Source organism: Aulonocara stuartgranti, assembly GCF_965226115.1.
Source record: "Aulonocara stuartgranti genome assembly, chromosome: 6".
Lineage (NCBI taxonomy): Eukaryota > Metazoa > Chordata > Actinopteri > Cichliformes > Cichlidae > Aulonocara > Aulonocara stuartgranti.
The window spans coordinates 4195016-4264620 of NC_138944.1; the positions used below are offsets into that span (position 1 = coordinate 4195016).

At 41.6% G+C, this 69605-nt stretch overlaps 6 protein-coding genes across 7 annotated transcripts in view; 2 read left to right on the top strand and 4 right to left on the bottom strand.

The window, feature by feature from the left end:
• The first annotated feature begins 4032 nt into the window (after positions 1-4032).
• On the top strand, positions 4033-19011 carry ppp1r12c (protein phosphatase 1, regulatory subunit 12C). Of its 2 annotated transcripts, none has more exons than XM_082535139.1 (20): positions 4033-4401; positions 6137-6311; positions 6404-6534; positions 6867-6985; positions 8068-8227; positions 8368-8512; positions 8597-8671; positions 8757-8830; positions 8938-9050; positions 9144-9208; positions 9625-9755; positions 9834-9921; positions 10170-10287; positions 12573-12691; positions 13331-13374; positions 14802-14838; positions 15025-15138; positions 15471-15521; positions 16357-16407; positions 17826-19011. In XM_082535139.1, exons 1-20 carry the CDS (start codon positions 4211-4213, stop codon positions 17910-17912), a joined length of 2088 nt encoding a protein of 695 aa, XP_082391265.1. In that variant the 5' UTR covers positions 4033-4210; the 3' UTR covers positions 17913-19011. The 2 variants fall into 2 exon arrangements, with proteins under 2 accessions (XP_082391265.1, XP_082391266.1); XM_082535140.1 differs by having other exon boundaries at positions 4034-4401; positions 15025-15129.
• A 2029-nt stretch (positions 19012-21040) lies between these two features.
• On the bottom strand, positions 21041-41816 carry LOC309708095 (rho GDP-dissociation inhibitor 1-like). Its single transcript, XM_082535852.1, has 6 exons — positions 41688-41816; positions 31957-32145; positions 31136-31219; positions 25647-25723; positions 24558-24621; positions 21041-22929 (listed from the first exon to the last, which is right to left on the bottom strand). The coding sequence occupies exons 2-6, from the start codon at positions 32141-32143 to the stop codon at positions 22730-22732; spliced, it is 612 nt and encodes a 203-aa protein (XP_082391978.1). The 5' UTR covers positions 32144-32145; positions 41688-41816; the 3' UTR covers positions 21041-22729.
• Positions 41817-44008: 2192 nt separating this feature from the next.
• On the bottom strand, positions 44009-46692 carry LOC309709000 (aly/REF export factor 2-like). Its single transcript, XM_082537419.1, has 6 exons — positions 46380-46692; positions 45437-45610; positions 45209-45356; positions 45027-45093; positions 44561-44744; positions 44009-44455 (listed from the first exon to the last, which is right to left on the bottom strand). Exons 1-6 carry the CDS (start codon positions 46569-46571, stop codon positions 44435-44437), a joined length of 786 nt encoding a protein of 261 aa, XP_082393545.1. The 5' UTR covers positions 46572-46692; the 3' UTR covers positions 44009-44434.
• Positions 46693-51467: 4775 nt separating this feature from the next.
• On the top strand, positions 51468-54545 carry LOC309708786 (excitatory amino acid transporter 3-like; the record flags this gene model as incomplete). Its single annotated transcript, XM_082537074.1, has 6 exons — positions 51468-52012; positions 52415-52430; positions 53022-53138; positions 53481-53675; positions 53762-53896; positions 54434-54545. Exons 1-6 carry the CDS (start codon positions 51880-51882, stop codon positions 54543-54545), a joined length of 708 nt encoding a protein of 235 aa, XP_082393200.1. The 5' UTR covers positions 51468-51879.
• A 2283-nt stretch (positions 54546-56828) lies between these two features.
• ppp1r27b (protein phosphatase 1, regulatory subunit 27b) lies at positions 56829-58549 on the bottom strand. The gene is made up of 3 exons (XM_082536658.1): positions 58014-58549; positions 57761-57911; positions 56829-57545 (listed from the first exon to the last, which is right to left on the bottom strand). Exons 1-3 carry the CDS (start codon positions 58237-58239, stop codon positions 57422-57424), a joined length of 501 nt encoding a protein of 166 aa, XP_082392784.1. The 5' UTR covers positions 58240-58549; the 3' UTR covers positions 56829-57421.
• Positions 58550-60850: 2301 nt separating this feature from the next.
• Positions 60851-69605, bottom strand: part of p4hb (prolyl 4-hydroxylase, beta polypeptide) — a 15125-nt gene continuing 6370 nt past the window's right edge. Inside the window, exons 5-11 of the mRNA XM_082537205.1 lie at positions 67294-67398; positions 67065-67190; positions 66248-66448; positions 65858-65978; positions 64553-64734; positions 63301-63414; positions 60851-62370 (exon numbers count right to left, since the gene is read on the bottom strand). Of these exons, the coding sequence (XP_082393331.1) occupies positions 62299-62370; positions 63301-63414; positions 64553-64734; positions 65858-65978; positions 66248-66448; positions 67065-67190; positions 67294-67398 (921 nt within the window). The 3' untranslated portion in view covers positions 60851-62298. The remainder of the gene's footprint in view (positions 62371-63300; positions 63415-64552; positions 64735-65857; positions 65979-66247; positions 66449-67064; positions 67191-67293; positions 67399-69605) is intronic.

Below are 69605 nucleotides of genomic sequence, written 5' to 3' on the forward strand. Positions count from 1 at the left end.
ATGAGCAAGCTAGTACACAGCTAAGGAGCACATATAACATGACCAAGAAAGTAGACTCTGTGCATTATAATAAATCCTCAAGCGATAATCCCCCCTTGGACTGTCTTGGTGCAAAACCAAGACATAAATCATGTCTCCTGGTAGGGGGAGGACGTATCACAGGCAGGGCACAGCGAGCTGAAATCTCTGAAACCGGCTGGCCTTCACTTCCTACGAGACAGAGAAGCTCTTCTACCCTGTATACAGGAGGAAACAGGACTGGACAACCGTGAATAGGAAGGTTAACAACAAACCTCCAAAACAACTGAATGTCAAACTGCAGAACAAATTTGCTCCACTATCAAAGGACCCTGGATCTATATCGGACAACCATCCATCTAAATGAATCAGAATCAGAATCAGAAAGGGTTTTATTGCCAAATGTTGAGCAGGTTTACAACATTAGGAAATTGCTGCGGTGCTTCAGTGCAAACATACTGTCATATAACGCTTAAATACACATGAAAATAAAAATAAGAATAAGAATTAAAAGTGCTAAGTAGATAGATATATACATGAGTGCAGGTGGTGATCAGTGCCAAACATGGAATGATGGTGGGCTCCCACTTCAGGTCCTGGGTGATGGTGGTACCCAGGAAGCGGAATGAGTCCACAGAGGTGATGGGGGTGTCAGTCAGGATGATGGGGGGGAGTGGGGCTGTGTGCTTCCTGAAGTCCACAATAATCTCCACTGTCTTCTGGGCATTCAGCACCAGGTTGTTGTGGCTGCACCAGGACACCAGACGTTCAACCTCCCTCCTGTAGGCAGACTCGTCCCCGTCCGAGATGAGTCCAATAACGGTGGTGTCATCTGCAAACTTGATTAGCTTGACAGACTGGTGGGTGGAGGTGCAGCAGTTGGTATACAGGGAGAATAGAATAGAATTCAACTTTATTGTCATTGCACATGCACAGGTACAGGGCAACGAAATGCAGTTTGCATCCATCCAGAAGTGCTTTAGTGATATAGATATATTACAATAAATATTAGCAATAATATAGATATGTAAATATATTACAGAAGAGCAGAGGAGAAAGAACACAGCCCTGAGGGGAGCCGGTGCTGATGGTCCGGGAGTCCGAGACATTCTTTCCCAGCCTCACGTGCTGCTTCCTGTCCGTCAGGAAGTCAGTGATCCACCGGCAGATGGGATCAGGCACATTCATCTGGGAAAGCTTGCCTCGGAGATGGTCTGGAAGGATGGTGTTGAAGGCAGAGCTGAAGTCCACAAACAGGATCCTGGCGTAGGTTCCTGGGGAGTCCAGATGCTGCAGGATGAAGTGTAGGGCCATGTTGATGGCGTCATCTACAGACCTGTTGGCTCTGTATGCAAACTGCAGGGGGTCCAGGAGGGGGGCCGTGAGGGTCTTGAGATAGGAGAGAACCAGGCGCTCAAATGACTTCATGACCACAGATGTCAGAGCCACGGGTCTGTAGTCATTTAGTCCAGTGATCCTAGGTTTCTTGGGGACAGGGATTATGGTAGAGGACTTGAAGCAGGCAGGCACATGACATGCCTGCAGTGAGGAGTTGAAAATGCCAGAAAACACTGGGGCCAGCTCATTTGCACAGTGTCTGAGGGTGGCAGGAGACACACCGTCTGCTTCCTCACACCTGCTTCATGAATATGAAGAGTTGTGGTGGGAGGAGGTGGTGTGAAATCCTCTTTTGTGTGGGGTGAGGAGGGGGGTGTTGTAGGTGAAGTGTTTGACGGTGGTGATGGCTCTATGGAGGGGGGAGAGGTGGGGGAATGAGTGTCCAAAGTGTCTCTATTGTTGGGGCCGTTGGAGGTGTGAAGGCTGCCCGATGGCTCGTCAAAACGGCAGTAAAAGTCGTTAAGTAAGATCATTGAAAAAGCAGTTTCTCAACAGCTCAATTATTTCTTAAAACAGAATAACTGCTATGATGCCTTCCAGTCAGGTTTTAGACAGAATCACAGCACTGAAACTGCTCTGACCAAAGTGTTTAATGACATATGTCTGAATACAGACAGTGGAAAAATGTCAGTCTTAGTTTTACTGCATCTCAGTGCAACATTTGATACAGTTGACCACAACATATTACTCAAACGACTGGAGAACTGGACAGGTCTTTCAGGAACTGTACTAAACTGGTTCAAAACATACTTAAAAAACAGGAAATACTTTGTATCAATAGGTAACTTCACATCTGAGCAGACAAGTATCACATGTGGAGTTCCCCAAGGTTCCATCTTGGGACCCCCTCTGTTTAACATTTACATGCTCCCACTGGCACAGATTATAAAGAACAACAAAATAAACTATCACAGCTATGCAGATGACACACAAATATATATCACAATGTCACCAGGAGACCAAGGCCCTGTACAGGCTCTTGGTAAATGCATTGAGGAAATTAATGACTGGTTGTGCCACAATTTTCTCCAACTAAACAAAAACAAAACTGAGGTAATAGTCTTTGGCGCCAAAGAAAAACGATTACAGGTCACCAGAGAACTTCAATCTATACATCTAAAAACCACAAACCAGGCGAGAAATTTGGGTGTAGTGACGGATGCAGACCTAAACTTAGAAAAACACATTAAGACAATAACAAAGTCAGCTTACTATCACCTCAAGAATATATCAAGGATAAAAGATCTGATGTCTCAACAGGACCTGGAAAAACTAGTCCATGCATTCATCTTTAGTAGGCTTGATTACTGTAACAGCATCTTTACAGGTCTGCCTAAAAAATCAGTCAGACATCTGCTGCTCGAGTCCTCACTAAGACCAAAAAAGTCGACCACATCAGTCCAGCTCTGAGGTCTTTACACTGGCTGCCTGTCCGTCAGAGGATAGACTTTAAAGTTCTGATGCTGGCCTATAAAGCTCTGAATGGTTTAGGACCAAAATACATAATACAAAATACACAAAATACAATACTCCTGACCCAGTATGAACCTTCCAGATCCCTCAGGTCATCTGGATGCGGTTTTTTATCAGTTCCCAGAGTCAGAACCAGACACGGAGAAGCTGCATTCAGCTTTTATGCTCCATATATCTGGAACAAAATCCCAGAAAGCCTCAGATCAGCTGAAACACTCAGTTTATTTAAATCCAGGCGAAGACTCACCTGTTCTCAGCTGTATTTGAATAAAACACCAAATCCACACTTTTAAGTTTAAATTTCAAAACTTACATTTTAACTACTGATTTTATCTACTGTTCTGGTTTTATCTACTGTTTTTTTAATCAATTTTAAATCATGCTTTTTATTTGTTTTTGTTTTTTAATGTCTCTGTAAAGCACTTTGAATCACCTTGTTGTTGAATTGTGCTATATAAATAAACTTGCCTTGCCTTCGCTTTTCAAAGTGTAGGCTTACTTCTGGTTTCTAGAGTTTCTAAAAGTAGAGAGCGTAAAATGCAGAGCCTTCAGCTATCAGACCCCTCTACTGTGGTCCCGGTTTGAATTCAGGGCCTCTCTAATTTAAAATCAGGCTTAAATCTTTACATAAAGCTCATAGTTGGGGGGGCTAGCCAAGATTTCTATTTCTTCTCCACTCACCTCTTTTTACTTCCTCTGTGTTTGTATGTAATTTCTGTATTTTGTTCTTGTGTTTTTGTCTCTATGAACTCCTTTTTGAGCCTGGTTATACAAAAGGCCTCTTCCTGTTAAAAGAGACTTTTTCCTTCCGATCATCACAGAGTGCTTGCTCATAGGGGATGGCTGATTGGGTCCTAACAGTGCTGGAAAGAGTGTTTTGAGGTGGGTTTTTACAAACTGGTGCTTTTTAAATAGAACTGAGATGGTGTGAATTGTGACATGCATAGTGTTTCTAGCGCTTCTAGTATTTGTCCTCTCACTATTAAGTAAGCATTAGGCTAAAACGGACTATGAGAAACCACAATGTCAGGGAGTTCAGCAGCAGCTTTGCACAGTACCCAAGCATTAAACTATTTCTGTATTTCCTTTCCAGGGCCTGCTGCAAACGAAACCAGCGGTGGTGACGTCACGGGGGCAGGCCTGCACAGCTCTGCGCGCTCCTTGTGCCCGCGGGCACGAGCCAAGGCTCATTCTACTACGCAGAACGGAGCCCGGAGCTAGAGAACCAGGAAGTGAAAGCATACACATGGAGGGAGTGTCCGCCGCTGCTGCCTCTGTGTGTGTTTTATTTTTAAAAACACGGTCCTCCGCGGACGCATAAATGGGAGACGCGAGGACCAAGCGGCGGGAGCAGCTGAAGCGCTGGGCCGGCTCCTCCACCGACAGAGCCTCAGATGTGCCCAGGCTGAGGCGGCGGGGCGATGCCGGGAACGGAGGAGGGGAGCCCGAGGCCGAGCTCGACGACCCGCCGAAGGACCAGCCGCTATCTGGGGGAGGAGACGAGAGGCGACGGTCAGGAAACATCTCCTGTCAAACCGGCTAACAGCCTGCTAGCTTAGCTCCAACATCTGACGATAGGCTGAGGGAGGAATGCTGTGCGGGGGTTTGGGCTGTAGATGGGCTCGATAATAGAATCACACCACAGCAGAAAACACGCCCGCTCTACAGTCCTTTATTTAACATTTTAATGTTTATTTGTTGCCATGCATACTTTCAGAGGCCGGAATTTGCTGTGAGCGGTAGCTAGCTAGCCAAGTGTCTTAGGTGAAGGTTTTTATTTCCATCAGTCCCACCACTGCTGGTCTGAGATGGTCTAAAATCTCCTATTTTAAAGCGCATATATCATAATTCCTTTCGTTGTTTTCCAGCCTGCTATAACTTATACGATTTGCAGTGGTTGTTTTTATCCAGACGACCTTTAATGAGCCAGTTTCAAGTTAAAGAGCCTAATGCTAATCATAGTATTTGAGTAGTTATTGCCTAGTTGTCCGTCTGAGATGATGCAACATTATGAATATTGACGATGGAAACAAAGGTCAGTATTTATGATGACAGACACAAAAAGGCCTTTGCCAGTTTATTGAAGGCACATTTGTTTAACAAATTGAGGCTGATATAATACAAATGTGTTGCCATTGTCAAAAGATCCTGGAAAAAAAGGATCAAAAATTTGGCGGGGGGGATGTTTAGTTACAATGTTTCTGATAAAACATTATTAGATCTGTGATATACCGCAATACATAACCGAGACCGTAGATTAAATAAAGTAGTAAGACGAAACACATCCCAAGTTGCAGCGTTTCCCATTAATGATTTAGCGGTGATGCAAGATCAGAAAGGATTATTTCTCTCCATCAGGTGTCACAGTTTTGACCTACAGCTGTGTGTTGTAGTACTGAAGACACTTGTCGGATGAGAGATGAAACATTCTCAAGAAACTTTAAGAAGTCCAGTCGCTTTTCTTTCCAAGCTCCTTAGATGACCCTGATCTGGATGACTAAAAGCCTATACAGACAATAACTTTATTCATACGCACCTGAAAATAGTCCCCAAGAAATCTTGTGGAAGTTTTTCAGTGGGTATTTCTCTGTTAGTCTTACAAGGATGTGAGGGATAAGTTGTAGGGTCTGTCAGAGTTTGCGTGGGTCCTGAAAGTATACAACGGACTTGTATTCAGTTGGGTTTGGTTGTAAATTTTTATAGATGCGTCACTGTGAGAATTTCACTATATTCGCCCCTTCCGCACATTTATTATGACATACCTTGTCATTCAATCAACTCTTTTAGTTCTTGTAGATCGTAAAATTGTAAAAAATCAAAAACTCCCAGCTGCATCGGCCCAACAAGCCATCAGTTTTAAGTTGCTGCGTATGGCTTATATAGCCAGTCACAAATCCATAACAGTAGCAGCACAGTTTACAGTTTATTTTGGCCTGATGAGAAAGCTCGGTACAATCAACACCCACTACATTTTGTTTCACACAGGTGGTGTCCTTCTGTTGATCAGTGCACTGCGTTTACACCACCTAGCTCAGTTGTTGAGGTCTCTTTTGTTGCAGTGTTCAGTTACATTCATTCAGTTCTACATCAAAACTTTCATTTTTCGGTTTGCACCTACACATTTCGGTTTACTTGAAACGATCATAGTTTCCCTTACAGCGTGTATTTCATTGTGAGTTTGGTCTGTATGGTGTGTATAAGAGCTGAATAGTGAATTCATGCAGCTGCCTGTCTCCTCTGTTTTCAGGAAAAAGGTGAAATTTGATATTGCTGCTGAGTTTCTCGCAGCCTGTGCCAGCGGAGACACGGAGGAGGCCAAGGTGATTTTGGAGGAGGCCAAACAGACTAAAAGAAGGAATGGCGAGGATACAGCAGCAATTATTAACTGCTCCAATGCAGACGGGATCACTGCTCTACACCAGGTGAAGCAGTTTCTCCCCCTGAGGTTTTATTGGCTCGTGAATAAAAAATTGTGCAGTTTCGTAATTTTTTTTTTTCCTCTCCTCTGACACAGGCCTGCATAGACGGCAGCATAGAAATTGTGACCTTCCTTTTGGAGCTGGGTGCCAGTGTGAACCAGGTTGACAATGAGGGATGGACGGCGCTACATGTTGCTGCCTCCTGCGGCCACGCTGACATCACAGAGTGTGTACAATAGCAGAACACAGCAGCTTTGCTTCTGTGTGTGTGTAGCTTCAGTGCCAGTCTTTCTGCAGTCAACAATACAAACATTGTTATCATGTTTGGCGGATGAAGCATGAGTGGGTTGTGCCAGCACACACACAGCTCACATTTAGAGAAAGAAAACTTTTTTCCATTTTATCATTTCAGTGTCATTTCAGTGACTAAGTGTTTTGTTCCAATGTGCATGCGCCACAAACACCGATAACATGACCAGAAGTCGTCTGTTTAAAGGTCATTGTGTTTGCCTTCTGAGGTTAAATGAATCGTCTCTACCTCCATGTTTGTTTTGTCAGGTTCCTCCTGCAGGAAGGTGCTTCTCTCACTGCTGTGAACTGTGATGGTGATGTTCCTGCGGACATTGCTCTGGATGAAACCACTGAGTCCCTACTTCAGAGTTACACTCGGAGACACGGTAAGGCTTTTTCTGTGTGTAGTTGGAAGGCGTTTCTTTGTGCAATCAAAGTTCTGGAGCTGTTCCTTTTGCATCCAAACGGTGTGAGACACGGTCATGTGCATGCAGCAGGTGCCATTAGTGAGCTTTGTGATCAGGATTTTGCGTGGCATACATTTTGTGACAGTTTATGTACTGAGTAGCACCATGTTGACAACTAAGGTCATCTCCATCAACGGGCTGGAGGTGACCTCATCTTCATGTTAAGGAATGTTGCTGGTCACAGATGTTGTTTCTGCAGCTACAATCCAGTGACCAAACAGGGGTCTTCAGAAAAAATAAGTCAGTGTATCAGGTCAGGAGCGCAACCAGAAGCATTTTCATCAATTAAGCTCTCCTGACATTATTAATTCATCCACTACTATCACACTTACAGCATTAGTTCTTCTGAAACTCTCAGAGGGAGAACATTTCCCACAAAAGATCTGAAGTGCAGTGCTGAGCATGATTTTCATCACGCTCCATCTTCCCCAGTCACCAAATTCGGCTCCGCAAAGTGAAGCTAAAGTTAAAATGTTTTTATTCAGCAAAGCGGAGGAGATCCAGTGATGTTTCTTTCCTGGGAGAGCTCCGCATGTAGCAGGAAGCTGAGTTTCACAGTACAAAGTGGCAGCTTTTAAAGGACAAAGTTGAATGGTTATGATTTGTGCTTTTTATTGGAGGGTGACTTGTATGTTTGTGTGTCTGAAACTTTAATCAACTTATTTCTCATCAATGGAACTTTAACAGCTGCAACTGCATTCAAACTTGACTTGGCCCAGTTATGGCCCATACATGTTTCTGTTAGTGGTGCTGGCTAAAATGTGAAAAAACTGGAAACTTTGTTTCTCGGTGGTTGCCTTTTTTGTACATGTGTGTGATGCGTGTATGCGGATGGCGTTCATCCTAGATGGTAATGGGACTTAATTTCAAAGTTATAGGCTGGACACTTGAGGATTTAGCTTTAGAGCTAAGACGCTAGGATGACAAGTCCTCCAATCTTTAGACAGAAATTCATTAAAAAAACAGGAAACACGTTAATTTGACATTGTGTGTTTGTTCAGGTGTGGACGTGGAGTCAGCTAAACGTCGGGAGGAGGAGCAAATCATGGCAGACGCCCGCACGTGGCTGACTGAGGGCCTGCCTGCTGACGTGCGACACCCAAAGACTGGAGCCACCCCGCTGCACGTGGCTGCAGCCAAAGGCTACCTCGAGGCCCTGAAGTAAACATTTCTGACTTATTGTGTTGTAGATCTTTGACATTAAGCTTAAAATCAGATTTTAAGTGAGGGTAGGTGTTTGTCTGGACTGTGCTCTTCTTCTATTCAGTAGTTTGACTTTATATCTTCCTTTGCTGTTCCAGGATACTCTGTCAGTGCGGGCTGGATGTGTCAGCTGTGGACTTTGATGGCTGGACACCCCTCCATGCTGCAGCTCACTGGGGTCAGGGGGAGGCCTGTCGCATCCTGGCTGAACAGCTGTGCAATATGGAAGCTCGCAGCAAAGGGGTGAGTCCCGGATAAAGAAAACTTATCTTCCTGCATCAAATTCATCTAGTCAGCCTCTTTAACAGTTTGCTTGAATACTTTTAGGGTCAGACCCCATTTGATGTTGCTGATGAAAGCGTTTCAGAGCTCCTGGAGGAATTATCTCAAAAACAAGCCAATGTAAGTTTGTCTTTACCTCATATTGTGCATTTATGTAATCTGGTAGTTTGGGTTTCTTGATTGTGCCTCTCTTTTTCTTTCATAGTGGCTTAATGAGAGGTCAGTATTGGACAGGCAACCGGGGTCCAACGCTACGAATGCACAAAACAAGCGGCGGAGGTTAATAATCATCTGTTTCTTATCCAGAATTAAATAAAAATTCTTTCGTTTCAAAGCAAAAGTTACAAATTGCCACGTGACTTGTGTCTCCCTTATTGTACCTGCAGGAGCTCGGTGTGCAGGATGAGCAGCAGAGAAAAGATGACTTTACAAGACCAGTCTAAGGAGCGGGGCATTTCAGGAGGCTTGGACCTGAGCGAGGAGAAAGAGAGCAGCCCCGGTAAACCTCCCTGGTCATGAGTACTGCATGCTCTGTAAATCAGCATCAGTGTGCTGATTGTAGTGAATGATGCCGATTCCTGTTTTTGTGCAGAAAGCTCAACTGTCTCCAGTCCCGATACAGAGAGTGCGACGTCTGCTGTCACTCCGGCCGACAAGGTAAAAAATCAGAGTTTATCTTACAGGATGTTTCATTTTCAGCAGGTGTTAGGTAATGGTGTGTAGCGCATGTGATCAGATATGATAAAACATGTTGCAGTAAAGAGTTGTGCTACTGCTTTTAAATGAGCCCAAAACTAGTTTATTGAAACTACTTATTCAAAGCTGAAGCTTGTGCTGAGCAAGCAGCAGCATGCAAGGCTGGAGTGCAAAAGAATGCAGTTTCTCTGATTCATACCTGAGGCTGGGTCCCCCCCCCCAATGAAGGATAAGCATGCCAAGTAAAAAAACAAAGAATACATTTCAACACATGCTGATATTAGCGTTTTTTATTTTTTCACTCGGGTCATAAATCTGATTCTGAAATGGTGACATATAATCCGTTGTCCTTTTTTCTTCTCTCCTATGTGATCCAGACACCAACAAATAAACAAGAGGAGGAGAAGGAGCAGGACAAGGCGAGCCGCACTGCCAGAGTACAACCCACCCCTCAGACGAAGGACGCTGCCGCAGATAGTCCCAACGCTCCCAACGCTGACAGGCGCAAGTAAGAGAAACAAACACTTTACTAACAGTGAAAATGCTTTGAAAAGTGTCTGATGAGGGAAGTCGTTTGTGTGTTTAGATTCCAGGCCCCAGCGAGAGACGAAGAGTCCGAGTCTCAGAGGAAAGCTCGCTCTAAGCTGTTGCGGCAGACTCGCCGCCCCACACAGGTAATACTTCTTATCCAGATTCAGTACATGCTATTCAGTTTTTTGTTATTTTTTTGTTAACAGTCCCTGTAAAAAGCGTGCAGACGCCCGTGATAATTAAACATTTGAACACAGTTTGGGGAAGAGTGAATAATTTACTAGGATGATTTTAAGAGCATCACACTGCTGCACCAGTGCTGAGTTAGCAGCAGTGTACTGCAATGTTTTTAATTCCTCTTGGCGGTTTTGTTTGTGCTCTGTGCATGCAGGGTGTGACTCTAACGGACCTCAAAGAAGCTGAGAAGTGTGTGGCTAAATCTGGCGATTCTTCACCTCGAACCATCCAGCCGGTCAGCCCCCTCGTCACCATCACGACTGCAGAAAGAGGTGAGTGACACAGACAGCTAAGAACCCAAAAACTGGATAAATTCAGAAGAATTTCATAATTTTCACTATAAAAGTTATTGTTGTGTGTCTGTGTAGCACCAAAGTTTAAAAAGGAATTAAACCAAAGAAGTGCGGCACATCTGCGATCAGCAATGTCAGAATTATCTTCCAAGTTCTGTTAAAACCGAGGGAGCTGGTGTGTATACAGCCTGAAAGGGGACGTGACTTAATCCTGTGTTTTTACGAATCGCCAACAGGGGGCGCCTCATTTGGTTGTAAAAAGAAGCCACGTTGTATGAAAGCGTATGGGGAACATGAAACCATTTATCACTTGACTTCTGTAAACTTTAACATAGACGACTTTATTGGGTCAGTCACAAGTTTCTTAGTGAGTCCGACTTGTGTCTGCTCGTCCTGTCTGAATATTTCTGGCAGTGCTTTCGCTTCCTCTTTTTCAGCAGATACAGTCATTGCATCTAATCTGTCAGATCAGTTAACTTTTAAAACTTAAACGTAGAATCATCATATGAATATTTAATACCCAAAGTGTAAGAACAGCTGTTAACTTGTCACTTCAAATGTAAGAATCTTGCTGACTTTTCAGCATTAGTCTTTTTCCAACTGCTGCTTTCCTGCCGGCGTCCCTCCTCAGGATTGTTTAAACATTCAGGTATGCGTGTTATGCAGGTGAAGCAACCGATAGCTCGGATTCTGGAGTAGGATGTCTGTTCTCTGCACCTGCATGTACGGCACGGTCAGATATATGTCGCCATGATCACACCCAGATTCAAAATGCCAGGCTCGCGACTTCACAACTGTGACATCACGGTGGCTGTGTCCATCTTTAATATGCAGTCTGTAGTCAAAGATGAATATGAGTCTGAGAAAAACTGAAAATCAGGTCAGAAGTCCAGCTACGACTGTTCGGTTAGGGGTGTAAAACTAATTTTAGACCGCAGGCCACGTATGACCCTAGTTTGAGCTTAAGTAGGTCATACCAGTAAAGCCACTGTATACAAACATCTGCAACTTGTGTCGTCTTCTTTTAGTGTTAACAGGTTTAGTTACACATTTAATTGCTTAAGAAAAATAAATGCGATTTGCAAAAATGCATTTCAGTTTATACACATTATAAAGAAATGGTGTTGCAGGAAATAAAAGAAGCGCATCAGCGTGGGCACTGTGTGCTAAAGGTTGCAGGAAAAAGTCTCAACACTCAGACTATCCTGTTTACAATAAAACCAACACAAAAAAATAGTTTTAACTAACAGAAAACGTTTGTTTGTTTGTACCCACGGACCCATTCACTGGAAAGACAAACAACAACGAAACAGCAGGAGCTTCTCAGTTTAATTTAATAATAACACTAGTTAATAAAAGTAATGGCAAAAATACAGTCAGTCTAACATTTGTGTCATTATTTTCAATTTTCACATTTTTCAAAGGCCATCCAGTGGGTCAGGTTGGAGCCTGTGGGAGGGTGTAGCTTGTACCATATGTTACAGGGTTTCCAGGGAGCAGTTCATTTAGGACAACAAGCAGCACAGAGGTGCACCGAACGCAACGAGTTACAGGGAAAATCAGCCAGACTCAGCAGTCCCACCGCTGAGTCCTGATTTATTGGTTAAAATATCTTTAAAATATTTAAAGACTCCTTAAAAAACTCAAAGTGAAATACTTGGAAACTACCTGAGCATGGCGAAACCCACCATACGCGTTTGCTGTTTGTGTGGCTGGAAGTCTTACATCGCCTCTGTTTACAGTAAGACTCCCACAATATAAGTGACATATGAGGCAGCTTTTGGGTGGAGTGCTCTTAAGGGCAGCGTCTTAAAGGAAATGATGGTTTCTCACATACTGCGAAGGCTAGTGCTGCTTGTGCTGTGTTTCTATGGGTAGATAGGGCGGCTACTGCATACTCAAACTCATTGAGCTGCGGTAGAAACCATTTATCGTACTTTTATCACTCAGCACGCTCCACCCGTGTTTTGTGGGGGGTTTTTGGTGCAGTTCACCATCTGATATGATGAAGCAAAATCAGTTTTTAAAGTTAAGTTGCAAGAACATTCAGTTCAAAGCCCAAACCAGCAGTTTGTGTTGTCTGAACTCATTCCTCACAAGCCTCGACGTGCAGTGATCTGAGATGAAGCCAGGAGGCAAAGATAAGGCGGCTATGGCGCCAAGTTTCATTTGGAAACGAATCTACGTTTATGCATCGCTACGATGCCTCTGCCTGAACTCCACACGCCTCACGAGCGTTTTCTGTTGACCTCCTTGTGTTTCAGACACAGACCCACAGGTGAAGCAGGAGGAGCCGGAGGGAGACAAGCGTCTGCAAGCAAAGGACAGACGGAGAGTGAGGAGGGAAAGACGCTCCACCGGTGTCGTTAAGCCGGGGGAAGAGGTGAGAGCGGTGCAGATAAAGTAATTTCCCAGTCTTCCTTCCTGTTTTCCACAGCACTGAAGTTGGTGAGAGGGCAACCTTATGAGTCATTGTGTAACTCAAGACATAAACAAACAGTGAGCAAAGCCATTTTAGATCCTGTACTGTAGACATCATGTGAGTTTGACGTCACATCGTCAGGTGTGCGCCACGGTCTTTGTGGCGCTTCGGCCGGCCACCTGTTGACTTTTATAACCTGGCACTGTGCGCCCCATCCTGAGTGTCTTGAAGACAAGATATTCCAGCACAAAAGCTCAGAGACGCTTAAATAGAGGAGACTGTGTGATAGCGATAGATCGTGTATTAGCGCATCGAAAACCTGCAGCTCGGTAGCTCAAGATAAATGCGACGACCAGGCGAGCTGATAAGGGTTTAGAGCAGTGAGCGAATGAGGCAACTGCCTCGAGTCATGAGCACATCTGGGCTACTTCCTGTTGTGTCAGAAACAGCAGCTTCGGGGAAGCAGGCTGTTTTTAATAAAAGAAATAAACATCCTGCTGCTGTAATGTGTGAATGTTTGCATTCGAATCTCATTTATATGAAACAAGATGGATATTAGTCGGTTGTTGAAGTCTTAACTGTGAATATCTTGTTTTGCAGAACGAGGACAACGTTCATCCAGATGATAACAACAGTACAACCCTGTGAGTCTCATTCATTCTTGTGTGTCATGCATTTCTTTTATTTCACACACGTGCGAATGAAATAATTTGTTTTCTGTACATTTATTTCATGCATCTCTATATTTTTTTCCCGCTTTTGATCCTGATGTCTGAAATAAATGTCTGCATTTCAGATGTAATGAGCTGTATTCTCTGACTATGAACTGGCATTTCTGCTGGTTTGAATTGTTGATGATTTGGTGAGATCCTGAAATGTTTTGGTTCTCCAAACAACGCGTTCACACCCGTCCAGGAGCAGATTTGTTCAGTGTGAACAAGATTAAATGATGGATGTCATTTAGGAGGAGGATTAGGCAGAGAGAATACGATCTTTTCTAGACTCAGTAGTTTTACAGCGACGCCTGTTTGAGGCGGGAGGGAATAATTCGCCCGGTGTGACACATTCCTCGATGCTGCGCCTAAATAATTATAAATGAGATAAAAGAAATTACGCCACTGTGATGTGACACAGCCAGCAGGATTGTCAAGTGAGCCTTACCTGAAATAAAGTCCTCACCGCTGCCTCTTTAACGAACGCTAAAATTAGCAGATTAATATTTGAAGTGCATGTGCATCCTTTTCTTTACCCTTTTTTTTTGTTGTTCATACAATCTTGTTGATCTGCATCTTGCTCTGAATATGAGTAAATGATTAGAGCGTATAAATATTGAGGTCAGATCTTAGAAATTTTACACAAAGCTGTCATTTTCCTGCTTTTGTCATTTTATTCCCCTGACTTTTGCTGGTTCTGCTTCTTTTCCCTTTTTGATGATTGGTCGCCCGTCACCGTGTGCGCTGCTTTTTTCCTCCCGTTGTTTGGTAGGAGGAGCAAAAATGGCTCTTTTGATAGGGAAGGTTACCGACGCACGCCTTAGTAGAAAAGCAGATGGAAAATAATTTCTTTTTTTGCTTGTTTATTTGTGGGGGTTTGCTTTTCTTCATATTTTAGTGATTTCAGACATGCCATAGAACCTGTTGTTAGGGGAGCGGTCTTTAAACCTTGTCTGGCTTGTCCTGAGAAACGATCACGTCACGTACACCCAGCACTGTTTATTAAAAACAGACAAATTCACTGAAAGGCACAAATCATGAGTGCAGCAGTGTTGCAAAACTTCGTTCCTCCTTCGTTCGGCGGCTCCCTTTTGGAGTGATCATCTGGTCCGTTCACTTGGCTTCTCCTCTGTCCTCCTTCGCTTCCACGAATCTTCTCTTTGGTTTGCTTCTCTTGCTTCGCAGCGCCATCTTTGCCTCTACATCCACGAGTCCAGACCTTCTAAGACTTGCCTCTTTCTTTCTTTGGTTTCTCCTCTGATTTACTCGATTGTGTTCCTGCATTCAGAGAACAAGGTCCATACGATTTGTGATGTGTTTTGATATCATGGAGGGATCTCTCTTATGTGTCTCTGCAGTGGGAGTCAGCTGTCAGATGCATCTGATTATAGACCGGTACGTAGCCGACCTTCACCACACACACCAGAAAACCAGCCTCAAGGCTGAAACCGATATGTAGCTCACTAAATCCAGGACCACAGACTGAAACCTCAACCAACTGTTTCCACCTGGTCACCTGAAACAAACACACACTTGTATTTTCTTGCAAATCCTTCACTAATGTGTTGTGTTTCCCTTCAGCTGTACTTCAAGATGCTGCAGGAGAATGTGTCTCTGAAGGAGAAGCTGCAGGAGATGGAGCTGCAGCTCAGCCAAAACAAAGTGGAGCTGGAGAGACTCCGACAGGTTGGGCAGGTTTGCTGATGCCTCTGACATTTAAGCAGCGTGTGAGGTGTTATTTAAAAACAGGGACGTGCTCTCTGGGCTTTGCCATCGTGTCAGCCAAAGTAAGCAGAGGAAACCAGAACTAGGCTTCAAAGTCACAGCGAGACGCCGATGCTCTAAATGACAGGAACATCCAGAATATAAGATGAAGATTATTTGAGCTGTGAATCATGCAAAGCTATTCTAGAGCCCAAGAGTAAAACATCGAGCTAAAAGAGCAACATTTTATTTTGTTAGTTTGTCATCAGCTCTCACATTACATCCGTGCACCTGAATAAAATCATCATTTCTGTGTGTGGCAGAGTCAGGAGAGCAGCACAGACCGGCCGGCCCTGCTGGAGCTGGAGAGATATGTAAGTTGTTTTTTGCTTGTTTGCGGTTGGCTGGTGTTGGCTTTTTGTTTTGTTTTTTTAGCTGGGAAAATCCCCTGAGATCAAAATCTTTTTCAAGAATTCACACCATCAGAAGCTTAAAAAAATAAATTCATTAAATCGAGCGTAACAAAAGTGGACATGGTGCAGTAACAAAGGATAATAAAACACAAAAGGTATAAAATAGGAAGAGCGCCTCCAGTCTGTGCTTACAGAATGTTTTAGAAGAGCTTTGAGCTTTCAACAGGGAACAAAATCATCAAGCTGCATGTCTTGGCACATCACATCCGCCTCCTAGATGTTGTCAGTCTAGATATGCAGGCTCGCCACCTACGGTGCTGTGCAAAAGTCTCGAGCCACCCAAGACAACTGTAGATACATCTGCAAAATATCTTTAAGGAGTCTTCAGGAAAGGTTCTCCACTCACTCACTCACTTCTCTCCATGCTGGCGGCCTTTTCTGTTTATTTCTCTGTCAACATGAACATTTCCTGAGTTCTCAGATACCGAAGCATCTGAAGTGTGAGACCTTTCAGTTTCTGTCCCCTCCTAAAGTGTGTTGTTTGAGACTTATTTGTGACTGACGGGGACGCTAATGAAACTAAGCCTTTATTTCCTGTTAAAACTGTGGGGGCTGAGTATTTTCTGTGTTCATAGCTATCTTGGAAGTTGTGATCAAATATGAGGTCAGAGTGTGGGGGCACATTAACAGCTCTGCAGGCTCTGCAGTGCGTGAAACCCCGGTTGAAACCTCAGTTTCACACACATTTGCTCCGGCTGCTTCAGCCAGTTTGATGTGCCGCTGTTCTTGTTCACAGGAGAAGCTGAAGCTCCAGAGGAAAGCAGGGGAACTGGAAGACGAGCTGAAGGTACAGATGTTCACTTCAGAGCTGAAAGCCGACTGATAACAAACGAGAGCAGAATAGGAACCACTTTAGGGCTGCGACACACAAATCGAAACGAAAGCAGTGAGCTGTGTGGGCAGTGACACGCTCAGTTATTCTGTCATACGCCGTGACCTCAGAAGCTTCTAGAAAGCTAGAAGCTTTTAATCCTTCGATACATCAGTTTATTGAGACTGAGATGTGTTTGTGCGGCTGTATGAAGTTTGGCGTGAGCCTCTGAGAAATGGCGTTCACTGGATAGTAAATGAAAAGCTCAATGAAAACAAAATAAACTTCTTTTTTTTTTTTAACCCCACAAAAATAAAACCAGTAAACTAACGCTGGTATTTTTAGTCAGTTAAGTTTGTCCCAAAATGCGTCACGTCTGCCTACATTACTGAGTGGCACGCGTGCTTGTGTAGTCAGTAATGTAGGCAGGTGGGAGCTGAATTCTTGTGCTCTGTAAGATCTGGTGAGACCAGTTTGTAATGCAGATGTGATAACACACACGTTTCTGCAGGATGAAGGAGTCGCCACTAAAACGTTTCTTATAATGACCTACATCAGAAGATGGAAGTAGCCGCCCTGTTTTGGGTGGCAGGGCGGAGCTGGCGGGCTGCATTCACGTGTGTGAAACAGGCAGACGTGGATACCTGCTAATTAGTGCTGAGTAGCACACTGATAAAACTCTAGATATCAGTCAGCAAACATGTGATTTGTTAGATAATCCCATTAAAAATGCTCCAAAAGACGCAAACGAGTCTGAGAAGTTCAGTTCGGTGACCCCAGCTGGCGAGGGTGAGGGAACCTATCCGTAAAGACCGAAGCCTTTTTTTATTGCAGGCTGCAAACGTGATTATTCCTGATGTAACGCTGGCTATTGTGAGCGTTTTGTGACCTCGACACGTACGTTTTCAGCCCAGAGGTCGAAGCTTGTGTTTGTGCAGTCTCAGCAAATTCTGCAGAGCTCCACAGTTTCCCGTAATGATTGAACTCATGTGACCCGCGAGGACCCTCGTGTCCTGAACTGTGACACGGCTGTGGTGGTTCAGATTACAGATTCAGATTTTTCTATGGTCACGTAAACAATCCAGGAGCCCAGATGTCCAGCCGGATAAATCAATAGGGAAAGAAGGAGCTTAGAAGGATAGAAAAAGGTAACGTAACAACTTATTGCCGCTTAATGAAACTAATGATTCGCTGAGTCTTTATTAAAGAATGAAAGGAGGTTTAAGACGGGCTACAAAAATCTGTTTACAGTAGCTGTAAATCTCTACAGTAGACGTGTGAAATGCCCTGTAGATTGGAAGTGCATCAGGCCAGCTGTGTTTTGTCTCTTTAAGGCAGAGTTCGTCTTTCTAAGAGCGTTGAGGCTAAAGCGATGTCTCCTGATGTGTCTGCAGGTTCTCGGGGACCTCCGAGCTGACAACCAGAGGCTCAAGGATGAGAACGCCGCTCTGATTCGAGTCATTAGCAAACTCTCGAGATGAACCTGTGACAGAAAATATTCACCTCCATGGACGTAACAAGTATTACAGGATGTATTTTTTTGTCCAGCACGGACGACACAAACGAGGAAGAGACACACACTGCACAACTTTCAACAGTAACTGGAGTAACGTCATTTTCAGGGTTATTGTCTGTGTTTGGGCCTTTTATGTTTTGGCAGATCTACTGTAAACCAAGCTGAACTTCACCTCCTGTGGACGGACAGGATGTCCCTGCTTCCCACTCCCACATTTTTTTTTTTTTTAAATAAGTTTTTATTGTTGTATTTTTAAAAAAAAAAAGAAATTAAATATTTTAATGTGCTTCGCTCTGGTGAAACTTTGTATTAAGAGACTTAAAGCCATGCACAGTGAGAGCTCAGTGTGTTTTTAGACGGGGTGAAAGATTTGCATAAGAGCCAGTCAGGTGTGCGGGGTGGTCACAAATAACGTCAACGTGCCAAAAACCAGCCCCGGTTGTTTTTTAATGTCCTTTTGGGGGGAAAACCTCAAGCGGTCAGTGTTGTTTCTCAGGACGAGTCTTGGGCCGATGCTTTCTGTTTTTAGCTGGCTGCTGTAGAAGATGGACCAAATTCGCACATCTCCCGGCTCCTCTGGATGTATGTGAAACATTTATGTTCAGGGGCCGGCCGTCCTGAGGACATGATGTAAAGGTGTAGTCGCAGCTTCAGGAGAGTTTTGGGTGCTAATCATGGACGTCAGGCACAGCTCATGTTCAGAGGGACGTTTACAGAAAATATTTGTCACACAGGTATTTCAGGAGGCGGAGGACGCATGCTCCAACTTAACTGTTCTTTACTCGTAGTTCTATTTTGCCATTTTTGACTGGATGCTTGTGAAAGCCCCACCCCCAGCTAAGTATTCACCATGTGACAGACGGCCGTTGTCCAACAGGAAGGCCGGATGGGTCAGTTTTTGAATGTTTACTTCAATTTTAAAGATAAAACCAACCACAACAAATGCATGTTATATTGTATTTTGATGCCGTGCCTTTCGATATGCATTTGTAAGTAATATTTCTATTTTGCTTTGGCAGTGTACACTGTTGAGTATAAAATACAGTATGGGCTTAAATGTTGAAGTATCTGTTGTTTGTTTTTGTTGATAAAGAGCAATCCCACATTACATGTGAATAAAACATTGAGGCCCACATTTTATTTAAGTTTTCACTCTCAACTTCTTAATAATATTTCAAAACTCTTAAACGGCTCTCGGATCCAGTGGATCTGATTTTGCCCATAAATCATTAGAATTCTGCTAAAGCATCCTGATTGCTCAGTTAAGGATTTACAGGAGACACCCCCTCCATGGCGCCTGTTTTCAAGCGATAATTAGACCTTGTGAGTGTAATTATACCACAACAGAAGTTCAGGAGGCAGCTCACTTCATGCCTGAACTTAAAAGACGCAGTGAAATTCCTGAGACTCTCGGGAACGTGTTTTTCTACACGTTAACCTACAAAGTTAAAAATGGGACCGTTTCCCTTTCGATCTGTAAGTGCTTGAAGATGCTTCATCACTCATCTGAAAGGCTTCTTCAGTGTTTAAATGCTGATGAGGGTGGGGGCTCTACCTTGGAGGTGGGTTCAACATGGCAGAGCAGAGGTGGAGGCCTACACCACCAACTGTCAGCGGCCTATAAAAGCAGAGAGATACATTCCTAAGTGTTTTAACCATCACCTGCCTGCGTGACCAGAACTCACCTGATTGTAGGGCAGGGCAGAGACTCATGAACATGTCCTGACGTGTTCAGGCGTGTCAGCATCAGCTCAAAGGTTACAACCTCACTAGAGGTTAAATGGATGGGACACTCCATCAGATGAGAGGTGAAATGTCTTCAAGAACCTAAAAGAAGTCCAGTTGCCTTTGATTTGAGCACTTTAGACTAAAATTGGATGGAAAAAATAATAATAAAAATAAAATATCGACATTTTTGTTCCACAGCTGCAGAGTCCCCTCTCGACAAGAAGTCCCGAGAATACGAGGATCTGTTATTTGATATGGAAAGGTCCTTACACTGTTTGTCCACCAGAGGGCGATAGAGAGCCCGTTGTTTGCAGTTCATTTAGTGTCCAGCAGAGGGTGCTCAGGATGAGCAGGAGTAAATGAAACCGAACACCTGAACCTGCAGGAATTTCTTGCAGACATAAAGACCCGGATGACCTCAAATTTTCTGCTTCTAAAATCAGATAAAACTGAGGCTATTGTCCTCGGCCCTAGAAATAACCAGCATTACCTTGGCCTGCAGTATCACTTTGAGGGACCTTGGAGGCTTTTTTTGACCAGGATATGTTCTTCAGTGCACATATTTTAAAAACAAAATGTAAGACTGCTTTGTTCCATTTGTGCAAAAAGAAATCAGATTGTATAGATTAATCTGAGATGATTACATAATTTAGCAGTGCTGACTTGTAGACATGGTTAATCTGACACATTTATAGTCCCATAAGTGTTTGTGTAGCCACAGATACACCCGCCACCCCCCTCCCCGACCCTGGTGGACATTAAGAAGAATGGCGATTTAAACCACTTCTGTGTTGGCTGGACTTTCCAGATCCAAATTGTCCAATTTTTAAACAGTTTGGGAATTGCTGCTCTGACTCTTTTTACAGGAACAAATCTCCGACAGTACTGGGCTCTGCTGCAATTTTATTTATCCCATATTCATTACAGCTGTTTAAATAATAGTAGTAATAGAAATAAATGCAATAATTAGTCTGCTCTATCAGTGGGGGGCATGTATCGGCTGATATTAGCCATTTACTAATATATCTGTGGCAGCACTTATAATGACCAACAAATCAAAACTGAAGAGGCAGGAGAAACACCATTCACCAAACAGTTTGTCCACCAGAGGGCGCTCTGCAACTTTGAAACGCTTACAAACCCAGCTGATCCGAGCAGACAGTGCATACACAAGTAATCAGCATCACTTTGTAAGGACTACAGATAAATAATTTTAGTAAAATACATTTGTTTTGAAATGCTACTTTGCCTTACCTGCAGCTCCATTCAGGCTGTGAAAGTCATCACTTTCATAGCCTGAGTGGAATTTATTCACAGTGTAATACAGCAAAAAGCTTTATTTGCAAAACACCAGAACGTCAGAGGCCAGGTTGAGCAAAATCTTTATTGACCGAGAAGAGCAACCACAAATGATGATAGAATATACAACCCCACCAGCATGCCAGCGTTTTCATAGAAACTGTACAATGTGAAGGAATGTATGGAGCAGGAATTCATAATTATCATCAGAAGAAGAGGATGAGGAAGGAACAAACAGAAGCTTTACATCCATGTGTTTCGGTACAGTACGAGTTTGCTTCATATTTAGTGTCACTGGTCAGTCGTGTTTTTAAAACCTTCATTCTTCATTTAAATAGCGAGCATGTGTTTTCTCTGGTAGTGTCACCTGACTGTTCATGTCAGTTTTCCTCTGTCTGCGGGTGAGACCAGACGCCGCCGAGGTCTCCGGCAGTGGCGGCGGCAGCAGCAGACGGCGCCTGGCTCAGCCTCCTCCACACCTGGGATCTCCTGACTGCAACCTATGAAGCGATCTGAACGAACGAGAGCGGCGGGGAGGGGGCAAACATTAAGGCAAAGTGGGGGGGGGAAGAAAAATCTAAAAATGTTTTTACCGTTTTTCTCCACGTGATCGTAGTTGGTGCTAAGGCCTCTTGGCTAAAAGAAGCGAGAGTGCCAGATTAAAATTTCTCCAATAGTTAACATTCAGTTCCCTCCGATTACAGGAAGCGTTTAGCGTGGAGGGGGCAGTGGGCGTGTGCAGAGCTGCCATTCAGTAACCTGTATAAACAGTCTCCACTACAACAGGGCTACAGGTGGTTATTCGTTGGCAGCGAGAGCGAGCCCTTCGTATTCAGACTACTTGATCGCGAGCGCTGCTCGTGCACACAAGGCATGCTAAAGAAACATTAATCGATACGTAAGGCAGCTACTTTTTATACTTTCCACTCCCTTGTTCACTTTGGCCACGCCTCCCATCTGACAGGGAGCGTGCAAGTACATTTAGAAAAGAAAGAGGCGGCGTAGAGCAGCTCTGAATGAATGTGTTTCGTTTTGTTTTTCTTTCAAGGCAGGTACTGGTAATCATATCAAAAGACAGCGAGCGAGTAGGTGAGCAAAACGAGCGTGGAGCGGTTGGCAAGCGGGCAGACGGGGAGGTGGATGCTGGGGGGTGGTGCTAAGAACAGCTGATTAACTGTGGTGTGAATACAATCACATTACACAACCATTGATACCATTATATAAAAAAGGCAAACAAAAGTTGATTGTACAGTTGCTTTTCCACATGTACTTATACTGAGAGAGGAAGACACCTTTTCGGGGGAGGTGGAGGGCAGGACTTAATCTCTTGAAGCAGTGAAAAACTGGGGGAAAAAACAGGAAGCAGAGGAGGGCAGCGGGCGCAGGAGTAAGGTGCTACTTGGCACAGCTCGGTGGGGCGCATGAGTGCATGGACAGAGGTGCGCAACCAATGAAACGTTGAGCAGGAAGGTGTTGATGGACGGACAGACGGGGGGGGGGGGTTAGGTTGCTGCTACTGCTACTGCTGCTGCTACTGGTGCTGACAGAGCGGGGCGGGTGGGGCGTTAAGACAGCGAGGCGTGAGATAAGGCATGAGAGCATGAAATGCACGACAAAAACAAAGAAGGCAGAAATGGCGGTGGACGTGGCAGGGATGGGAGGAGGATGAGGAGGAAGATGGAGGAGGAGGGGAGGGGCTGAGGGAATCCCTTGCGGCCCCCCCTACACCCCCAGCTCCAAACACAAAGGCCTCTTTTAGTCTTTCCAGTCTTTCTTGATGTTCAGGTTCCACTCCCAGGACAGGTGGTCGTGCTTGTCGTCGTCGGTGAACTTGGATTTGATGACGTAGTTGCCACGGGCCAGCAGGCCCTTGGGCGCCTCCTCCACCGTAGTCAGGAAGTCGTATTCAGCACCACGTGGCCCATAGCTGCCCACCATGTAGTCTGACTTGTCAACTGTCAACAAACGAGAGGAAACGTTAGATCTTTACATCACGCTCAGCTCAGATTGTGAACAGGCTGGTAATTACCAACGTGTGGGCCATGAAGACACTGCAGGTGGCTGCGAGGAGTCAGTTACAGCAAAAAAAATTAAAATAACAGCTTCACAGGACTTAAATTTTTAAATATACATGGATATATAATTATAAAAGTTTTCTATAACTTCTATAATTTATACAACTTAATCCTGTAAAATAAGATCACTGTGATGGGCTGTCACGAGGTTGCACTGCACAGCAGGAGATGGAGATATTAAGAGAGGAGAGCTGGACGTCAACCCAGCAGCAGGAACGCTCGTCTGTATGAGGGAGTAAGAGCAGCACTGCTAGAGCTCTGCAAAACAACAACCAGCGAGATCCTCGTGTGTCAGAAACAGGAGCACTCCCGTTCCTCCTCCACACTCTTGATCTGGAAAACCTTCATGTGGATGTGCCATCCTGGAGGAGCTAGACTGAAACTGAATGGGCTGCAGGGAGCAGCTCACTCTTATTTTGGGGAGTGCTCTTGTTGCCTCTCCTGTGAACCTGTTGTCACTTCAATTTGCACCAAAAAAGGTGAAACAGATTCACAACAGTGTAACGGCACTGCCTTTGAGTCATTCTGTGATTCCCTGAAATTGTTATTAAAATAAAAATCCAATTAAATATTTTTTTAAAAGAAGCTAAACATGCAAAACACAAACATAGGCTTTAAAAAGAGCCTGAGTTAGCCGCTTCAGCTCAGTAGGTAAGCAGGCGAGTGCAGCAGTCCCAGCAGCTGTGACTCTCCTCTCCTCACTTTCCTGTCTGTCTTCACTGCTCCACCATCCAATAAAGGCAAAAATGTTCAAATAATACTTAAAAAAGTAGCATTTTGTGAGAGGCTGTTTTCAATAACTTATAAAGCTTCAGGCCCTGAAGAAGCTCTGGATCACAGGAGGTCTCAGGATTGTTGCTTCACTGTTTGTTCAGCTTGTAACAGTGTTGTTGTGACATGAGACGTCTTATCAACTTTCACTCGCCTTAATTCAGAGCTGCTGTTACATCTGTGGTTACTCAGTATTACCCATTACTCTGTGACTCAGTATCCCCTCTGTGTGCTTAAGCACTCTTTTATCTCTTTCATTGTAAGGAAAAAACTTTTAAATTTACTGATGAAGAGAAACATTTAAGTTGTGTGAGGGGTGACTGTGAGACTGAGGCCTGTACGTGTTTGAACGTAAACAAATGTGCTGTAACTGTAGCTAACGCGCCAAGGAGAGACAAGATTTTTTTAAACAAAGAGCCAAAGTAAAACTCCCAGCAATTATCTGTTACACAGGCTCATTTCAGCTCGCTCCAAAGGAGCCTTTTTGATCCAGGAAAAACACCGATTCAACATCAGCGGCTGGCTCAATAATCAGCCCCAAACTGACATTAATAGCTCATTTAGCAAAGTAACAGCTGTGCATGCTTGTATATAAAAAGACTGATTAGCAGCACAGCTAATGAGCCTCTGGTTGTTGTAGGCTGTAGCACATGATCAGCTTTACATGCAGGAGCTGCATCCAACCAGTAACGCTGATCTTCAGAGGAACTGTGTTTGTACAGACGTTTTTCACTCACTCTTCATTCCTTTCCTGAACGTCTGCTGCACATACTTCAGCCCCGATACGATCTCCCTGTTCACCTGAGGACACAAAGACATTGCATCAGACATGTGACAGTAAGACAGATCAACAAGTCTATGGCACTGTGCAAAAGTCTTGAGCTGGCCCTCATTTCTTTAAACTTTGCTTCCAAGGAGCCAGACTTTCTTCTGACTTGATCAAAAGTTCTTGAAGAAAGTGGTTTTTGGACATTGGCTGCTTTTTCACTCATTTTCAGTCTGTGGACCTTTTTCTATAAAAATGTTTTTTTTTCCTGTTAAACTAATTAACCCTGAACTGTGAATAATTCAAGCTTAAAAATGCACCTAACTTGAGGGTGAACCAACATTGTGTATAAATATAACATCAACTCGTTATTGGCTGCCTCTCACAGAAACAGAATTTGGTCCCATTTCTTGTATGAAACTATAAAAATGACAAGGATAACACAGTCTGACAGGCATAAAATACCATTTCTGCACCAAAAAGATGATTTCCAACATGCTTTTAGCTGAAAACTGTTTTTAAGCTGATAAAAAGACTCTTTTCATCCTGTGAGCATCTACTACAATTCTCCTGCTACCAATTAATGTTTTAATGAGAGCGCAGATGACCTGACACCAATTACTTTGAGATTTTGTATTTTTTGTTATTGAGTGGCTACAGATGGCTCTTTGTGGCTCTAAAACCTGCTTTGTAATTGTGATGTGGTTCCAGATAAATAACAATGTGTGTCTCTTGTTGTTTTGTTGCTATGTACATCGTCTGTGCCTACATTACACTCAGTGGATTCAGAGGAAGTGAGCAATATTTCCTATAGTTAATGGCAGGAAATAAATGTTTTTAATATCAAAGCCTCACTGAGCAGCAATCTGCCAACATTGAGCTCCTGTGCCAACAATATTTCTGTAAAATGTGCCTTAGAGGATGGCTGTCGAGTCCTGTCCAGTGACCCAAACTTCACAGATTTGAAAACATCACTATCAGTGGAACAGCTGTACTTTAACATGGTCTGCAGAAAACAAGGACAGATCACTCATTTCTTAAACGGACCAGCAGCTCTCACCTTAAAGCTGATCTTTATTCTGTATTCTACTCCCTCCTTCAGGACAAAGGCCTGCTTCTTAAAGGCTTCCAGGTCTCCTGTGAGCAACAACAAACACAGACAAATCAATATAAGGTCCAAACCTCAGTGACAGTTCACTTCAGCATTTTTTAATTTCATCTGTTATAAGGACTAGTGCCATTGATTCATTCATTCATGCAATCCTCTCACTCTCACGCTGATCAGTCTTCGCTAACTTCGCTAACCTGCTTAGCCGCGACCCTTCCTGTGTCGTGTCCTGGCTCTTTGGCCAGGCTGCTGTTACTATTATTATGGTCTTGGATTTCATTAAGCTGCTTCCCCAAGAGCGACCCACAGGTCATGCAGATGGGGGAACTTGAACATCTTGGACTGTAGCTGTCGACAGCAGCCCTCCCTCTGCTGTGGAGATCCGTCGTGAGCTTGACAGCCACTCAAACACAAACCTGCAGCAGGTGGCGCTATGCTGAGCTCACAAAGGCAGCAGAGGAGAACAATACCACCGTCATCAGCTGCAGTCCAAGATGAGACTTACTGGAGAGGCAGCTGAATATATGATTTCTCACAAATAAATTATTGAGTAAAACATTTGCACAGGAAAGCTGGTAAAAAGCGAGAGCTAGACAGTCTGCAGGGCACAGATCTGTTAGGACATCTGATTTCACTTCACAGTGACTTTGTTTGTTATTGTCTCTTTTGGCAAAAATGAATTTAAAACACAAATGCATGAAGGTGTAAACATCAATAAATCATATAAAATCAAAAAGGTAAAATTACACAATTATCTAAAGTACTGAGTTTTTATTAACTGACACAATGTTGATATTTCACAGCTGTACTGAGCGCACAGTTACCACCAAAGTACTTGTTACGCTGTGAGAGTCACACACGTCTTTACCCTCATGTTTCAATCTTAAAGATTCACTGAACACATGTTATCGTAGCTCCTGGAACCATCCACTAACATCGTTTCACTCTGTAGACCTCAAACATTACTGTGAGATAACGAGGTGTTAATTATAATGCAGATCGTCTCTTTTAGATCACGATCGTGAGGTGAAGCTCACGAGCACAAACTGAGCTGCTTCTATTCTGAGCACTCGCACACTGCTCCATACAGTGAGCTCACACTTTAGCCTCTAAGCTTTTATTTTACATCTACTTTACATTCTGGTAAGCTGGAACTAAAACAGTGTATGACCTTAGATTTTAGTACCGAGCTGCTGACTGTGACTGTATCGGTTTATATTAAAAAGAAATAAAAACGAGTGGATCAAACTTGGAGGTTAATCGACCATAAACAATTTAAAACTGCTTTTAATTAGAGACGTCAGGCTGTTTCACCAAAACAGGATGAAAACGTTACCAAAGCATCTTGTCTTTTGTTTTAAACGATGTGCACCTTCTACCTTTACAGCAGCACCTTCCTTTGTTATCTACCCCTTCCTGAAAGCACAAACCCAGCAGCTGACTGGTCAAATGTTGTTAACAATGTTCCCCACAGAGTGACATGACCCGAAAGCATTTACATGGAAACCACGATGGGAGCTCTTCAAATGATCCAAATACTGAGGAAAGCTGCTTCGGTGCTTCCTTTATTGCCTCCCTTAGCAGAGCAACACTGGCGAACGGTTCATGGCGAAAACACCATCTACTACTAACAGAGAGTCTTGTTAAAAGCACAAGTTCCACTGGATCACTTCTCTAGATGGAAGTGTCCTAATGTCTTAACAAACGTGCTTTTTTCCTGTATACACTCTGTTACTCTAGTACAGAAAACAAAGCTAAGATTAAAAATGTGCAGAACATAAGTGATTAAGAAAAGAGGCGACACAGGAGAGATTTTTGGACAAGGAAAGCTTTTGGTCTAGAGAAAGTAAAGTTATTAGTTGTCATACTTCTACGCTACAAGCCTGTCGAGCAAAAACGCATATGAGGCTCAGTATCGTGCTCAAGGACACTACGTCAACTGGCAACTTAATAACTGACCTTCTGATTGGTACCCCTTAAAATCACCCACTAATCTGTAAACCACTAATTTAATTATATCTGAATTTAAAGGAAAACCTCTGCAAAATGTTTTTTGGAAAGTTCAGTAATTTCTAGTTTGTTATTAATTACACTCTTAAATAATCCAGATTATAACAGTTTCAGTTTTTTGCCTTAATCACGCCGCCCTGCGTGACACATTTACATCCCTCCCTTTGTTTCCTACAATCAGTGAGTCCTCGGGACACTAAAATCCTCTGGCAGTCCCGTGGGAGCTGACTGCCATGCTGACCTGTTGTTCCCAGGCCTCTAAAAAAGGCTTTTAAACTGAGCTGTTTCTAGTATGTTCTTGCTGAGTAGAGTGTGTCCTCCTCTTCCTTTGAGTCCTCTTAAACCCAAGCTTCACAAGAAACCAACAACAAAGAAGGAAGTGAGCCCAAAGAAACTCAAACCTCTGCAGAAACTAAGAAATATTTTAAAGTTCAGAAAGTTAGTGTTCCAGTTTTATTTCCTGCTCCTGAAGTACAAAAACAGACAACTTACACTAATCTTTGCTTCTTCTGCTTTTCCTTCTTCGTCCTGCAAGCTTCTTTTTATCACAGTCTCTGTGATCACAGAAGTAAGAGTCTTATATTTTGGGCCAGTTTGTAAGTCAATTGAACCCGAAACTGTGAGGGCGCGTTTTATCATCAACCTTATTAAACGTTTTGGTTCCTTGCATAAGAGGAGAAATGACTGTGCCATGAAACATCTTAAAAATATTAGTTTCAGGGACTTTTTATTGAAAAGCAAAACATGTTTTATCTCCAAATACAAACACAATGGGGACAATTCATTTTAACGTCTCCTGAGGTGGGGGGGCACTTTTTGCCTTAACAGAGTTCAATTCAGTGTTTCTTAAGCCTGACAATATTCAGCTTTAAGGACAAACACACGAGCATAGCTGAGGGCTATCTGTGACTTTAAACTAGAATTAATGGCAGGATTTTTGAAAAAGTCACAATCAGCCAAACTGGACTGTTGTGCCTTTATTTACCGTGTGGACAGTCACAACTTTATCTGAGAAAGCAGTAAAAGCTGCAACGAGGAACAGGACAAAATGTCCTGGACTGATCCAAATCTAGGCCAGCTGGGCCCAAAGCTGCTCCAGAGGAGTGAGAAGATGCAGTTCAGACCTACAAGATTATAAAACTCTGGAATAATTTACATTAACTTTTAAATTAGTGCCACGAATTAAAAAACTAAATCCAGTCGCTGTAGTTTGTCCATTTCTCTCTGCTTCTGGGACGTGTCGGTAAATCTTATTAGTAGCAGATTCAGACCTTCACAGAGTAAGTGCTGCTGGATGGAGTTATAATAGGCAGAGTCTGTACTGGGGGTGCAGGACAAGCACGTCTGAGAGCTTTGAAACAGGATGAAAATGATTCGAAAGAAAATAATGGTGTGAAAATGTGACGGAACAACACGTTGTTGACTTTGGCAGCGGGGCCTCGAGTCCCCCACCACCACCACTGAAGGAGATTTACTGGCCCATGAGAGAAAAAAGGCAATTCAATTATTTTATAGATGGGAGCCGGGAAATTAATTTTCCCAAGGGGCAACATGCGAAACGGGGACTGTTGGACGGCTGCACCAATAACACGAACTCAAAGAACCTGCTTGATATAAATTTCGTCTCTCTTATTAACTGTTATGGTTGCGGGTCGATTTTACAATAAGGCAACAATAATGTATTTATAGTAACCCCAGATTATTTTATTTAATAAAACATCAATATTTGGTGTCACATGATACAAAATATCGCGATACTATCCAGTATAGATTTTTCACCCCTACTTGTTTGTGAGTTTGTCTCAGCAGTTTGCTTCACAGGTGAGCTCATCACTCTGAATGAACTCGAGGATGCTCAATTATATCCTCTCATATTTACAATTATTTTGGTGCGGCTACTCAAGAAACTTGAAAATATCTTGCACATACTGAACTCAGCAGCAGATTCCTCTAACTTTAAACAAAATAAAAATTGAAAAAATAACTGAGGTGAGGATGTTGGCGGGACACAGAGTTATCCAGGTACTCCTTGAGTCACGCACAAATGTTTTTTCCACAGTGCCAACCACGATCGCTGCACATGCACATGGGTATGAAGAAGGTGCCCAGGCAGCTGGGAAATAGCAAACAACTGAAAACCTAAAGCAGCGGACCAGAAGAGACAAACCCGGAAACAAACATAACTGCGGGCCACTTATTAATAATCCTTCCCCAGGTTCCCCTACAGCAGCGGTCAGCAACCTTTAACACTCAAAGAGCCATTTGGACCCGGTTTCCACGCAAAAGAAAACACTGGGAGCCGCAAATACTTTTTGACATCTAAAATGAAGTTAACACTGTATATATTGCTTTTTACCTTTATGCTTTGTGTGAACAACTAAGGTGTGTTGCGTATGAAATCCATGAAGTGCTACAGAGAAAATTACATTTTATTCATGTAATTAACACATTTTGAACTCTTAAAGAAATATAACAAATGGAAAGGAAACTAAAATGAACCACGTAGCAAACAAAAACTGTTGTGATATATAAATCGCCTTTGGGCGTTTGGAGCCTTGACCTGAATTTTAAAAAAATAATTGGAAAAAAAGCACTATGCTGCTGAAAAATGAAAAATAGATACTTGCAAAATTCTGCCTAAATATGTATTTTACCTGGTTAATGTGTGTGCCTCGCCTCGCCGCCTTAACGTCTGTGGTATCTATGCTAATGTGTTGGTGTGTGTTGGGCTGTGAGCTGCAAAGCTACAGCCGGCTGTATGCGTACAGCAACCGTGTGTGAAAAGTGGTCAATAAAGAGATGCTGAAAAGCATGTTCATGCAAACATCGTCGGGTCTGCCGTGATATGTTTACAATGAGACTTCTGCTCCTGAACCTCTGCGCACAGCGTCTGCAAATCGGGGCTGTACGAAGTCACTTTATCTTTACGCAGGACAGTAAGTTGTCATCTGTGAGACGTGAGCGGTGTTTGTTTTTAACATAGTTCACGGTGGAGAACAGCTGCTGACATAATGTGGATCCAAAGAGCCATAACTGGCCTACCTGGGGTTGGAAGTCTCGATAAATGCACGGCGTTTCGGCGGGTACACCGGCTTCCGCAAGTGTGACGCTTATATTGAGCGATGAAAAAAATAATAGAATATAATTTTATTTTTATATTTCAATATCACAACAATCTTCCAATTTAGAACTACAAGTTAAAAAAACTAACATAAAGAAAATATACTTCAGCTAAATACTTCTAATTTATTTTCCCAAACCACGCGGAGCCGCACTATAAGGACTGAAGAGCCGCAGGTTGCCGACCCCTGGTCTACGGAAACCCGTAGGAAGGATCAACAGTTCCAATATGGCGCCATTAGTTATCAAACACTGAATGTTGGGGTTCAATCAGAAACTTCTACTTAATTTCTGCCTGAACACAGACTCACCACAGAGGTCCAGGACCAGCGGCTCAGGAGCACTATCACAGACCAAACTCATCCGGATCACCTGGACGTTGGGAACATTGGGATCTGAGACAAGACCAAAGAAACAGGTGATTCAGTACAGATGTAGCAAACATGCTAAACATGTGTCTCATACTACCCAGATTACTGCTGGCTGCTCCATAGTTTATATTCATAACTTTTATTTATCCTTAAAGACACTTTAACGTCATTTTCACATGCAGTCTGCTAAACCCAGACATTTATAGGAGGTTTGCATGTGTTGTAAAAATCAGCTACGTGTTTGAAGTGTTTGAACTCAGGGGAGCTGAAATCAGGACAGGCTGCTGTAGTTGGGACAGATTCTGCATTAATTACTCTTCAGTTTGTTCTCAGGCAACAATTCAAACTTTCTCCTCACAGCAGGAAGCGTACTGATCATCAGTGTTTGACAGACAACACTAGGCCACAGGTTACTATAAAGACATACAACTCCAGCTTAGTCCTGTTTTTTTAATAAAATGCACAATGCATCAAACAGGATGTAACAGTTCAATGACAAACCAAAAACAACAAAAACATCTGCTTTATTGTAACACAGCACCACCTTCCTGCACTGTGATACCTACAGGGACCTCTTCTGTATTGTTGAAGCGGTGAACAAGAAACACATCAGAGTAATGGACTTTAACGTTTATCATTAAATCAAATAAACATATTTTTCTGTTTTTAATTAATCACTTCTAAAGAAAAACCGAGATACAATTTGAACTGTGGTTTTGCAGAACCGTTACACACACACTCAGACACACACAATGTATTACCAGCCTCAGAGATCCCAGAGCCAAGCAGGGCTTCCTTATATTTGCGTAGGCTTTCGTCATCCTTATCCAGCTCATGGATCTCCTTCACTGACTTCTGGGCTGGAGGTTTGTAGTTCACTGGCTCTGGCTCTTCATTTTCAGCGGCGATAGCTGCTAGCTGCTCCGTAGTCACGTCATCGTCAGCCATGTCTGGAGGGGGGAAAAAATGTGAGTGACGGTATAGCGAGCATGGAAAGAAAGCAGGTGGGCAGACGTCCTATATTCTTACTAACACTTGTCTCTTGGGGAGGCAAGTGTTTTGTTGTAAACAAAAAGACAAACTCTGCTGTGTGTAGCATTTTATGTCATCTAATCTCACTTCTTTGAAGTAGTAATAATGAGAGGGGAGTCATGAACGAGGCGTCAAGCATCCCATGATGCAGTTATTTAGGTCAGATGAAAACAACTGTGTTCCCCTGGCATGGATGACATGAGTCTGGTCTTTTTCACCTCTATTACATTCAACCAAGCAACAGCTTCACAGCAGTGTACACCGCAGTCGTGTATATTTGTTTTTCTCAGCGATGTTATCAGGGAAGAGTTTCAAGGATAACAAGAACAAGGAATAACATTTGTTTTGTCCTCATAAACCTCCAAGTAAGGAAGCCATCTCATTTATGTCAGGAAAGCAAGATGATCGAGTTAACCTGATGCAGAGACAATGGGTTTGTGTTTCATTTGCACAGAAACTGTGTTCCCGTTTTAAGGAGGCTAATGCCCAAAAACTTTCCACTGCTCAAACGCACAGTGTAACAAAAGCAGGAAGAGCTGTGCTTGGACCGAGAGTCTTAAAGCTCACATTAAAGCCCCCCTCCCACCCACAGCAAAACAGAAAAAACACAGGGCCTGAATGCACCACTGCCACTCTAGCATACATCGCTTACAATTACACTTTAGTCCTGGTTGTGTATCTTTAATCACTTAAGAGCAGCCACTTTGATGTTGTAAATAATTACAGGAGCATTTTTTTAAAAAACCTAAAGGACAGCTCTGCACACAACGAACTCTCAGTAATGTGGAAAAACCAGCAGAGAGAATTCAGGACGTAAACTCTCTTTGCTCAGATGCAGTGACTCTACTGCTTCACAGGGCTGCTCCATTATGACAAAAAACATCCATGCCTAGACTAGACATTTAAAAGAATGTCAAGCGCATGAATGGAGCCATTTGAGGTGGTCTGGGCATCTGAACAGGACGCCTCCTGGACAACTCCAACTTCGAGAGGTGTTTCGGAGACATAGGAGGAGATTTTAAGAAACAAGATGTATTTACTGAACTTAGAATATTTTACAGGGGATTTTCTTAGGATTTATGTACAATTTCAATAAAATGTTTTATTTAATAAATAGATAAATGTAAGAAATAAAGGGGTACACAGCTGTGGTGGAGGACGTACAAGGTTATGACATGGGGAGTACTCTTAAGGGAAACTGCTGGTCCCTGCCAGCCTGCAGCCTGTACTGCAGGATGTTTGTGGTAGATATTGGAGCTGCCCACCTCAGAAGCCCTGCAGCAACAGCCACAAACTCAGTGATAGCAAACAGTTAAGAGTTTGGGTGAGGGATGCTGGCAGGTGTACTCGTTTTTCTTTCTTCTAGAACATGTTCGCCTATGGAAACTTCGTTAGTTTTTCTCCTTCTAGGCAGACCAGGTTTTTCCATCATCTTGGTCAAAGCTGAACACAAGCGAGTCCGAGCTTTCAGGGAGGGGCGAAAGCTCACTGCTGTACAGGAAAAGGACCAAAACAGAGCCGATGTGTTTCCTCTGACTATAAAAGTTAGTGAAATAATGTCAACATGCACGCTAGAAAGATCTGATGCACCATGATCGTTTTAGTCACTATACTCTTGATTTTTTTATAATCCGTTCTTATTCATTAGGTGATATTTAACTAGGCTGGACATTTTTCACAACTGGTAAAAAAATTAACTGCTAAGTCAACATCACTGTAATCTGCTTCAGTTAGTTCAACAATACAGCAAACGTAGCTGTGAACTAATTGTACCTCCATCTCCACCCAGCAGTGCTCAGCCAGCAGTGTTTAATACCTCCATGACATTCGTTTACATTTCAGCAGCAACAGATGGATTAAATGCTCCAGCTCCGAGTCTCCAGCCTCAGATGCAACACTGTGTAAACTGTAGCTGTAACTAAAAGACTGGAAGTTTGAAAAGAACTGTGGATAATGCAAATGTCCCAAATAATTTTAGTGATTAGTGATTTTTGTGATACAAATCGTAAGTTTGAGTTTGTCTGCATACCTCTCTCTTCTCTTATGAACTGCCTAAACTAGCAGGCATCATAGAAATGTCTATAAGCAGCACAGACGTGAACTATGCGAGGAGCCGCAGCCATAAACATGCCTGAGCAGGAGCCAAAATCCTGCTTCAATTTTCCGCTTTTCTATTCCTTACAAATGCACCATTATATATACACAATTTCTTGCACCTGAAGGAACCAAAATTGTGTGACTAAAGTAAGACTTCAAGAACATCTTCAAAATGTGATTATTAGCTGCTGGTTGCACAAATTCTCCTTAATCAAGCAGAGCCTTTAAACACCAAACTTTTACTTTGGTCAAGTTTCTCTTGCGACTTCAGATATACCTTCCACTCAATAAAAATAAAATGCATTATTAGAGCCATGTACAATGATAAAAAATAACTGGGTTTTTTTAATGCAATCTTCATTTGAGTTCATGTTTTGCATAACTAAATTGCAGATTTAACTGAGGTCAAATTTAGATCACGGTTACTCGACGAGGAGTGAAACTCCTGGCATTAACTCTTAGTTTTTTATTTAGATTTTTGGTTTGCATGGTCTCCCTGTTACGAAATTTCTTAAAGCTAAATATTTTTCCCACTGAGCACCGTGCAAGTACATCAGTCTTTTACTGGTAGCTTTTAGATTTTATTGTCTCACAAAAGGCTAATTTAATCCCTTTATACACTGCTATCTTATTCTGTGAGACCATATAATAATTTATTACTAGGCAAGCTCCATTTACTTTATTCTCCAAAGTTTGGTCAATCGGGCAACACAGAAAGTGATCATTCTGACACAGTTTTATGCAAAGTGTGACCCTAAAGAGCCGTGCTGATGGGCAATCAGCAGTTTTTTTCATAATGTGGAAAACTGATGTGTTATTTTTCTTCAGCTCACTTTTATAACTGATGGTTGGTTCAGTAAATGTGTACTTAAACTTCGTGACACTGAGGCTCTGTTTAATCAGAAGGTCAGTGGATTGATTTCCTCCAGTCCATCTGATACCGAACCTCGAGTTGACCCCGATGCATCCATCGGAAGGTCAGAAGGTGTATGAATGTGTGTGTGATTAGGTGAATGAGGCATTTTGAGTGCACAAATTAAGCAGAAAGATGCTATATGAGTACCAGTCCATTCACCATTGTAGAGAAAGGGAAACAATATACAACTGTCCACTTTAGCTCATACTGGGCTGTATGTGTCCCACCTAAATTAAATTGGCCATCACTGATTTTGACCTTGAGTTGCACTTTGAGTGAGCTGTCAACCAAAACTCAAGTGAATAAATTTTAGGATATTCACTTTGTATTGTTACTAATAAAAGCATAAATGTCCCACTGCCTGCTCAGCCGCTTTTTCTCCACAAAGTGAGGAAATAAAATATTTATATTTAACCTCATATGATTAAATTTGGACAACTGAAGATGTTTTCATGAGGAGTAAGGACACCTGTAACGTCAATACCTCACGGGATTAGCACAGGTCTGAAATATGGAACAGTCACATTTTCCAGATAGTAGAAGTTACCTTTCAAATGAACTATCGTGCATGCGTTTAAGCACTATGGTTCTCCTGTCACAAGCTTTTCCATTTGAGCAAACATACAATAAAAAGGTTAAAAATTTAATTTCTGGTAAGCTCATAATGTATTTTAGATTTAAATAAATTTGTATAATAATATTTGTGCTTTTATTTGAGGAAAGCTGAAAAAAATCCCATGTTTTATGAATTGTAAAAAAAAGTATCCTCGTGTGTTTTCACTTTCAACAGTTTACGTGTTCTCACAGGACATGATGTAAGAAGTTAATAAAAGTGATATTAAGAAGACTCCCCTTGTGCTGTCATGCCAAATATTAACATTAGGACATTTCATGAGTGGACTAGAACCCAGTTTGACAGACTCGCCCCACACAGCCTTCAGCAGGCTCGCAAACAGGACGGGAAGCTTAAAGAAACTTCAATTTCACAAACAGAGGAAGCATGCGGGAGCCTGTAGCCTCATCAGTGCAGTGTGTCACTAACGTTTACATCCTCTGTTTGGTGTTGGGTTCTTTTGGGTTCATCTATTTTTGTATCAAACACTAAGAACAACAACCTGCAGGGCAACAGCCAATCCAGACTAGGGCTGAACGATATATCGCATTTGCGATAATATCGCGACATGATCAAGTGCAATTTTCTAACCGCAAAGGCTGCGATTATACTGCGATTATAAGGCTGTCCAAATTACTACCATATCCCAGAATTCATAGCGCGGCCCAGCCAAACTCCAGTTTCCAGCAATGGCGGCCGCTACTAAGTTTTAAAATTACTCATACTAATCTTTCTGGGTCACAAAATAAACTTTTAACATATTTTCAGGCGAGAAAGTAGTTGTGTAAACATCAAATATCTGCTCGGTTTATCAAGATATCCCATATTTGCAAAAGTGCTTCGACGTTTTCAGAGGCGTCTGCTACCCACCAGCTCGACAGCTAGCCGGGAGCTCGAGGGTTACTGATGCGGCCGAGAACGGCACAACTCCCGGCACATCATTTTCAGATCACCGCGGAGTTTCGCTGCTCGGGTTAAACGTAATATATAAGTCACTTAGACAACCTAAAAATGTTATTGTTGGGCTTTTTTCAGTGTTTTGTTTGTTCGTGAGTAAATCGGTTTGGCTGAGATTAAAGTTATTAGATTAGATAAAATAAAACTTTATTAATCCCCCGGGTGGGTTCCTCCTTGGTTTTCACACAGCTGACTAAACGTCAAACAGAAAACTTATTAAACAGAAGTATGAGACAGTCGAGAATTTACACCAGTGTCTGGTTATATTTTAGATAGCAAGAAGCAGACGGCCGAGTTTATTAAACTCCACCGAGACAGCGGTGACGCTAATCAGAACTAGACCGTCCAATTTCACGCCTTTAAACTTTAAAGGCGTGTTTGTGTGTGTGTTTATACAATTGCTATTATGTTTGCACTTTATGTGTAATGTTACTGACTGCAGAGATCAGTAAGATGTGTGTATTTTTTATTTATTAGTTTTATTTATTTAATATTATTTTTTAATTGAATGACTGTCTAGTAGTTCACAGATGTCGAAAAACTGAGTGTGGTAAAGCCACTGATTTTGTTTATGTATATTTCTGCAATCTGCACATTGTACTGACTTTCATTTTAATGTTTACACCAGGGTTCCTTGTCAGCACTTTATGCTCAGATGTTTGTAAGCTAAAAATAAACTATTGTGTATGTTCAAATATACTGTTGTGATTGAAGAAGTTAAATAAAAATGTCAGTCATCAATTCATGCATCACCTCATGTCATCATAACAGAGGTCTGTCTTCCAGGAAAGAACAGTTTAAAATTTATGTAATATAGTATTGGCCATACTATATGATGTATTGCTTGTCTTTGTTTAATAATACAGAAGACAAAGACCTTAAAAAATAATCGCATATCGCATCGCAATCGCAATATTGGGGCAAAAAATCGCAATTAGATTATTTTCCATAATCGTTCAGCCCTAATCCAGACTGTTACCCCTGCCGGCCTCATGCAAACATTAATAACAAATACAGAATTTAATAGAGACATGGAGGTTTCTGCCTGCTGTAATTTTGAGCAGCAATATAATTTAAATTACGGCGACTGGTGCTACCCCTTTGTTGCCTTGTTCTTAGGTTATCGCATTCACAAGATTTTCAGAAAACTTGACCTCTGACCTTCAGGTTGAGTTCCCTGAGATATGCAGATAGATAATTCCTATAGTAATAATTTGAAGCTCCGAGGTTGCCTCATTCTCGAGTTATCGCATTCCAATCTTAGGTGTCCGTACTGGCCGCCCGCACGGCAGGGAGACAACAATACCCTGCAAACAACAATGTTTTGCACATGGACGATGATGTCAGGGATCAACGATGGTCAAGGTTAATGTTTGTTGTGCATTTTTGTGCATGTTAGTCAGCGACCGTGTGCGTGTGTATGTGTCTGTCTGTTTAATGCCGTCTGTAATTGCTTTTTAAAGAATCATCATGATGTTACAACATGTTCAGAACCTGCCGACGGCTTACTTAATAATAATTTACTATCCAAACTAACAGCCCCACGTCAGTGCTTAAAGTTTTGCGGACCCCATGCATGCTTTTACTGACCTGCAAGATAAAAAACAAAACAAAAAAAAACTTTTATTTGTTTTTGTTTTTTAACTATAAATAAAATTTAATTTAATGTGTATGACATTATTTATGTTTTATATTCATCTAAATCTGAAAAACAATGTTACAAAAGCCTTGAAATAAATCTAGTCTAGTACACCCTGGGCTGCTGCCAGTTTAATTGAGTTAACAGTTAATCTGCATAAATAGGCTTTTATTCTAACTTCTCTAGCTTTAACATGGATTTTTCTCTGTGTAAGGAAAACGGTGGCCTATGCGAGGAGCTGAAAGTTTGCTTTATGTCATGTTTGCGCTGGTTGTTGATGTGGATAGACGAAGGACTCACACCAGCTGTTTATCAGAAAGGTTTTAATAGTTTTGGACGAGACAAACATGTTTTCTTTTCACTGCAGCTGAGTTCACTTTCTCGGTAACAACGCCACCTCCCCGCTTTTCACCACGTGTCTGTAGACAGACTGTGGCTCCACGTTAAACTGTGACAGCATCATCTCCACAGCTGCTGTTGTGTTTTCCGTCTTTTTGCTGAGAAATGTAGGAACTACCTGGCGTGAATCTTCTAATACTCCACGTCACTATTTCATGTCTATTTTAGTCACAAATGTGGATGAAATGCTTACAAAGCACTGAAGCAAAGAAGTTACATTGAGGATTTTTTTGTAATCAAGTGGTTTGCATTAATCAATAAATACGGAAAATTTTCCTCAAATACTAACATATAAAAAAAATCTGAGCCTGACCTACACAAGAACTGGGAATATAAAATGTCTTGTAGGAGCAGTCGAAAATAAGTGAGCCAAACTCTTCTCAGCTTTGAGGTGATCATCTTAAGCGACTACCAATGTGAGTGAATTATACCACTGATTGATTTATCACTGGGTGGTAAATACATTAGTGGGTTACCTAAGCAACCAGAGTCTGCTATGTCCACCAATGCAACCAACAACCTGGACACAATGAGCAAATATATGTGAACCGGGCTTCATAGCTGCTACTATATAACCATTTATTATAAAATAAATATCTTCTGACAACTCCTTTCTTTACAGCTTTTGTAGGGTTGGAAATACAGACTCACCTCCTTGTATTAGTCATGTGTAATTTATTTGCCAAAGAGAAATTATAAAATATATTAAATTATATCTTGTTATTCGTCTTTTGCATTTATTGAATTTCTTTCTTTTCTCATCCACTGGGCTTTTTAAGTAGTTAAATATGTTACGTTAGTGGACCAATAGTAGCACTGAGGAGAGAATGATTATGGGGACCTGCATTGACACACCTTACCAAATCTGTCAACATTCCTGCTTTTCCCAGTTTCTCCCATATTTTAGGACCATCCACAAGCATGTTTTCCATGTTTATCTAATATTGCACAAGCTGCCAGACTGTCTATGAAACAGTCTACGCATAGAATGCATAAAAACTGCATGCTATTTCAGCACATCTGTCATTGGTCCAATCTCAGCGCAGAAAAACCAGGTAAGGGTTAAACAAACTAACTGCTACCTTAGCTGTTTGACTGTTTTAAGTCTCTTTAGTGCAAAAATTCAGTAAAGAGCGACATAGTTGGCTCTTCAGACGTGCTTAGCAGGGAATTATTAAATTTGGTACAGTTAGAAAGAAATTAAATCAAACTGAGCTTTATAAAACATTAAGTTAGTCGTTAACAACGTATAAATGAAACAGTAAAAACAAAAATGGCGCCCTCTTTCAACCAAAGTAGTGTCACCAAAACTATTTCACACATCACTGGCTTCCTCCTGATTATGCTAACTTAATAAATCAAAGTTATACCGTGTCATCAAAACAGTTTCTCATATCACAGTCAGGTGAATATGCAAACTGAAAGTCTCCAGATCTCCAGAAAGTCTTATAATTTCCAAATGTTGCAGCATTTCCTTTTGTATGATCTGAGAAGATCTGAGCTCCTGTATCAATTCGACATCACTGAAATAGCGGTACACTCATGTTCAATCCAGCCATGATGCACGCCATACACAAGCCAACAGTTTGTTAACAGCTGAAAGGGACTCCAGCTACATTCAAGAACAGCAAAGAGGGGGAATGAGATGCTCCAAGGGAGTAGCTGTGTTTGCTTCTTTAAAAAAGAGAAAGACTTTCGCTGTGGGGGCGTGAGTTTATTTCTCTGCTGTGAAAACGTTAACGCCAACAAGTAAAAAGTCAACAAACCGGCGCCAAAGTGCCATTACATCTATCTGACCTTCATAACGGGCAGCCTGTTAATGAGTAACTCCATGTGCAAAGAATTTAAGTTTTGTTAAAGTGTAATAGAGGCTAACAGATGATTATTTATTATTTAGGTTCATTATCAAATCATTTCACACTCTATACACACCTGACAGAAGAATGAACCTATATAAACCTATATAAAGGCTCACTTATAAAATAATAAGAAATAATAATAATAATAATACTCTAATATATCATGTAATCTCTAAATCGTATACATTTTTGTTCATAAACTAGCTCTTGGAAGGTCTGACTGTCATTTTGTCGTTTGTAATCTAGGTGAATCTAATCCCAGATGAACAGAGTAACAATAACATATATTAAAAACAAAGTGTAACTTTTCTTTTTGTGGGGCTTTTTTTAACGTATTGATCTCTAACTAACACACAGAATTAATAGTTCGTTGGTCAAAGTGTGTTATTGTTTGCCTTAGGCAGGCATATAAACACAAAGACTTTCAGAGTTTCCTATATTTATTTTTTCTGCATTAAATTAAATTAAAAACAAAACAGCTCTTTCAATGAAATTTAATGAACGCATGTTTATTTTAAAGATAATATCACGGATCTTTGCAAATTTTCCTCAATTATGTATTATCCGCGAAAAACCCCAGATGAACCGCAGCTGCCATGGTGATAAAATAGTAAATATATCTGTCATTATTAGCCGGGTAACAAACCTCCTTTTGACAGCACATCAGTTTACTCACGCCACTGGTTCATTAGCCTGAACGATTAAACTCATTAATACTGAACAATGTGGCTCAACTTTTCCTGCCGCCGACCCCCCCTCTCACACAGGGTGGGACTGAGGAGCGAGACAAGTGGCTAGCTCGTTAACCGCTGGGAACAATTCAGCCGAGCTAACCGGAGCCTGCAGCTAACATTAGCATGACAAGTTATCATCAGCTGACAGGAGCGGGCGCGACAACGGAGCGGCTTCACGGACGCGCGCCGGTTATGGTTGCTCTAGAGAGGGCGTTAGAAGCTGTCCTCGAAGCTGGAGACGCTTACCTTTAATTTAAACGCAGTAGTGTTTTCAGGAGCCTTTGCAGTAAGTGCGTTCGTTGCTCTCTGGGCTCTCCTGCAAGTATGGCGAACAAGGGGACGGCGCCGCCCCGTGCGCCGCCCGCGCGTCACGTTCCCGGGAGCGGGTCCGCGGCGCGCACGCCCTACGTAGGTGACGCGCTTAACAGCTTGTGTTTAGTTTTGGATTCAGTGGGATAGTTTCGCTCTGCTGTCACACTTTGTACTGTGATAAAAGGTACAGAGGATAACGGGACATATTTAAAACTGACTTGTGTATTAAAAAAACACTGATTGCTTCTAATACTTACTTGTAAAACCCCTTGAAGTACATGTTTGTTTGTCTGATTTAAAATCTTTTGTGTGTGCAGAGGCAAATTCTTACAAAACCTACACCTTCTGATAATTTTTCTTTTTTTTTTTTCCTTAAGAAAGTTCTCACTGGACACTACTATGCAGTTCCTGTGAACAACTAAGTACACCCCAATAATCATTTCTGTATGACTTTATCAGTCTCTTGTCATTGTGAAAGAATTTCAGCTCTCTCTTCCTTACAGCGCTGATTCAGTTCATTGAGGTTTGTGGGCATTTGTTTGTGTACAGCGCTCTTAAAGTTCCCACCACAGCATTTAAATCGGGTTGAGGTCTCGTCTCTGCAACACCTTGATTCTTTTCTTTTTCAGTCTTTCTGTTCCTGTTTTGCTTGTTGTTCTCCTCTTGCATGGCCCAGCTTTGGGAAGCTTTAGGTGTCAGACAGATGGAGTCGCCTATACAAAAGTTACACATTTACTTATACTGGAATACAGTTGAATGTCATCTGAATGACTGCGTGGCGTCTAGGTGCTGTGGCTACAAAGCAATAATTTTTCTTAATCATATATAATATGTGGCACGGGTGTAATGAGCCATTACTTCAACCTAAATCTTTTTTATTACCAATTTATGTGTTCTTTCCATCTAATTCAATTAGTTGTTTTCTGTTTCTTTGTTTTTTTCTGGCCCTTTCCTGGTCTCTTTGCTAATGGCCAAAAATAAAAGCCATTATTATTTATTAATAACCAAGGACCAGTGCCTCGGGGCACTGACTGCAAACACTGTTGCCTTAAGTCTTCAGTGAGGCAGGGACCGGCATCCCCGTGTGGATCATTATCGCACAACTGCAGTTGAAAGATGCAGAAGTTGTAAAGCCAATGGCCTTAAAACTAGTTATCAGTTACATCAATTCTATAACATTCTGGAAGCCAGTGTTCAAATGCAAAAATGAGTGCAGGAAGTAAAAAGGCTTTTGCAGTAGTCTAGACATGAAGAAATACAAGTCTTGTCTTGAAATCTGTTTACATTTTTATAAAATTATAAGATAAAACATGACTACATTAGTTGCTGAAAGTTATCAGTTAGAGCTACGAATTATCGAGTAATTCGAATAACTCTATTATAAAAAATTCTTAATACAAATTCTTTGTTTCGATGCTGTTTAAGGCACGGCTCATACCACTGTCGCTATGGAAATGTGAAACATTTGTGATTTAAAAACAGACCTGAAATGGTACTCAGGAGCAATGTTAACCCCACACACACTGATAACACAACAGCAGCAGTGAGGATGACACTGGTGCAGTTTGCACACACGCTGCGAAGAGCAGCTGAGCTCAGGTGGAGCGAGAGAAAACGTGTTTCTAGTGTCCAAAACAGCAGCTCTGTAATCAGCAATAAAAGCTTTACTGGGAAGTAAAGGTAAACTTCATATACATATTTTATTGAGTTTGACCTTCTGAATGTACCTTAAGTTATTTATGCATTTTTTACTTGTGTTTTTGTTTAAATTTCATTTATTTGCACATTAATACAAAGGGTTTTGTTGTCCTTCTTGACAAACGTTTTCATTAAAACATTGCAAGGAGTTCATTTTGAAAAACCTGCACCGCCCTCCTTTGTATATTTAGTATTGCTCATTAGAGAAAAGTATTTCCTATCCAATTACTTGATTAAATAACCGAGATTACTCAATTTCTAAGATAATCGGTTGCTGCAGCCCTAATATCAATTCAGATACTGAACATATGAGAGACACCACCAAGAAGACGGAGCAAAGACAATATGAAGAGGTACAAGCAGCAAGATCAAGATGTTGATCTTGTATGAGGAAGAGTACCAGTGGTAGAGACTTCTCAGGTAATTCATTGTGTGGTGCTTTGAGAATGCACCATTACAAAGACAAAGGCTTTAGTTTAACATTGTTTCAGTAGTTGGCCTGAACATGGCCAGTCAACATTTGGCACCACTGTGAGGAGTCCAAGAAGACGAGAGACGTTTTTCTAAAGATGACTCAATATCATGAATTTATGTACAAAATCCTTTGAATGTGTCCATGTGTCAAATATACAGTACTGAGTGACAGAACCAGTGTACATTAAAATGCAACTTTTTTTGTTTTTAAATTTACATTCAGAAGTCTGTCATTCAACCATGTTTATACAAAAAAAAAAAAAAAAAAAAAGAAAGAAAAAAAAAAGAGAACAAAGATTCTCATTACAGGTTTAAGGCAACAACAGTTCCTGAATCCTGATAACATGGTTTTATGGTTATAAAAAGAGAAAATTTGAAAATAACACCCAAAACAAAAAAATGGTCCATACAAAATGTCTTTAAAACACAAGGGTCTGATCCATCACATCTGATTAGCCAAAATAAAAAAATGATAAAAGGAACGGGAGCATCATCCCATCAGAGTCCTTTTAACTGGTGTCCATCTTACACTAAGATGAAGAAAAGAAGAAGAAGAAGAAACCGATTAGAAAATTGTGTTCACAGTATTATCCAAATAATTAAGGAAACTGATTTTATGCAGCCTGATTACATACCTCAGCATTATAGGCATCCAACTGGGCATCAAGTTCCTCTGCAGAAAGCTGGGGTCTGTTTCCTCCTCCCCTCCCGCGGCCTCTAAAACCTCCACCGCCACCGCCGCCTCCACCACCACCTCCTCCTCGCCGCCTTTCAACCCTGGGCTGACCGAGCCTAGTCCGATCAAAACCTTTGTTTGAGCTGCAAACAATAAAAAGAAAGAGGGTTACTCCAGAGAACCTGTAAAAGCCTAACAAGCTCCCCCCACCCAGATAAATGGAAGAAAATTAATGGAATTTGTTGTCGATTTTGCAATAAATCACTTATCAAATCTCAAAATCCGTGTAATACATAAATTGATTTTTTTTTTTTTTTTTAACTGCGTAACATCGTAACCCATTTTCAATGCCTATGTCATCACATTAACCCATCAACCTTGATTTACAACCCCAGATCCTTTTTTTAAAAACAAAAAAAACATACCCTTGTGTATTCTGTGTGTTCTGTGTGTCGAATTCTAAAGTGGCTTGTTGGATTTTCATAGGGCGGCCTGGCGGGAAAAAAAAAAATAAAAATAACAGAAGTATAAATTTAGTTAGTTACCATTAACAACACCCATGTGCACACGCCTAAACAAGAGAACAAGCATGGGAACAAATCCTCACCATCAAGCGGTACGCCGTTATAGTGCTTCATGGCTTTCAGTGCATCTGCCTTATTTACAAAGTGGACGTCTGCAGTTCCTTTACTGCGACCAGACCGATCATAGTGTATAGATGCCTTCTTCAACGCTCCGAACTCAGCAAACAGCTCCTAAAAAGTAAAATCTGGAAAATCAGTGCCATTCCTCAGCATCTGAGGTGAGCAAAATAGATCTGAGCTTAGATAATTACCCTGATATCAGAATCAGAGACACCAAAGTCCAGATTGGAAATCAGCAGCTTGCTGCCGTTTCCTCCGCCATTTCCACCACTGTTTCCTCCGCCGTTTCCACCACTGTTTCCAGCACGTCCACCAACATGCTCCTCAAACATATCGTGCTGCCATTTATCAGGCAACTCTCTGGGCTGTGGAGACAAAAAAATTAAATACAGGCTTAGTTTGTGTTTTGTTCTAGGAAACTCAGAGTGCTACTATGATGGCTTAAAGCACTTGAATATTGAATGTCTGAAGGCTATTGAAAAATGTAATCTAATAACCAGTTTATGGTCATTACTCCCTATAAACATCACGGGAATCAGGCTAGAGGCATCATCCAGGTCTTCACAGGAGGAGTCCATTCAAAAGGGATGAGAGTCTTTCTTCAGTGCCTGAAAACACTCTTCTTTCCACAGAGGTGGTGACAGTAAGGCAGCGAGTTTCCACAGGTTGGAAAAAGCCCCATGTTAAGTATGCGGCCAAAAAAATGAAGCAAAGGCCCCACTTTGAAGCAGTTTTGTCAGGAGGCAAACAAAAAAAAATAGTTTGGTAGACAGGATTTCGGCTCTTTTTGCTCGAGCAGGCTATAAAATGCTGACAAAGCCAAAAAAAAACAAAACAACAACAGCAAAAAAAAAAAAAAAACAACAAAAAAAACAACAACAAAAAAAAAACACTGCAGCGAGGGTAAAACATCCATATCAATCACAGCAGCCGAAGAAATACAAGAAAACAGGCACAGAAAAGTCCCTCAGAGTCCATGCTGGTTCAGCTCCTAGCTTCTCCTGTTACTGTTAACTGAACCATGCTAGTTTCCGGAAGTCCGTAATCACGTAATTACACCTTTAATGACGCATTTTAAAATACATTTCCAATATTTTAACTATTTTCACAATTTCAACCGCTTTTCTTCCATACCCTCGTGTACGGCGTGGATCTGTTGTTTCGGTTGAAGTTGCTCTGTCGGCCCCGCGCCGGCCTCGACGGCCCGCCGCCTCGACCTGAGCCTCCAGCCCGGGCGAACGTTCCTCTCCCGCGGCCTCTACCTCCGCCTCCTTTCTTGCTCATCTTGATAATGTCGTCCAGAGACATGTCCATCTTATCACCCATGGCGCTGTTTAAACTTCACCGACAAAGAAGACGGACAAAGACTACCGACAAAGCGTGCAGAGGAGGCTGTTTATAAGCTACCGGCGGCGCGATGTTGAAATTGACGGAAATGACGTCAGAGGGAAGCTTCGCTGACGCAGAAGCTCCGCCTTTTGAAAAAAAAAGACACTTTAATAGTAAACGATTAATATGTAAATGAATATGTAGCATTTTCTATATTTAAAGGATAAGTGTGATATATAATATTTTTACATTTCCAAAACACAATGAAGTATCAAAAATCGTTTTGCTTGATATAAGCAGGACAGATTTAAACAGAGAATTCGGTTCAGTTATATTTACTTTTTTTTTACATAGCACCAAATCGCACCAACAGTTGCCTCAAGCACTGAGAATAAAACCTACAAAAGACAAACGTTCAATTTCTGACCATGAAAACTACAAATAATTAAAAAGTAATATTTGGCAGGGAATATCGTAAATAAAGCAGCTCAAAGCTTGTGGCCATCAAAAGATAAAAAAAAAAAAATGTGATTTAGGAGAAGATTTCAAGGAGGTCCCTGACTCCACAAGCCCTAACTTTTTATGGTTTGGTTGATGGCAAAAGGTTTTATTACCATGATGATGGACTTCAAAGGCCTTGTGTTGGCATCTGAGACATATTGGGTCAACATTTCTGCTTTCTAGCTCCAGACACAAAAGTTCTTTAAAAGCAATCAGTAAAATGTTTAAAGTGATTCTAAAAATATAGGGAGCCAGTGTAGAGAAGCCAGAATCAGAAATATTTAGACAAACTGTTTTGACTCATTCTTATACAGTATTCTTCATTAAACTGTTATATGTAAGTGATAGATTTGTTTTAACTGAAATATCGCTTTGTGAATGTTTATGAAAAGTTAAATTCAAGTCAACATTTTAAAAGAAACAACAATAGTAATAAAAAGAGGTAGCGTTAATATGACAGAAGAACACAAATGAATAAGAAGTTCTTCTTCTTACCGGGATTAAACACAGCAGAAAAAAAAGGAATCAAACTTTTGAAAATTAGAAATATGTTATATTAGAAGATCCGCTCTGATGTAAATTATGATTTTTTCTCATGCAATTTAATAGTTTGACATTTTCCAAACACAAAAAGCACCAATTTTATACATGCAAATAAAATCTGAGATTGTGTACTAGCTGCATTTTCACTGTTACTGCTGAAGTAGTTTAGTAGTACTTTGATACCACAGATAAGGAACAAAGTTTAGCAACATAGTTTCGGTAAGCTGTAACCTGTAAGCAGCACTGTCAACGGTCATAGAAAAAACAACAATGACCACCCAGAGCTGTTACTGAACTGCTTTCAAACATTGCCTGAGGATTTCAGTTGGTGGCTTTAATTTGCAGAATAATTCGCATTACACTGAGAGCCTAACCGTTTATGTGTCTGAAACCCACCTACAGGCCCACACCTTTTCCTGCATCCTCCTGACTGTTTACATGTTTCACACCACTTCTACAAAAACTAATATTCAGCAACAAGTGTATTTAAAAATGATGAATTTAATCAATCCAACAAACCAATAAGTGAATTAGTTTGTTGGATTAGATGTGATATTCCAGTGATTTATTAATTTAATGAAAAGTTTGTTATATTTTCTGACACTGATGTAGAAAACATGTTTGATTTACTGTAAGTTTTAAAATGATGAAATGATATTGATTGTGGACCTACGTAGAGTGATCAGGTGATCCTTCTTTTTGTGGGACTGTACAGCCTTTTTATCCCGCAGGCAGAAACCTTTCTAAAGTGTTTTTATTTCATGACTGAAGAAAACAGCAAAGATTCCTGCAGGTCAACATGTCAGTACAAAGGTCACTACAAACACACTCAGACATTGGTGGGACATGACAAAAACTATTACAAAGAAAAGCAAATGCAGCTACAATAAACCCCTAATAATTCATTCAAACTGGTAGAAGGTTATTGATTCCTTTGAGGATTTTAATGTTTGGAGTTCTGGAGAAAGCCTGGAGCTCAAAAAGATACGTGTTGTTCATTAAAATTGAAATGATTACTACACATTATGTCTTAAAAACCTTGTGGATTATTGGAATTAAAAAGAGAATACTATAGGGGACTAAATTTTAGTTTCTTTAATGCTAATTGTATTTACCTAGCAGTTTCACCCAGCTGAACAAATAAACTGCAAATTAATCCACTCAAAAACATAGAGTTAACTTGTTCATAGGGGATAATCTGATTTCTTGGGTTTTCTCAGAGATACTTTACCTTGGGTATAAGCTATCGTAATGTTCATAAATCTGATTTTAACCACATTGAATTGATTTGAATTTGATGTGTATAACTGCCACATGCAGCAAAAAGGAAACATTAGTTATGAGGTTAATGACAGTCAGTTTCCAAGCAAAATGTATACGGTGAGATCATCACCAGGCCAATTATTTGATTTTACGCTGTTTAGATTTGAGTTTACGGCTCTGTGGAACATAAAAGTGTCTGATGATTATTCTCTTCAATACATCATGTCAACCAGTTAACCTTAGAAAACTAGTCCTGTTAGCTCTCAGTGTCAGTGAGGAATACTCTTTGAGAGTTCTGGCAAAATACTTAAAGACTTTCTTTTCATTTCATTTATTTATTCATTTCACACTTGGTACAACAGATCAAACAAACCAACCACACTTTCTATCAATAAAGCACTACAACCATGTGTGAAAAGGAGCAGGAAGAAGAAAAATACTTTCTTTTCAATTGCAAGCTGTTAAAGGAACTCGTAGCAATAAAACTGACAATGAACGTGATATAAAGAAACTACCACAGCTACAAACAGGTAAGCCAAATCTTTCAAAAGGTCAGGTTTGGCCCCCGGGGACATGACATTGACATGTGTTTGTGTTTTTGCTGTATAATCAGCTATTTCCATAAACGTACTTTCATTACAAAAATGTTTTGAATAAAGACCAAATCAAATGAGGAACCTGTAAATAGAAGTTACAAGATGTTAGCCCGCTTTCTATCACGCCACATTTCTTACCTTTGATCTTGTATCTGCACTAATCTAATTAATCTGTTGATTAGAAATATAAACTACCACATCAGCGGTCCATTAACTTAGCAGCCACACCTACTAACAGTTGAAGAATAACAATAAAATCCATTCAGATCCTCTCACTCAACTCTCTCAAGCAACAATTATATATCTTCAGTCGTTGACCTTTTAGTGTGGAGTCACTGACGTTACAATCAGATCATCACTGTCCTTTTGAGTTTCACAAACCTGTCCACGGACCCATCTCTTATCTCTTATCCCACACCTCTCTGCTCTTTATCTGTTTGCAATTTATCCACTGCTGGATTCAAAAAACAGATATTGTTTAGTTTCTTTCTTTTACTTTGTTTCATGTTGGAAATTAATAAGTATATTCTTGAACAAAAATATGGTTTATAAATAAACTGTATTGACTTATTTTTAGCTTTGGTCAAATTAAATAGCATCATCAGTTTGTTAGAGCTTCGGTAAAGCCCGACCAAACTGGACCATGAATAAAATAAGGCTTGATGAGTCGAGGAAATCACAGTATTGAAGTGAAAGCATGGAAACCAGTAAACTAATAAAATTTATTATCTTAGTATTTCTGATACAAAAGCTATACCTTCACTAGCTGAAGCAGATGGCCTCCCCTCTCTGAGCCCAAATCTGTCTGACATTTGAATTTTTACATTGCAGTTTAAAGTGATTTGCATCAACTGCTTTTTGGCAGTATTAAAAACAAGAAAAATTAAAACAACACCCTCGATAACAGCTTTGTAATGAAAATATATGGGGCTAATTTAAATGAGTGTTACTATTAGAAATATCAGGCACACAAAAATGACCACTATGACTGACAGATTTAAAAAAAAAAAAAAGGAAAAAAAGGAAAATTTCTGAGCCAGAAAAAGCTGGCAGACAGCTGGACGTAGCAGGGAATGTTAGCTCAGATCAGAAGACAGCTCACTTTAATGAAAACGAGCTCACAGTTCTTTGAGTTTTCAAAGTTAAAGTCACAAATGAAAAGAACACAAAACTAAAACAAAAGCAACACAGTAAACCACATGAGAAAAATTCAATTACAACAGTTCTGTGCTGGAAATGTTAAGTAGAAATGAAAAAAATGACACCTGTAATTTGTATATTTTTAAGAAACAGTCCCCAAATAAAAGGAAAGTAAGTATACATTCAACTTTGTGAACCTGAACCTTGTGTTGCACTTTTTTGCAAAAAAAAGTTAAAATTTTCTGCAAGTTGACTAATCAGGGAATTATGTCATTGATTGCACTGTTTTAAGTTTTACAGGTCATCACAAAAACTACCTCAGTATGAACCTCTCTAAAACCCTAGATACAAACTAAAGTCGCCTCTATTTGTTAAGGAAACTAAGATCTCCTGGCATCTGCAGTAAATTGCTGGAGATGTTCTGTCAGTCTGTAACTGCAAGTGTGATTTTCTATGCTGCGGCCTGCTGGGAAGACAGCATCAGAAACATGGATGCAAGGAGGCTGGGCAAAGCAGTGAAGAAAGCTGGCAGATTGGACACACTGCGGGTGGTACAGGAACAGAAAAACATCAGTACTGGATGATCATTCGCACCCACAGCCATCAGGCTTTTAAATTCTCATACAAATAGGACATGAGTTATGTCAGACACTCAAGTTTCCCTTTGGGATCAAGAAAGTTATTCTCATTCTTATCAATGCAAATGTTCTGGCAGGAAACCCAATGTTCACCAGCTGAACAATGAAATGAAACTTGACTTTTAAACAGTCCAAGAATGAGCAAATCAGAAAGCCAGCGAGCCTTCATCTCCTCTTTTGAATTCAGTTTGTAATAACTTCTGTGCCCTCGTCCTTTCTTTTCATAAGTACATTTTTATTTGTATTTTTTCCCATTCCTCACACTGACCAAATTTTCTCACAGAATAAATAAATAAATAGACAAACTTCTCCAAAGATAAAAACAAACAAATAAATAAAAACGATCACAAATAAACAAAAACAAACAATCAAAAGTTGGAATCAGCGCGCCAAGGAGTTTCGCCTGGTGGTCACGTGACTTCCATCCTAGAATACCTGTGAAAAGTCGGTAAAAGTCAGATTTCTGAGGCTTGCGATCATTTTATGTTCATTATATTCATTATTTATTTATCGAAATGGTTTCTTAACTTTGTTCATAAATATCTAATTATAAATTATTTTATAAATGCCTGATTAGTAGCCAGCGAATGTGGCTAAATTTTTAGCTAACTGTGCAGCAGAAAAATGGCGACTAACGGTTGTGAGGAGGAAAACACTGCTGCCGATGCTGCGATCTGGAGGCAAAGGCTGCTCAAATGCTGGAACTTTGTCCTGGTCAACAAGTTTTTGTTCCTAAGTGTGTTGGGGGTTGCTGGTGGTAAGTGATGACTGGTTAACCCACCAATTACTTTGTTCTGAGCGGTATGGTTTTGTGCTGCTGTTAAATGTATTTTAATTTCACTTTATTGTGATTATTCCAGGTTATTGTTTAGCTGCACAGCGCTCTGTGACTAAATGTCTGTGGAAGTGTTTTATAAATAAACTTACAGGGTTAATTTACTTCTGATGCAAGTCAAACAGTATGAGGCAAGTCAACAGGCTTAATCACTGAATTTTAATCAGGGTAAATGTGAATTAAAATAATGTCAATATTAATTGCGCATGCGCCAGTGGTTTCTTTATTTCCTTCTTTTTCTTTTATGTTGATAGCAGCTGTTATTAAAATGTTTAGCTGGTCACAGATGATCAGAACTCGCTCTTTTTGGCATATTTGTTGCAGGTGAAAATCCCACCAGGTTAAACAGCTACATCTAGTGGGCTAATGGAGCCATCGCAGGTGTTTTCACCGTTTCCACTGTTGACAGTTGAAAGCTGCTGTTGAAATAATTCAAATAAAGTTTACATGGGAACATTAGAAAAGGTTGCTCCTGCAATTTATTTACTAAAATTAAATATTACAATAAAACAGAAAGAATAAAAAAGAAATACAAAATAAAAACCAAATGTGCTAGTTTATACCAAAACAGCACTATTTCTTTTTTAAATTGCAAGTGTAAATAAAAATACTCATTGTTCGTTTAAAAAATCTAACAGACAGGGTTTACACTGATGATTCATTCAGAGTAACTTTCATTTTTATCCAAATCTTTTACAAAGTTGTGGGACGGAAAAATTAGCACGATGAAGGCTAAAAAACAAAAATGAAGGGTTTCTGTCAGAAGTGACTAACTACCAGATAGGTCTGTTATCTAAAAAAAAAAGTCGTCTTTGGGGGGATTTGGAACAATGGAGATATATAAATCCTTCAGTTGAGTCTCATTGTTTTAGGCAGTGAGAAACTGTATTTGGTATAATCACAGTTGGCTGTGTATATACTGTTTTTTCAGGCTTCTGATCCATGGCCTGGTGATTCTGCCAATGATCTTTTTCTTGTTTGTGAGGCGTAACCCCCTCCCTGTCATGAGAGCGGTCACTTTAGTCACTGCAATGCTGATCTCATCCAGGTAAGACACACACTGAGGGCGGTGTTCTGTTGTAATCAGAGGGTAAGTTCAGATGTAATCCTGGATTTACAGGCTTATGAAGGTGGTTCACTTTTTCCTTCCTGGCTTCTGTTAGGCTTTATTTATGACACATTTTTCCATTTTCTCAATACTGCTACTCGTGTTGCAGCCAGTTTCTATTATTAATTTCTGACATAGTCTGACCTTCTTTGTAAAATATGTTGGTTTAAGTGAAGCCAGATAAAGAAAAGGTTTTAGCAAAGGCCTCACAGCTCACCCAGTAAATGTTTTATAATTCCATAGCTGTTCAAGCACTAACAAATGATGTGCTGCCTCTCATAGCTCTGCTGCATTGCCCCTCATGTTTTTGTGCTGTGAGGAGAAACTGAGGATCAAAAGAAGAGTCCCTCGCTTCATGCTGCCCATCTGCACCAGCACCAACATGAACGGAAGCGTCCTTTACGAAGTGGTCGCAGTCGTTTTCATCGCCCAGCTCAACCGCATCAATCTGAACTTGAGCCAGTTATTTACCATTGCGTACCTCAGTATTTCTGTTGTTTCAGGCCTTTAAAAATGCATCATGCAGACTCTGAAGAGTCTGTATGCTTTGCTTTGGTGTGCAGTGTGACGGCAGCAGCCACCAGCATCGGCGCAGGAGGGATCCCAGCTACAGGAGCAGTGACCACTCTGTTTGTTCTGACAGCGGTCGGCTTACCTGCTCAGGATGCCTCTATTCTGGTGGCTGTAGAATGGCTCCTGTAAGTTTCGCTTTCTGTTCATTTTAATGTCTGACACATTACTACTGCTGCCTTTTCACATCTTAAAAACTGTTTGCTGTGTTTGTGTAAAGTTCCAAAGATCTCAGCAAATTCCTGAAGTCCTGCAGTAACTCGAAGTAACTGTTTTGTGGGGCTTTATCATCTTGCATGTCACTGTGGAGGAATTTCAGCCCACTCTTTTCAACAATGCTGCTTCAGTTCATTCAGGTTTTCAGGCATTCATTTATGCACAGCTCTTTTTCAGCCCAGTTCTAGCTGTCGGCAGATGGCCTCACATTTGACTCTAGAATAGTTTGATATACAGAAGAGTTCATGGTCGGCTCAATGACTGAAAGCTGCTGAAGGCCTGGGGCTGCAAAACAAACCCACATCATCACCACTATGATGACTGTTCATATTTGTATTGATGTGCTATGTTTAGCTGTTCATGTGTTTGAGGGTTGAAACTCATTATCAGAGTTCAGAAAGAACAATTTGCTGACTGGCTGCGTTCTGTGGTCATTCTTTGCCTTTCAGAGATCGATGCAACACCATCGTCAACGTCTCTTCAGACTGCATTGGTGTGTCGATCATCTATGAAGTGTCCAAAAAAGAACTGGAGGAGCATAGACAGGAAATGATACAGTAACTATGATGACTTCTTTTCTTTTTAACCATAAGATTTTCTCAGAGGTGCTTAAGGCCCATTTAGGATTTGTTGTTGTTACGATATGATAATTTAGCCTTTTCTTTTTTTGTGTCCCGTTTGGATCTTTAGCCACCAGAATTGTTGTCTTAAGGCCAAGAAAGATGCCAAGTGGATTTATTTTACCAAGTGGATCATCATGGCCTTGCCATATTGGTCCATTTGATTGACCTTTATTATAATTATGAATTTATTTTATTTTCGGTTGCTACAAACGGGACAGAAATGACTGGGGGATAGGACAGGGAGAAAGAATGAAAGAAAGAGAGGGAGAGAGAGAAAACCAGAGGGGAGAAGAGACGGTGAGAAGGGGGGGAAGAAAGAAAAAAAAAAGAAAAGAAAAACAAACAAAACACCTGGATCACCTGTATGGAGAAAAAAAACAGAAGAGAAAGCAAACAGCAAAGAGCAACATAATAAAAAAAAAACAGCACCATCACAATAAAGCTAGCAGTAGATAACAGTAGATACTAAATAATAAACTATATTGTGCAGCACGCAAGATAGCCAGCACACAATGTGCTTTGAGGCAGCAGCCAAGAAAGGTGTAGTCCGCGTCTGTGAATACCCGTGTGTACACCTGTGTGCATACCTGTGTGGATCAGCATGCTTGTATTCCAAAGGTTTCTCCATGTAACGATCTGCTAGGGAGTGTGGGGAGCCATAGCCCCGTCCACCAGGGTATGAAGCAGGTATGGAGGAGATCCAGGCCCCAGATATCCAGAGGCCCCAGAGTACAAGGACCCGAGGAGGACCACCAAAGGGGGGGGGAACCTTGCCTCCTGCTGGGGAGCTCCATATTCATATTGTCCAGTATGCTCCATCTGTCTTTACCCCTCACAGTCCCCGCTCGCTATTCTCACCTCCACACTCTCCCTCTTCTTCCTTTGTCTTCGGTCAACAGTGCCAAAGTTTACAAATTTACACCAGCACCTTAAATGTGTCATGCATGTGCACATCTGCAAAACTTACAGCTGCCTGGGATTTGTGGCATTGTTGCTCTGATTATGTCATAGCCATTGGCACAGCACCAAAATTACAGAATCTGGTCCTCAGAGGACTGCCTGTTCTGAGATCAGTTTCACCCACCATATTTTGAAATATTTAGCAGTTTAGTGACTCATATTAATATATCCCTTAATCTTTTCATATTTATTTTGGCCATAGTTGGAGTGAATATCTGACTTTATGGATGATAACCTGTTTGTTTATGTGTCTGCATGTTTCCACATACATCTCTGTATTCGGCTTTTATTCTAACTATGAAGCACTTGGGTTTTGAAAAGTGCTTTACAAATAAAGTTATTATTATGTCAAAGCAGCTACAGTTCTAACATTATGCCTTACCACAAACCAAAAAAGGTGAAAAAACAAAAACTAGTTGAAGTATTAGTGGTGTCCCTCAACTCACCTGTGCTCAATAAACGGAATGAGAAAAAAAGAAAAGTCAAAAGTGGCCAGAAAAGAATGGCCAGAGAATGGCCAAAAATTTGACCAAGTTAAAAAAAATCTTAATCTTCAGGCTGCAGAGACACAAAGATTTCAACAGAACAATTACCGGTTCCCTCAACAAGGGGAAAGCTATAAGCACATGCATTATTTCTCTATCCTCTCAGGGCATCTCACAGGAAGTGCAAAGTCAGGGTAGAGCAGCCACAAGAGACTGAAACCCAAAACAAAACGGACACTAAAATAGAGCAGATACACTGAAGACACTGCGCTGTCACTGAGGAAACACAATATTTTCAGGTCAGTGCCAGTCACTTGGGTCAAATTTAGGACCAACATACTGACTGTAAGAAATAGATCTACAGTAAGTCCTCATTAAAACCACAGTAAGTGGCAGTGTTGAGGGAATACGTCCAGAATACCTTTTTCATTTTGTCCCACCAACCAATTAGCTGACCTGAGGCTGCTGTGGCTGAAACTCTCCCAGGATGTGCTTCCATAGTTGGCCATAAGTTTCCTATGCAAATGATCCTTCACCTCTGACCTCTGTAAACAGTGCTGAGATAAGTTTTGTGGGCTCAGTCATTCATTTTGATTTATTATGAATTAACCTTATATGTTTAATATTCATACCAACATGGGGAAGCAAAATGCTCATCTCGACGCTTTAAAATGGGATCAACTGGAGCCAGCCTCAAGTGGTCACTGGAGGTACTGCAGTTTTTGGCACAAGAGGCTATGATGGCTTTTTGCGGTTTTCCTCTGTGATCGATTAGTTTGATGTCATTTTAAAGATGCAAATGCAGCATTGACATATGTTCATGTGAAACATGAGACAGAGGTTTTTTCACGTTAAGCAGGGAAATGACGGCAAAGTCAGACAAACTGATAAACTTTATTTAAAAAATAAGTATAAAAAGTCATACAAAAGACTATAAAGAGAACATTTAACTCACAATAATCAAAAGGCACAAGTAACCAACTTGATAAGCCGCACACTGCACACACTGCAGCCTGTTTGGTTTTGTTAGTTCAAAGCTTTCAACAGGCAAAAGTCGTAAAGTTTCTACCAAACAAAATCCAAAGATTCATTTCGTTCACAGCATTTAAAAAAAAGATCTGAAGCCCTGACAGGAAACAACAAATCTGTGCTGCTGGAGTTTTAGGTGGAGTCCTCCTTCCAGCGAACATCGACTCCACTCAGAGGGCATCCAGACCAGCTCTGTCAGCCCTCCTTCCACCAGACCTCCGCAGTCCTGGATCAAAGTTGAGGCACCTCACAGAGTCAGGATCCTGGACCGACGTGGCTTTGCCTAACCATTCCTGCAGAGCAGACGATTTTCAGGGTTTAAAGGCTGCTTCAGGGAGTCTCAGTCGTTGGCAGCTAGCCCGAAAAGCTCCAGCAGCTCCTTGTTGTCCTCATCGATGAGATCAGCCGGCTTCTCCCCGCAGTCGTTCTCCAGCTCGGGGTCGGCACCCAGGGAGAGAAGAAAGCTGAAAGAAAGATAAACCGTCGTCAGTGAAAAAGATCACCATGCTTCAGTGTCAGGGAGCGTGACCTTCTACATCTGTGGAGCCACTGTAAACATGATGTCAGCCTCCTCCAGCTGGCTCACTGCGATTCATGTGGCTTCCTTGGATTTGCATTGCACACAATCTTCCCTTAAGCTAAACTTTTTAACTATAAAGGAGAAAGTCTCGAGGCTCACCGTGCGATGTCTGGGAAGCCATCACTGCAGGCCATGTGCAGAGGGGTCCATCCCTCCTCGTCTCTCTGGTGGATATCTGCTCCATACTGGACCAGGAGCTTCACACACTCCAGGTTCCCAGACAGGACAGCCTCGTGGATTGCAGCCATGCCTGCTCAGAGAGGAAAGCAGGACACAGTTAGCGCACTGAATAAAGTCTGAGAAGAAACATTTCTACTAGTGTAACTGAGCCTTTCATTTGCGTGGCTCTCACCGGAGTGGTAAATGGTGTCGAGCGTCACTCTCTGGGCTCGGATGAAGCGTCCAATCCTTTCTAGCTCGCCCTGTCGCACATAGTCCTGGAAAAGGATGTCATTGGGGAAGTGGACACTTCGGATTGGCTTCAGAGAAGCAGCGCCTCTGCAGGTGATTGGGATGTCCTGGCTGCAAGGTTTGATTCCCAAGGTCTGGGATGCAGGGCAGTGATAGTATTTCATCATGGTCTCTGCAGAAGTTTTCAAATGCAGCAACTAGAAAAAGATCAGTCGGTCTGTTCTCAGTGTGGCTCTCTTGCTTTCTAGTGAAGAGTTCCTCTGAAGGCCCGGCCTCCCCGTGGGTCTTTTTATACTCTGTCGGGCTATTTTAGGATGCAACACCTCACAGATCCAGTGGCGAGATTTGGAAGATGAGTAGTCCCTCTGGCAGGCCGTCCCACTGGCCTGTCACAAGCTTCACGTCTCCAGACATTACAGCCAGTAACCCTTACCGCTGCTGTCACCCCCACATGCCCAGATGCTGTTCACTTAAAGATAGCGGTGACATCTTGCCAGCTGGGAGGGGGTGGGAGAAGATGGAGGCTTCTAGTAAACACCAAGCGGTGTTGGTGGGGGGGTCACAGAGGGGTAAGGTTGCTGGCATGTGGAGGCTGTTGACCAGTAACTGCCTGACACAAACAGTCAAGAAAGGACGACTGTCATCATGGTCATCATTATGTGTAACACAGGATGGGTAACTTCCAGATTACTGGGGTTTGCATCATCCTCTTTATCAGTAAGGCAGCACAGTCTTCCTCAGACTCCTTAAATGTGAAGATTTGCTTCATTTCACTTTAAGCTGTTTTTGTCTTTCGAGCTGTGCGATGCTAAAATACAGATGAAGTTTTGTTCAATGATAATCTCCAGATGAAAAATGTAAACACATTTGTGAAGTCCTCTGACTCCGCCTCTTTTAAATTTGTTTTAAAAAAAAAATTTCTCATCAAGTTTGGTATTGAGCCTGTGGTGGCTCCTGGTATCATGTAGAGTGACAGGGAAACACTCGGTGCATTATGGGAAAGCCCCAGCAACCTTTACCTATTGTAGAACAACTAAGGGATGGTCACCTGATACAGCCTTAACTACAAGCTTGGTGAAAAAGGAAAGTTTTAAGCCAAATCTTAAAAGTACAGCCTGAAAACTGAAGGTGATACACTGATTATTTAAGACCTTGCATGCGAAGAGAAAGATTTTAAGTTCTGGTTTTAACAAGAAGCCAATGAAGAGACGCTAATATGGGCAAAGTAAGTAATAATAAATAAGATGAAGTAAGCATCTCTGCTTAGACAGCCTCCCCTGTGACTTGAATAAATGATGGCGTGGATGAAAAGTGAATGCATGGAGAAATAAAGCAGAATTTAAAAAAAGGCTTTCTGCAATAAAGAAAAGTCTGATGTGAGCCTTTTTTCCCGTCTGGCCCTCGCTCACTGACTGACTCATGGGCGTGTTACAGGATTCAGTGATTCATCATCAGATGGTGAGAATGAGACAGTGACTGCGTGCCTGATCATTTTTAACCACAAAAATTCATCCTGGGGACTTTACATCAGCTAAACATGCACCGTCCTGTGTCCACAGCATAGTTTAATCAGTCATTTAAAAAGTTTAGAAACTGAACATCGACTAACAGGTCTGCGGCTCTCACCGAGGAGGGACAATCACACACTGGGTTTTTTTTTATTGACTAGTTATTTGTTTAACCACTTAGTATGGAGCTTTGAGACCTTCACGGTGGAATAAGACAAACCAGGAGACAACCCAGCCTCTGGAGAATAATTAACCGAGCCACATTTTAGGACTGAGAAACTCCTCGCTCCAGTTTCGCAGGCCTCAGTTTGCTGACTGAAAGGCTGCACTGGGAGGGGAAGAGGGCTTGGACTGTTGACCCCACTGCTGACCTCCAGTATGCTGGCTACGTGCCGGAAAGCGGCACAAACACCAGTCAACGGGCACATTAGCAGCCCTGTGAGGCTGTACTGCATGTTCAGCTGATCTGTGAACACAAACAGCTGAAGACGTGCACACACGATGCATTTCGACTTTGCTGGGATTTAATTTTAACTTTAAATACCATAAACAATATGTAGGGTAGTTTTGATTTATTACAGCATTTCAATGAACTACACGTCTGTCTGTGCTATTGATGCGATTCCAGCATCCCAGTTTGGTCCAAAGTTACTTCAGTAATACCTGAAACAAAAAAAAAAAAAAAAAAAAAAAAATGCTGTTCACTGAAACCAAATCTATATTTTAGAAAAATAGAAACTGAAAAAATATTGTACTAAGAGGTTGAAAAAGTGTTATAGTTTTAGTCTCTGAGGACACTGACATTTTTGAGTGTTGGCTTTGAGACTGTGGCTTTATCAGGACTCTGCCTCCTTTAATAATTCATGTTTTAAACCTGTGACAAAAGACTGAAAACACAAATCTGTAAAAGCTAAATCTACAGTTGTAACCTATAGATTCAACAAAAAGGAATTTTTGGTCATTTTCTGCACTTATTAATATAACTACATTTATTATAGATCCTTCTGTCTTCCAGGTCTTTATTTTTGCTTCATTTCATTTTTAATAAATCCCATTTTGATTTTGAATACTCCATATGGGCTTAAATTTATAATCATTTACTTTTGACTACTTTTTTCCAGATTGAACATTATCTACCGTATACAGTTGGGGGAGTAGCTCTCATTTAGATCATGTTTGAAATAAATCGGTAGTGTGTAGTTTCAGTAACAAATAAAATACAAAAAAAACCAAAAAAAAAAAAGGAAAAAAAACAAACAAACATGAGGCATTTCATTTTTACATTTTTTTTAAAATTTATTTATTGGCCACCATTTCACATTTTCCACATTAATTTGGATATGATGGAATGCTTCGTTAGGATTCCCCCTCCCACACCACCATCACTGTTCAGCTGACATCACCTTGCTCTACTCAAGCCTCCCCTCCCTGCCCCACACTCACTCACACACACACACACACACACACACACACACGCAGGCAAAGTAAGGGTGCTGCGTAGAGCCAAAAGGGATGCAGGAGGTACAGTATGGGTGAGGGGTGGGGCTGTTCCAATTGTTCCCTCCCCGCTTCAGATATCAGACACGTCTCTCAGACCGACCCGACCAGTAAACTTAACCAATCTCTGTTTGCTGTAGTAAACACATGAATCTCTGATTAGGCATGAATGCAGTGCAACCCATCAGAATCCCCCATACTCCCACCCACCAGGTCTGAGAGCGTCCACACAGGCCAACTCTGCCCCAACCGGGACAAACTGGCAACAGTTGGGCACAATGGTACATTATTTAAAAAAAGAAAAAGATGACAAGTCCTAAATAATAATAAAAAAAAAAAACTCAAAGTGAAAGCAATTAAATAAAATACGATTTCCCCAAAAAGTTAACTTTGTTCCTTTCAGAATAGTTAGTAGCCGCGCTGAAACGAGGAGACAGAACCGAAAGATTTGGGAATGAAGAAATGACAGACCCCCCCCCCCCCCCGAAAGAAAGAAAATAAATTGGTCTCGGCTACAGATGGGGGGCTCTTTGTGCTACACCATGGGGGTTATTTTAGTGAAAACATCTACAGGATGGCCCCTTTTCCCCTGAGAGATCAGTCCTTACAAAACCGTCACACAAACCTGTGGTCCTATCAGAGGGAGAAGAACACTGGCAGCAGCCCGCCCCCCCCTTACATACAAACATAGGTTACAACGCTCGATTTGCTGATACCCACACTGAACAAATGAACAGCAACGACTCTTTAAAAGGAGGGGGGCGTGTGGAAAAACAAACATTTTGAAAACTTGGATCTCAATGCCATTTTTTTTTTTCTTTCTTACATTTGGTTCAAAATATACAAGGCAGACAGCTGATGTGGAGCTTTGCAGACAAGGCATTGAGGTCTCCCACAGGAAATGGTGCACTGTTCCACAGGGTCCCGCCAGGTGGGACAAGACCAGTCTGAGCCAGAGGTTTGGAGGTTGCAGATGTGACGAGCCGGGGAGGGGGTTAAAAAAAAAAGAAAGAAAAAAAAAAAAGCCCTGCCATGCCAATGATGGACTGACTAGCTGGCGGGCTGTTATCAGGCCAGCTTACTGACTGACTGAGAGGCAGTTAAAGGGGAATAATGAATGTTCACAGGACAGGGAAGGTCCACAAAGAAGTGAAGGTGGTGATGGTGACTGTTTGGGAGGGTTAGGGCGGGACTCTCCTCTCTCTCCGTTTCTGCCGACGTTTACAACTCATCGTGTCCGTCGTCGTCAGTGCCGTCCTCACTATCGGAGTCGTCCTCCACGTCTTCCAAGTCCTGCAGAGCAGAGAACAAGGGTTAGAGATTCAACAAAGTCCAATTTACTCTGTACCACAGAGGGTTTATAGCTTAAATATAAACTGTCAACATAAACCACTCAACGACATTAAAGGAACACTTTAATTGAAAAATGCTGATATCTACTGATACAGTCAGAGTTAAAGTAAGACTTTGCTTATTGAGACAACTCAACAAATCCTGCTGCTGCGGCAAACTACCGAAAATAACCCCCGATGTCACCCTGAATCCCTTCATCACTAAACAAGACCTTGAGTCAACACCATCAGACACACAGCTCGCCATTTTGATGACATCTCTGCTTTACAGGGCATTTCTTCTGTCTAGTCTGAGGACAGGTGTGGTGAGGAGAGGTGTGGGATATGTGAAGATGCTAATGGTGACTGCTACGCTGCACGTGCTGCTTTTTTCCTGGAGGCTCAGCTCTCCAGGCGAAGCCCAGTGAACAGCGACAACAGCTGCAGGAGGCATTAAAGGACTGGGCTGCAATTAGACTTGTGTGAAGGGGGGGCGTGGTGGCAACGGTGGAGTGGGAAGGTGTCAGGAGAAAGTCTCCCATGCTAACGTGCACGCCAGAGTGACACAGGGAAGTACGGTAGAGTATCTCTGCATACATCGAGTTTCAGAAACTTCACCAAAGTCTTTATTTTCTTCAAGTATTTGAATCCATAGATGTCGTAATTCTGGCTTTTATCCAGAAAATTTAAACATACATTTTGATCAGCTGCTTACATCTGGGCAAGAAAACAGCTTTGCCTCAAACCTGCACCCAGACATCAGATTATTTGGACATCTACATCCGTGAAAGCTCAAATGCGATACCGGCGAGCATCTAATCAATGAGGTTCAACGGTGACCGCAAGAGTGCCGTCTGTGCACTTCAGAGCACCTCTGTTCAGAGGATCTCACCTCAGGTTCCAGGTCATCGTCATCATCTCCTGCGGGGGCACCGCCTTCTTTGCCGCCACTCTCCAGGAACTTGGTGAAGCCCTCAAGTGTTCTCTCCCCGTTGTAGTCGATCACCTGCAGATGAGACGTCATTTCAGAAAGAAAACCAAGAAAGGAAGAGTCTCCTCTGACTGATGTGCATACTAATCCTCATCCAAAAGACTTATTTCCTTTTGGAAAACACTACAAATAAAATTGGAAATAAAATCTTGTGCACTGAAAACATAAATTTGATATAAATTTGTTCAAAGTTAAAAACTTTTCCATATTTGTTTCTGAGAAATGCACACAAAGCATTTAATTGCAAACACTGAGTAGATTTGCTTATTTTATAATGTCCAAAGCTGCTCTATATGCAGGACAAAAGTAAAGACAGATGGTCAACTTTTGGAAAACCAGCAAATTTAATTTTAGCATTTTAAATCAGACATAATCATGTCTGTCATTGCAGCCACCTCCAGACTCCTCTGCATGCTTCCACTAATCAGTGTCACAGGCTAATCTGCAGACTTCTTATGGGGTGACCCTGGTATATAGCACTCGTTTAAGATTCCTGAGAGAAGGTGGCACGAGCATGCCTGGCCAATAAAGCGCAAGGCATGTGCAGGCCATCTTAAAGTGAGTGAAGCCATCGAGCAGGAATGCTCCAGAACCGCACACCAACAAAATGCTGCAGAAACTTTCAGGAGTGGGCTCATGTTTCTGCACAAGGTTAACGCTGCTAAATCAGGAGGCAGTAATAGCACTGAGGTGACCCCAATAGCAATGATTTCAGATTCCAAGAACTCAGCAAAGACATAAATAAGATTAGTGTGAGGGTGGAAATGGCTTCTCTCCGGCTCAGTGATCAGACAAGGGAGTTTCAGTCGTAACATGCCAACCGTTATCAAAACTGGTGTGGCGTTCGGGCCAGTGGGAATCATTTTCTAATGTTTATTAAAAAGTATCAGTATTAGTAGTCATTTGTTTTTAACTTGGATTCATCAGCTTTTTTTTTTTTTTTTTAACCCAAATGTGAACAAATCCAAATTCAACATTGTTCTGTACTCTGAAACTAATGACCGACAAATAGTCCAGTAGCTGTCCTGACCACAGTTTTACTGAGGTCACAGATCAAGGAAGGCCAGGTTTCATTTCCTTCTCTAAACTCAGAACGTCCACGTCAGCCATCTCCATCTTTTACATACAGTCTGTTAAAGTAGTCAGCACTCACCTTGCGCTCTTCTCCTGCAGGGAAGAACTTCAAAGTGGGGAAACTGTGGACTTTGACAGCCTCAATCTCATTGGCTGTGGAGTCCATTTTGGCTACAATAGTGTCGGCGCTGTCCTTGTACTTCTCTCCCAGCTTCTCCCAGATTGGAGCCAGCTGTTTGCAGTGTCCACACCATGGTGCATCTAAATCACCACAAAGATTATTCAAAGAAAACCAGAATTTTAATGGTGAATATTTTTTGATAAAAACAGCAACAACCATCAGCTCAGGGAAAACAATGTAACTTTTACAAAACTGGTTAAAAATGACACCCCAGGATGGAGTAAACAGCATCAGCACACTGATGCTTACCAGCTACGGTGGATATAAAGTAGCAGCTGATAAAATCCTTTCTGAAGCCACTGCAGGTTGTGTTTGAGTTGGGTTTGCGTGTCTGCAGCTATGTGCTGGAAGCCCGTCAATAGTGGATTCAATATCTAAGCTAACTTTAGCTAGTGTTGTTCACTGGGAGCAGAAAAGGCCCCGAGGTTACCTCTACCAGCCTGTGGACTGATTTTAAGGCCTTTCATCAAAGAGAGTCAAAGGAGGTTTAATTTTGTTAAAAGGTGTAAACTGCTCAGACACTAGCAGACATGTTTGCACTTATTTGTTTAGCATTTATTTGAAACCTCAAAATGTAATTCTATACTGCAGAAAGAAACTCTTTACTCAATATGCATGGAATGTTTTTCTTTTTATCTCAGTGAGTAAAATTCAGTTTGAAACGCTTTACAGTATAAAGCTAGAAACAAGTAACCACAGAGTGTGCATGCCATGTGCAGCCTCGGCTTCCTGACCTGGCTCTATCCTTTGGCTGGCTAGAAAACGCATCACCTGTCGGGGAATATGGGGCCTTTCCTGATGTTCATACCTCAACATAAACCAGATATGGAAAAAATGCTCCAAAAATAGTGCAAATCTGGACAAGGATCACTAACAAACAATCCTACAGCTAAATTTAACCAGAGCTTTTCAGCATCAAGTGTCTGGTAGCAAATTAATTTGCAGAGAGCGTGCATGAGTGAGCCTCGAGAATGAGCAGGTATCTGGCTTAGCTTGGGCAAAGCAAGACGATTTGAGTTTCAGACAAGGGGCTTTGCCAAAGCTCGCACCCAAGAGAGTGACTGCAAAAATACGCCATCGCCCCAACAGGTGAACACCCCCCCGACCTGCTTGCCCCACTTCTCATTTAAGGATATGGGAGATAAACACGCTGCACCATAAAATAAAAAAGGTTGAAATGCAGAAAGAAAGGAAAGCTCTTACAGAATTCCACAAAGACGTTCGTCGAGGGATTGAAGGCGACCTCCTCAAAGTTTTTGCCGACCAAAACCTTGACAGGGTTTTTGTCCCAGTCTTTAGGGATGTCCTGGCTCATGAGGTGGGGCTGTGAGAAACAGACAATCACTTCTTTAAAAAGCGAACTGTGGTTTGGAGAGAGTATTTAAAGCACATTCCTACAGGCAAGGATCACACAGATACTTTATGGCATTAAGCGGATTAAGGCTGTAATTGCTTGTAAGATTCCAAAAAGATGTTTGCACTCTGGATGTGGTCATGCAATCGCCTTCACCATGTGATTTATGGAGACTATTAAGTCCAAAATTAACATTTCTTGTGGCCAGAATAAAGTCTATGTATAGCGGTGTCCCTCACCTTGAGTTTGCCCTCAGTGAACAGTTTGCAGAACTGAGTGATGCTTTCTGCAGTGATGGCGTCGCTCTCTGGCTTGTACTTGGTCATCTCGTCCTCCAGAGTGATGAGGCGGATGGCAGGGCACTCCTCTTTCTTCAGGCCGAAGAACTCCAAGATTCGCTGGTTGTCGTCAATGTCACTGTCGATGAAGATGAACAGGATCTGGACAGAAGAGAGGGCTGAGTCAGTGAATGATTTTACTCAAAATAGCCCTCCTGATGCGTGCGTCAGGGTGTATACAGGTACAAAGAGCCAAGTTTAAGAAGTGTGATTAAATGTTTGCCAACTTTGGATGTTTACTGGAGAAAAAACAAAAAACACCTTCAAAAAGAAACGTTTTTCACCATCTTTACCAACAACACATGTGTCTGCTTGGCTGAAAATACATTTTCAATAATGCGTTTTCCTTGAGGTCTCCATATAAAAAACACCCAAATAACACGTTCCTTCATTGCAGGTCACTGATGGCTGGCTCCCTTCTGCTGGACACTGAGTGCTGCACCTTATTTTCTAGCATGATGGAGAATACCCACTCTTCCGATTGAGTGATGTGTACCAACTCTCAAAATTGCTTGTCCACGTGATTAGAGATAACCTCTAACAGTTAGGTTGGCTAATATAGCCAGCCACCTATTGACATTTGTAAACACCTATAATGTCCTTTATGGGCAATAACTGCAGACTTTCTGGAAAACCCCGCATCTCAATCCCAAAAGAAAAACCACACTGCTCTCTTGATGGTACAATTTTGCACTTTACAGTGACAGCTTTGCCGTACCTGACCCTTGAATCCCTCTGCGGCCTTCTTAAACTGGTCCATTTTGTCCTGGAAGTCTGAGGCAGCTTTGGGCAGGAACATGAGGATGTGGGACTTGATTTCTCCGCCGAAGATTTTAGGGGCAGTCTGGAGAAAACAGTTTGACACGTGAGGAAAACATCTGGAGTGCGGACAGCATTATGGTGTGAGAAAAAGGGATCTAAATGCTGTGAGCAGCCCCATCGATTACCTGCTCGGTGAACTCAATGACCAGGGGCAGCTGGTTGGCCTTGACAAAGGACTGAAGCGCTTCTTTGGTCAGCTCACCATCGAAGGTATTGCGTCCCTCATCAAACTGCAAAGGAAACATAGAAACATTATAGTTGCAAATATTACCCACCTGGTGTCACATCTAGTCTGCCTGTGAACACCGGACATAGATTTCCCAGACAGAGCACTTTAAAGTCGCCCGGTAACCCCCAGCAGACCGAAGAGACTTTTATCGGTTGTTAAGAATAGCAGTGGTGCAGCTGTGCCAGGCAGCTCTTACTGGCACAATAGCAGAGAGGAAATTTGGCCTGTGGCGTACTGCCAGCCTGAATGGCACTGAAACTTAAGCTCCAAAATCCTCGGTCAAATAAACAAGTGAAAGACTCCCAGCTGTTTATTAAAACAGAGCCCCTGCTTTGGGAGCGTTTGCTTAAGAGCTGCACACATGTCCGCGATGTTTGTGCCAGTATGAAGTTACCAACAGGTTTCAGAGGCCAGAAAATGGCACGAGGAGGACTAAGCACTTGTACATGTGCCAGATCACCCAACACCCTAAGGGCCGAACACTTATGTTGTGAAGTTGCTTCATGCTGCAGCAACAAGGACTGCATGAAATTGTTTTTTTTATTACAGATCACCTCCCAACTATCAAACACAAGGACAGAGCTGCCTGTTATTAATTTATTAAATACACACCGATGTCAGAAATAGGCCAGTAGCTGTCCTGCAGTGCGTGGACACACACATGCGGTGTCACAGTTTAAGGTTAGGTTTGAAAATACAGTTATTGTGTTTGCAAGATTACTTTCCATCTATCAAGATAGATAATGCCGCTTTCCTGTCTCTGCTGACAGCATAAAGCTATGAAAAACTCAACATGCCATTGGTTTAGAAACCTGAAGCTTCAGATAATGTTTCCAACAACATTAAAACTGAAGCGTTCTAGTCAATTAGTAACACTTTGCTCCGAGTGTTCATATTTTTTTAGAGGTGGCTCTAAATACTGACAAACTGGCAGCACTCGCCGGGCAAAATGTTCGACACCAGCCAAATCCCCCCCCCCCTTTATGCCATTAAAACAAACAAACAAAAAAAAAAAAAAAAAAAAACAGTGGTACACTTAAAAATAATCACCCTTGATGCGGTTTAAAGTTTTGGGTGCGATCACTACGATTAACCGGTGTGATTAAGCTGCCTGCTCGACCTCAACTCGATTATTCTGTCATCAAACCGGATCTCTGCACCTTGTTTGTGTTAACATTGTTTGCTGTGCTGCAGCAGTTTAAGTTTATGCTTTACTTCTTCTGTTACATTTGGCACTTGTTAGCATGCATCTGTGCACGTGTGTTGTACCATCACAATTTACAGATGCAGCCATCTAACCGAGCTTCCTAGTGTCAGCTGTTTGTCATTTCAGCCGCCTTTGGCTCCAAAAAACTAACATGGCAGCAACCACTGCACCAAGGGTTAGTCCAGAAACCAACGCAAGGCATCACAGCAGCTTTTAAATTTGAGTCGAGCTTCCAGGATTTGCTCATAGTTCAGATTTTGCTGTGTGAAAATGTTTCGGTTTCTTGAGTTTCACTGTTGATCATTGCTCAGGGGAAAAACTCATGTAGACACCAAACATCTGAATAAACACGTTCAACAAAGTGACCAAGCAGGAGGTGCTGGCACATTTTACCAAACTGACAACCACTAAAACGATATGAACTACAGTATTTTAGCTTTAGGTACACATTACTGTTTCAGTCTTTTCTAAACTCTAGTTTGTTTTTATTTTAGTGAAAATGTTTTCAAACCCATTTTTTTAAATCAAGTAATCTGCCATTGTTTTTACATGTTCTTTAAATTTGAGCTCTTTTGAATTTATGTAACTGACATGATTTTGAGGTTAACATTGACATCATGTGAACACGCTTGGCCAATAAAACATCCACAGACTTTCCGTAACTGATATTTGCATTGTAATTGATATTGTAAATTTTCAGCGGTTTTCATTTCCATAGGTTCCTCGTGTTACATGGTTGCCAACGCACCACTTCTGAAAGATCCTCTGGACTTTGACTCAATCTGATGAATCAACAGGCTGAAGATAACAAACTGATCTCTGACCAACTGCACATGAGATGGCTGTAGTTAATGACCTCTTGTGTAAATTATAGTGAGTTTTATTACCTATACAGGCTTATAGGAAGGCATTCAAATTACATGCATTCATCCTCTGCCTTTAGCCAACGGGAGCTGCTTGGAGGACAGACAGTAACCTAACAACATGCACGGCAGTGAGGG

Excerpts from the sequence above, each read along its gene's own strand:
- ppp1r27b (XM_082536658.1), bottom strand. The coding sequence starts at position 58,239 with ATGATGAAATACTATCACTGCCCTGCATCCCAGACCTTGGGAATCAAA. Across the intron at positions 57,912-58,013 it reads CGACACCATTTACCACTCCG|GCATGGCTGCAATCCACGAG; the intron begins GTGAGAGCCACG and ends CTCTCTGAGCAG. Across the intron at positions 57,546-57,760 it reads GGCTTCCCAGACATCGCACG|CTTTCTTCTCTCCCTGGGTG; the intron begins GTGAGCCTCGAG and ends TCTTTCTTTCAG.
- ppp1r12c (XM_082535139.1), top strand. The coding sequence starts at position 4,211 with ATGGGAGACGCGAGGACCAAGCGGCGGGAGCAGCTGAAGCGCTGGGCC. Across the intron at positions 10,288-12,572 it reads CATCACGACTGCAGAAAGAG|ACACAGACCCACAGGTGAAG; the intron begins GTGAGTGACACA and ends CTTGTGTTTCAG. Across the intron at positions 15,139-15,470 it reads GACTCCGACAGGTTGGGCAG|AGTCAGGAGAGCAGCACAGA; the intron begins GTTTGCTGATGC and ends TGTGTGTGGCAG.
- LOC309709000 (XM_082537419.1), bottom strand. The coding sequence starts at position 46,571 with ATGGGTGATAAGATGGACATGTCTCTGGACGACATTATCAAGATGAGC. Across the intron at positions 45,357-45,436 it reads TCTCTGATTCTGATATCAGG|GAGCTGTTTGCTGAGTTCGG; the intron begins GTAATTATCTAA and ends TTTACTTTTTAG. Across the intron at positions 44,745-45,026 it reads AACACACAGAATACACAAGG|CTCAAACAAAGGTTTTGATC; the intron begins GTATGTTTTTTT and ends TATTGTTTGCAG.
- LOC309708095 (XM_082535852.1), bottom strand. The coding sequence starts at position 32,143 with ATGGCTGACGATGACGTGACTACGGAGCAGCTAGCAGCTATCGCCGCT. Across the intron at positions 25,724-31,135 it reads GCTGGTCCTGGACCTCTGTG|GAGACCTGGAAGCCTTTAAG; the intron begins GTGAGTCTGTGT and ends TGTTGCTCACAG. Across the intron at positions 22,930-24,557 it reads GTTCAGGAAAGGAATGAAGA|TTGACAAGTCAGACTACATG; the intron begins GTGAGTGAAAAA and ends GTTTGTTGACAG.